A 71,883-nucleotide genomic window follows, 5' to 3' on the forward strand; every position below is an offset into this window, starting at 1 on the left:
TAAACAGGGTCCCACCGGAGGACATTTTGGAATCAGTCCTCCTCGGAGCAGCGGGTCTGCAGTCGGGGACTCCCCCTTGGGTCAGGGCACCGCCCTAGGTAACTCCTCGAGGTTGAGAGCCCTCATCTTTCAGGTGAGTGATATGCACATTTTGAGTAATCATTTTAAATCTCAAGGATTCTTAAGTCAGCCGTGTAGTACTAATTCCCCTTACATCACTGAGCCTGTGGTTTACAAATGTTACCAGAGTTCTAACTAACTTTTTACTGAAGAATAAATCTGAGTTTTAACACCTGTTGGATTTGATTGTGTGTGCCTCTGTAACAAGACAACTGTCTTGCCATAAAATTCATTTCAGCTGCAAGCCACCAGGCTCTTTTGCACATAAAGAATGGAAGGCCCAGTGAGTTTATTAATAATTAATAGCTGGATATGTGTAGCAGGAGATGTATAATTTCTATACCTACTGAATTTATCTGTTTTTCCTTCAGACAGTATGTGTGATCACAAAATTTCTGCATAAAACAGGTTTCTGGAGAGGGAGCTCCTAGAAAGAAAAATAACACAGAAGTAAAATACAGTAATTAAAGGCAGTTTTGATTGCCCTAATTTCTACATAACTTTCTGTAACTCCATAAATTTCCACATAACTTTCTGTAACTCCATAAATTTCCACATAAATTTCTACATAACTCAGTAATTGAGGTATATGTATCAAAGCTTCAGATATGCAGTGGACTTAAGTGGTTAATCAGTCCATCTAACTAGATTTTGAAACTACAATATAGAGAGGTCAGAAATTAATAAAACTAGCTCTGGAGAAAAAAAAAAAAAAGAGAAACCCTTAAGGTTGGACCCTTAGGCTTCAAAACTAAAACATTGCTACTGACATTAATAAAATACCCATCAAATTAATCTTTATGGTATGTACCTCATCACTAAATTGCTACTATACAGATATGCACAAATGCATGAATAATGAAATACTAATTCCAACATAGTGAATTTAAATTACCACAGGTAGAATGCTGAAAATACCATCATCTATTACATTTACAGAAACAAAAAGCCCTAACCCTCAGACAAATACCGACTCCACAAACTGAAAAATTAGTCAAATAAACATGCCTTAAACCATGTATGTTAAATGTTGCCAGGTTTTAATTACAGTGGATAACCACAGGTAAGTTCAAAAAAGGATGATACTTCTCTCCTCAGACAGAACTACTGAGCGACTATGAAAGGTTCAACATCAGGAAATTACAGCGATAGGAAAAATTTCCACAGATTTCAATGGGCTGTAGATAACATTTATATTAACTCAGAGTAAGTTGTTACAAAATTATAGTTTTGAGTCCTCTCAGGTCTTCAAACTGGCAAAAAGACAAAAAAAATAATCTGGAAGAACACTAAGAACACCTTGTGTCACTTAAAAAGTAGGCAGTCTCTGTATTGTTGGAATAAAACATACAGGATGCAAGTCAAATGAATTATATAAAAATGCCAAGGAGGTACCAGTAAAACTATTATGTAACTACAACATGCTTGCTCATGCAACCTGCTTTAAGGGAGTTATTCGGGAAGATTTCAAGGCTTTAAATGAGTGTGCATGCATATATGTTTATAAATAATTATAGAATCATTTAGGTTGGAAAAGACCTTTAAGATCAAGTCCAACCATAAACCTAACACTGCCAAGTCCACCACTAAACCATGTCCCTAAGTGCCACATCTACAAGTCTTTTAAATACCTGCAGGGATGGTGTCACAACCCAGACTGGACAGACCAGGGAGTTGTGTTTAATTTGAAATTCCCTCAGGCTAAATTAAGGTGAAAGGACACCAAACAATCAGTTAAACATTTTATTCATGACAAGCAAACTGAACTGGGGAGGCGTGATAGTAGGTGGCAGGGTTTCTCACAACAGGAAGTGGCATAAGACTACTTCTGTAAACTGTGTAACCATATACATCAATTCAGGGAATAAGGAGAGCCCTCCCGTTGAGTCACGAGGTTCAGAGCAGACCCCCTTGCTTTCTAGACTCCTCCTCAGAGAAGGGCCTAGGGGCAGCTGGATCCACTCTTAGTCCCAGACTTGGTCAACAGTTTATTTCTTGAAACGGATGAGGTGTAGGGATTGGGGAAAAGGAAAAGGAAAGAGAGAAGAAGACAGAGAGAGAAAAAGGAAGAGAGAAAGATTTCACCGGTCCTGGGTCCAGCATTGGTTCAGTCAGCCGAGGGGTCCAGTTCCGGTGGGCTTGCGCACCTGGGGCTTCAGTTTGTGTCATTTTATCATCCTCGCCCCTCCTTCGGGCAGGCACCCGAACTCCTCAGGTTAATGAGCAGTTTGTGAGCCTTTGGGCTTGGGGGTCGTTTGGGGAGTAACTTCTCCTTCCCTGCAGACATGGGCATTGTTTGATCTTTGTATCAGAACAGCTTATCAGAACAGGGAGCTGTGCACCCTCCAGCACACCCTCCCCCTCCTGTTGCTGAAGTCTGAGCTGATCGGCTTTTCACCTTGGTTCCTTGCTGTGTAGGGTTTGTCTTTAAGCAGAACTTGCCCCACCACAATGTTTGAGACATTAACTCTTTCAGGCTCTCATAGATGGTGACTCAACTACTTCCCTGGGCAGTCTGTTCCAATGCCTGACAACCCTTTCAGTAAAGAAATTTTTCCTAATATCCAATCTAAACCTCCCCTGGTGCAACTTGAGGCCATTTCCTCTCCTCCTATCACTTGTTACTTGGGAAAAGAGACCGACACCCACCTCACTACAACATCCTTCCAGGTAGTTGTAGAGAGCAATGAGGTCTCCCTTCAGCCTCCTTTTCTCCAGACTAAACAACCCCAGTTCCCTCAGCCTCTCCTCATAAGACTTGTGCTCTAGACGCTACACCAGTGCCCTGGTTTCAGCTGGGATAGAGTTAATTGCCTTCCTAGTAGCTGGTATAGTGTTATGTTTTTGAGCTAGGTATGAGAAGAATGTTGATAACACTGATGTTTTCAGTTGTTGCTAAGTAGTGTTTAGTCTAAAGTCAAGGATTTTTCAGCTTCTCATGCCCAGCCAACAAGAACGCTGGAGGGGCACAAGAAGTTGGGAGGGGACACAGCCAGGACAGCTGACCCAAAGCGGCCAAGGGGGTATTCCATACCATGTGACATCATGCCTAGTATATAAACTGGGGGGAGTGGGGGTGGGGGGAATAGCCGCTCGGGAACTAACTGGGCGTCAGTCGGCGGGTGGTGAGCAATTGCATTGTGCATCATTTGTATATTCCAATCCTTTTATTATTACTATTGTCATTTTATTAGTGTTATCATTATCATTATTAATTTCTTCTGTTCTATTAAACTGTTCTTATCTCAACCCACGAGTTTTACTTTTTTTTTTCCCTATTCTCTCCCCCATCCCACTGGGTGGGGGGGAAGCGAGTGAGCAGCTGCATGGTGCTTAGTTGCTGGCTGGGGTTAAACCACGACAACCAGCTTCATTGCTCTTCTTTGGATGCACTCCAGCACCTCAATGTCTTTCTTGTAGTGAGGGGCCCAAAACTGAACACAGCATTCAAGGTGCAGCCTCACCAATGCCAAGTACAGGGGGACAATCACTTCCCTAGTCCTGCTGGCCACACTATTTCTGATACAAGCCAGGATGCTATTGGCCTTCTTGGCCACCTGGGCACACTGCTGGCTCATATTCAGCCAGCTGTCAACCAACACACCAGGTCCTTTTCCACCAGGCAGCTTTCCAGCCACTCTTCCCCAAGCCTGTAGCATTGCATGGGGTTGTTGTGACACAAGTGCAGGATCTGGCACTTAGCCTTGTTGAATCTCATACAATTGGCCTTGTCCCATCGATCCAGCCTGTCCAGATCCCTCTCTAGAGCCTTTCTACCCTCAAGCAGATCAACACTCCTGCCTGACTTGGTGTCGTCTGCAAACTTACTGAGGGTGCACTCGATCCCCTCACCCAGATTATTGATAAAGATATTAAACAGAGCTGGCCCCAATACTGAGCCCTGGGGAACACCACTTGTGACCAGCCGCCAACTGCATTTAACTCCATTCACCACAACTCTTTGGGCCTGGCCATCCAGCCAGTTTTTTTACCCAGCAAAGAGCACACCTGTCCAAGCCACAAGCAGCCAGTTTCTCCAGGAGAATGCTGTGGGAAATGGTGTCAAAGGCTTTACTAAAGTCCAGGTAAACAACATCCACAGCCTTTCCCTCGTCCACTAAGTGCGTCACCTTGTCACAGAAGGAGATCAGGTTAGTCAAGCAGGACCTGCCTTTCATAAACCCATGCTGACTGGGCCTGATCCCCTGGTTGTCTTGTACATGCCACGTGATGGTACTCAAGATGATCTGCTCCATAACCTTCCCCAGCACCAAGGTCAAACTGACAGGTCTGTGGTTCCTAATAATGCATTTAAATATCCCTATCCAAATTTTGTATGTTAAATTTAAAGAGAATTAATATATTAACAATATTAACTTTTTTCAATACTACATGCTACTATAGCTACACATTACTATCACATGTATAGATTCCATTTATATGACTATTATATGTATATATTCCATTTATTTTATTCTGTTCAAATACAATACATATATCTAAATAAAAAGGATATCCCTATATATATTTTGAACACTTCCCAAGCCAGGCATTCTCAGTTATAGTACATAGGAAGGAAGAATGGAGAAATTAAGAGCAAACCTGTTTTTCAAATATTAAAAATGTGCTGAACGTTTTTCTTTCTAAAACATGATCTAAAAATATGGATTTAATAAGAGAACACATACAGTTCATAAGAATGAACTTCACGCAATACTTAAGTTTAAATAGCATGGACTCAGGCAACATCCACAGCAACAGTTCAGAGAAAAAATCAACACAGACTGAAAAAAGAATCTGTCCTACCTTCATTAATTCTTATTTCAGTTGTTAAATCCATGTCCTTATTAACAAAAGACCTTTGCACAATAATAAAAAATAGGCTGTCAAACAGTTGTATCCTACTTTTTTCAGTCCTATAAACTCAAAGGGCAGTTGAGGCCAGCCTAAGGCACCCTTGTTAGCCTCCGCTGTCAGGACACTGCTAACCTCACACTGGACGAGTGCACCCCTAACACTAACACCAACTGTAAAGGACTCTGAAACTGTGAGGATACCCCCCATACTGTCACTCTGCATAGAAAACCTTAGGTGGGGAGGTACATCACTGCTTTACATATTTCCAAGCAATGCCAGGCCACAAAGCAAGTACAAATAAAAAGTGCAGCTGCTTGGCAGTTTCAATTCTTTGCCATGTCTTAAAGAACACAAGAGAAAATGTCATAAAAATAACATTAAGTTAAAGTTGCAGAGAAATAACATCAGCAGCAATCCTATTTACTGGTATTTTCCTTATTTCCTCTGAGTAGGATTCTGATACATTTCACTTCCACTAACTAAAATGTTATTCTGGAGGGTCCACCAGCACAAACTCAGAGACCCACAAGATATGTGTACAATCAATGGGGCCTATTTGTAGAGCTGGGAACTACCGAATCCAAGGGTACACAAAACTGGTCTGAACAGAAAACTAAAAAAAAAAAAATAAATTCATATTTATAAAATAATCGAGAAGAGCTGTTTTGCACTCTGGGATTTCAAATGCGGGGGGGTGGTTCTTGTGTGTGGCTAGGGTTTTCTTGAGATCAAACCCAGAGCTTGGCAGGCCGGGGAGCGGCCCACCTCGCCTCAGGGCAGCCCGGGAGCGAGCCTCACCCAGCCCCATGTCCCCTCCCTTCTCCCTGTGCCACATGTACTGTCACACATGCGCAGGTATTGATAGCATATGTCCATACATTTCGTGTGGTTTGCTCAAATTTTTATGGGTTTAATATTTTGCACCTTCTATGAAAACTGGTTTGCTGCTAGATAACTGTATAAGTGAGATTTGATAAATGATCATATATTAACATTATGGTTGAAACAATAGACAAAGGGTAACCGGGGAGATAATTACAAAAGTGTAGTCAAGTGATTAACTAATAATTATTCATAAGTTTTGCAGTTCTTGGCTCTTATGACTAGATGTTCCTGTACGCTAGATGAGAACAACGTTGAAACTGACCACATGTGATTGAAACTGCGTTAAGCTTCAAGATCAAAGAACAAGGACAAGAATAAAGACTTCAAGGACAGCCAACAAGAACTTCAAATGGGTCGGTGGTCGCAAAAGCAGCCCTTCGACTCAAATGGATCCTTTATTGCGCATGATTGGATGTAGGCAGTACTAAGATAATCAGTTGCAGTCATTTTTATGTATATATATACTAATCTGATTAATATGCAATTAGTTATTCTATATAACCTGTTAGTGCTAAAGCTGTGGTATGCACGCTAGGTGGAACTATTCCCCGTGCATCCAGCACTGCAATAAAGAATGCCTGCTTTCTAAAACTCCAAAATGAGTCTTAGAGAGTTTCTTCGACCGGCTTTTCGGTAACATTTTGGCACCCCAGATGGGACGAGCCTTCTGAGACTCGATGGACATGGGATCGCAGGACCTCCAGCCGGCACCGAGATTTCTTGGGGAGACCCTTGATCCCCGTTCCCCGGGCTCACAAGCCAAGGCCACTGGTAAGATTTTATTCAAAGGCATTCTTTTGATTAACCTGGTTCTGGTATTCTGGTCTGGTACTCTTACCTGTAAGCCTGACTAAGAGAGGTCAGCAAGGAAGAAATATAAAAGGATCCTTAAAAATCTGGTATTCTGGTAGAAGTACTTCTCTGATAAAGGGTATTCATCTCGCTGATTGAAGGCAGAGATACCCATTTGGTTTGGTCTCGGTACTTTGATTAAGGCTTTGGTGTTTGACTATTGATTTTGGATATGACCTTAGATCTCTGATTGATTCTGTTTGGTATTTTGACTTAGGGTCTGATATTTGACTTTCCGATTTTTTATTTTTGTATATTGAAGGTATTGATAATGGGAACAGGGCAATCGAGTGAAATCCCTAAAAAATCACTTTTGGGGTGCACTTTGAAACACTGGAAACAGCTGGGGGGTGTTCCGGGTGGCAATATGCGGAGAGAAGATTTGATTAAATATTGTAATCATTGGTGGCCTCTGTATAAGCTCGGTGAAGGGGAAAAGTGGCCTGTGAATGGGACGCTAAATTATAACACTATGTTAAAACTTATGTTATTCTTGAGGCATGAGCAGAAATGGGATGAAGTTATGTATTGTGATTTGTTCTTTACCTTAAAGAATCATCCTGAGTGGCAAAAGGATTGTGGAATTAATATGCCACCCAGCGATCCTTTTATGCTATCTTTGGAAAAAGAGAAAACCAAAAAAGGTGATAATAAGCTCAAAAGGTGTAGTTCTGCATGTAGTATTGGGCAAAGATGTTTAAAGTTATACAAGCAAGAACGAGAGGATGATACTGAAATGATAATTGGATCTCAAAGGGCCCCACCTAGAGCTGCTCCCAGAAATAGTGATGAAAGAGAGCCCATGAATAGTCCTGTCGCAGGACGAACAAGAGCTAAACAGAACGAATTTATTCAAGCTCCTCCTCATCAGGCGCTTGGGACTGAGGGTGTGGCAACTATTAAAGTACCCTTTTCTATTGTGGATTTAAATAATTGGAAAGTAGCAGCTGGGAGCTATCGGGAAAAACCTGATCAAACAGCCCATGCTTTTGAAACAATGATTCAGACTCAGGATCCTGATTGGAAAGATATACAAGTAATAATGGATGTACTTTTTGATAGTGCAGAAAGAGAAATGATCCGGAGGGTTGCTAAAACCCAGGTAGAAGCACAAGTGGCTTCTGGAGTATTACAGGGAACAGTGGAACAAAATTTTCCATCTACTGATCCCAAATGGAATCCTGATAATTTGGCTCAGAGAAGACTGCTAGATCAGTATCAAAAACGGGTTCTATTCAGAATTAGAACTGCTATGCCAAGGGCAATTAACATGTCTAAATTATATGAAATTAAACAAGATAGAAAAGAGTCTCCCACTGAATTTCTAAGCAGATTAAAAGATGTTGCTAGGAAATATACTAATATGGATCCTGAGTCTGAAGAAGGAAAAGCTCAATTGGCTCCTTTATTTATAGGACAATCCTCTGATGATATCAGAAGGAAATTACAAAAATTACAAGGAGCAGATTCTCGAGACTGGGGAAAATTATTAGAGGTTGCTTGGGTGATATATAGAAATAGAGATGAATTACAGAGTAAAATGAATGCAAGGTTAGTAGCTGCTCTGGAAGTAGGAGCTGGTGTGGGACGAGGCAGAGGAGTTATTCCCCGAGAAAGGGGACGTGGTCGAAGAACGGGACGAGGGAGAGGAACTGGATTGGGGTCACCAGTGGGATTAAACCAGCCCCTGGGACCGAATTAGTGTGCATACTGTAAACAAGAAGGACACTGGAAAGGGGAATGTCCCCTGAGACCTACAAGGTCACAAGTGATCCCAATTTCGACCACACAATCTCAGCAAGTTCCCCCTTTCTTAGGAAAGTTGAGTGAAAGTATCTGACGGGGACCGGAGGGGAGTCTCCCAGCAGAACCTCTGGTTACAGCTAACCTGGGAGAACAGAAAATTGAATTTTTAGTTGACACTGGAGCCACCTCTTCAGTTTTAAACACCTTAGAGGGGGAATTAAGTTCTGAGGAAATTAGTGTTGTTGGTGCGACAGGTGAACGAGAGACTAGACCCTTCTTTAAGCCTTTGGCAATGAAATTAGGAAAGCAATGGGTCACTCATCAGTTTCTGTATTTGCCAAATTCTCCTAAACCCCTGTTAGGGAGAGACCTACTTGAGAAATTGGAAGCAGAAATTAAATTTAAAAATGGTGAGATTAAAATTTTAATTCCAGAAACTAAACATATCGAAGCAGTGGCTTTGTTGTTACAGGACGGTCACCGAAAGCAGAAGATCATACCAGTCGAAGTAAATAATGCTGTAATTCCAATCGTCTGGGCTGGGGAAGTTCCTGGTAAATCCAAAAGAGCAGAGCCTGTGAGAATTGATTTAAAGCCAGGATCGAGTCCGGTAAGAATTAAACAATACCCCCTAAAACTGGAAAGTTGGAAAGGGTTAGTACCGATAATACAAAAATTTCTAAAGTACAAATTGTTAATAGAATGTGAATCCAAATATAATACCCCAATCTTGCCTGTTAAAAAGGCTAATGGAAAAGATTACAGGTTAGTTCAAGACCTCAGAGCGATAAATCAAATAGTACAAGATATTCACCCGGTAGTAGCAAATCCTTATACTTTGTTAACAACCCTAACAGAGAAACAAGAATGGTTCACAGTGTTAGACTTAAAAGATGCCTTTTTCTGTATTCCCTTGGCTCCCAATAGTCAAGAGCTTTTTGCTTTTGAATGAGAAAATCCTGAGACTGGGAGAAAAACACAATATACATGGACAGTCTTGCCTCAAGGCTTAAAGAACAGCCCTACCATTTTTGGAAATCAATTGGCACGAGAATGAGAGATTTGGAAGACAGACAATAATCAAGGAATCTTGCTGCAATATGTGGATGAACTGTTAATTGCAGCTGAGACAGAAGAACAATGCACAAAGTTAACTATTAGCCTTTTGAACTTTTGGGGAATCAGTGGATATTGAGTGTCAAAAGAGAAAACCCAAATAACCCAGAGAGAAGTAACTTATTTGGGTTTTGAAATCCTGAAAGGACAGAGACAATTAGGAACTGAGAGAAAAGAGGCAATTTGTCATCTCCCCGAACCTAAGACTCAAAAGAATTACGAGCCTTTCTGGGAATGGTTGGGTGGTGTCGCCTGTGGATTGCAAATTAAGGCTTGCTGGTCCAACCTTTATACGAGCAGTTCAAAACCTTAAACAATGGATTTATAGATTGGACTGATGCCGAGAAAGCTGCTTTCAAAGAATTGAAACAGGCTTAATGGGGGCACCCGCCCTAGGCCTGCCAGATCTCACAAAGACATTTGAACTCTTTACTCATGAAAGAAGAGGTATAACTCTGGGTATCCTGGCCCAATATATGGGACCAAGTCAGCGAGCTGTGGCCTACTTCTCGAAGCAATTAGACAATGTGAGTCTGGGAAAGCCTGGTTGTGAGAGCCATCGCTGCAACTGTGCTATTGATCCAAGAAGCTCGTAAGTTCGCCTTAGGACAAAGAATTACTGTGTATGTTCCCCATATGGTAATCACTGTGCTCGAACAGAAAGGGGGGCGTTGGTTATCCCCTAGTAGAATGCTGAAATACCAAGTGGTGTTGCTGGAGCAAGATGATGTTTACTTAAAAACTACTACCATCGTTAACCCTGCTGTGTTTTTAACAACTGATCAAGTTGAAGGAGAACCGGAACATGACTGCCTGCAGACAATTGAAGAAGTCTATTCCAGCCGACCAGATCTCCAAGATGCGCCACTGGAAGAAACAGATTGGGAACTATATACCGACGGAAGCAGTTTCATCCGTGAAGGAAAACATCTATCAGGATATGCAATAACCACTACTGAGAAGGTAATTGAATCACGAGCTTTTCCTTCGAATGTATCTGCCCAAAAGGCTTAATTGATAGCTCTTACTCGAGCACTGGAACTAAGTCAAGGAGAGTGAGTCAACATTTGGACAGACTCAAAGTATGCTTTTGGAGTAGTACATGCACATGGAGCAATATGGAGAGGAAGAGGACTGTTATCTGCACAAGGAACCACCATTCAGCATGCAGAACAAATACTGAAATTGTTAGAAGCCATTCAAAAGCCAACAGCAGTCACGATAATGTACTGTAAAGCACATCATTTAGGTAGGACTGTCCCTGAAACAGGTAACCGATTGGCTGATAGAGCTGCTAAAGAGGCTGCAGAAAAAGGCATCCTAGCACTAGTTCCAGAGAAAAGTGTAAATTTGCCTAAAGATGCTCCAAATTATAATGAAAAAGGTGAAGAATTAATTATTAAATTGCAGGCTAATAAAAATGAAACAGGATGGGCTGTAACACCAACAGGTCAAATAATAGTCCCACCCGCAATAATGAGAGAAATTGCCCGGGCTGAACATAACAAAGTACATTGGGGAACAGAAAACCTTGTTAAGCATTTACAAAAGTGTATTTTGAGTAGAGATATGACAAAGATAATTTGAACAATTACAATTGGATGTGAAATTTGTATATGCAATAATCCCCAAACCAGTAATAAGATTACTTTTGGAATTACGAAACAAGGAAATTCTCCAGGAGAATATTGGCAAATTGATTTTATAGAATTGCCCCTAAAAGAAGGATACTGATATATTCTAGGTCCAGTTGGTACTTTTAACGGGTGGCCTGAGGCTTTCCCTTGTCACACCAACAAAGCAAGAGAAGTAAAGTCTTGCTCAAAGAGATAATACCAAGATTTGGGGTGCCTGTAGGAATGTCATCTGACAATGGCCCTCATTTTATAACAAAGATTATAAGGCAGTTGAGCAAAGTATTGTCTATAGATTGGGACTATCACACCCCATATAGACCACAAGCAAGTGGGAAAGTAGAAAGAATGAACTATACCCTTAAGCAACAGCTGAGTAAAATTTGTCAGGAAACCTCACTTACATGGGTTAAAGCATTACCCATGGCTCTATTAAGAATCAGAGTACAGCCAAAAGGGAAAGGAAATTTAAGTCCTTATGAAATGTTATATGGAAGACCATATCAAGGGTCCTATGTTCCAAATACCTTGAGCGCTTTTGGAGATATGTCTTTAAGGGTGTTATGATTTCTTTAGGAAACTCTTTACAAGAACTTCGTCAGTATGTCTCCACAGCTGGACCCTTAGAATTGGACACAGCAGCGCATCCCTTCCAACCAGGAGATTGGGTATATGTAAAATCGTGGACTTTAGAACCACTAGCTGAGAAGTGGAAAGGACCATATCAAGTAATTTTAACAACATATATAGCAGTAAAGGTCTGGGGAAAAGGACCTTGGCTTCACTATTCAAGAATAAAGAAAGCACCAACAGGGAATTGGAAGACTAAAGAAACCGGTCCTTTGAAATTGAAAATCTATAAATAAGTTTCATGATATGTACTTGGGAGAACAATTGTGTAAAGGTTATAATATTGGGGTTGTTATTAGGGATATTGTCAGGGGCAGTAATCCTTTTTTGTGTTATAGGTTTTAAATATTTTCTTTTAAGTTGTTCTAAACATAAGATAAATAATAGTAGATGTAAAATTACAAAGGCAGAATCACAATTGACATGATAAAAGAATCTGTAGTATAAGATAAACAAAATGAAGTGATTATTGTCTGAATTACTAATCCTGATATTAGTCGTCCCTGTGATTTTGATAAAAGACAATCTAGTTTTACAATTGATTCAAGGTTTTGCAAAGGTACAAAATTTAACCTCAATAACAGCCTGCCTTCCGATTCCAAAGTCAGCTGAAAATCCGATTCCATGGGGAATATTGACATTGAATCTAACCAAAACTTGGGAAAAGATGTGGGACAATGAGAATCAGTTTAGCAAATTAAATTGGATGGATTTGGATGGCAATTATTCTTTAAACTTTGAAAGAAGGAATTATAGCATTTTGAATTGTAACATTACCAAACCATTCACCTCATGGGCAAAAGAATTAATTTATCGTCCTTCAGGAGAAACTTGTACAAACACCCCTTGGGGCTGCCAATTGCCAAAACCATAGAGACAAGTGCAAAGAGGAACTTGGGATTATATTCAAAATATAGAAAGGTGTTTAGAATTTACTGGAGTTACAGGGCCCTTGTTAGATCCACCCAGAGCCAGAACTATCTATGGGAATTTAGATTGGACTAGACAAACAGAGAAAATCACACATCCTAAATGGAACTGTACGAAAGTCTATACTTGTAATTCCTCTGACCCAGAAGTTCAAAGACTTTATCCAGTAGCTAAAGCTCTAAGATGGGGATGTGCTTGTAGAAATTATAGTAATGTTTTAAATGATACTTGGTCCCCTCTTAATAATGGAAGGAGAATTTGGCCTGGAATTGACTGTATCAAAGGACAGGTGGAAAGTTTAGGACTAACTGTCTGGGTGAGTAGTGATGGTACGTGGTCCACTCACCTTCCCATGAAGGACAAAAGTAAACAATGGACTTTAGGCATATTAACTTTATGCCCTCTCTGGAAGAAATCTCCTTGTGGCCTCGATGGTGGATTCGGGTAAAACGAGAAGATGATTCCTGGCAATCACCAAGTACTGGAACCAAAATAGGATGGGTATTGGAATCTATATTCTTACCACAGTTAACAACTCTTCAAAATAAAATTACTCTCCACAATCTTTCACTCCAAGTAGAAACATTAGCTAATGCTACTCAAAGTGGGCTAAATGAACTCAATGCACAAGTACAGGCCACTAGTAAAATGGCACTGCAAAATCGGTTAGCTTTAGACTTACTACTACTAAAAGAACATGGAGTATGTGGGTACATTGGATTTTCAAATGATTTGTGTTGTATCCACATACCAAATGTGACAGATGATTTAAACCATCAGATAGACAGAATAAGACATGTAGCTCAAAGTAGGAGGGAATTGAGATCAAACATAGAAAGTTGTTGGCTCAACAAAATATTTCAAAACTTTGGATTTTCTCTGACTGGATGGTTAGCTGGGCTTTTGCAAAATGTAATTGTGATTTTTATCATCATTGTTATAATCTGTGTCGCTTTTAGCTGTCTTAAGCTGTGACACGATCTGTATTCAGGTGAGACTACTAAAAGAATTGGTAGCCTCTAACAGAAAGGGGGGAACTGATAGCATATGTCCATACATTTCGTGTGGTTTGCTCAAATTTTTATGGGTTTAATATTTTGCACCTTCTATGAAAACTGGTTTGCTGCTAGATAACTGTATAAGTGAGATTTGATAAATGATCATATATTAACATTATGGTTGAAACAATAGACAAAGGGTAACCGGGGAGATAATTACAAAAGTGTAGTCAAGTGATTAACTAGTAATTATTCATAAGTTTTGCAGTTCTTGGCTCTTATGACTAGATGTTCCTGTACGCTAGATGAGAACAATGTTGAAACTGACCACATGTGATTGAAACTGCCTTAAGCTTCAAGATCAAAGAACAAGGACAAGAATAAAGACTTCAAGGACAGCCAACAAGAACTTCAAATGGGTCGGTGGTCGCAAAAGCAGCCCTTCGACTCAAATGGATCCTTCATTGCGCATGAACGGATATAGGCAGTACTATTGTGATAATAGATAAGCATTTGTTAATCAAATCTTGCTCATGTTAGTAAAAAAAAAAAAAAAAACAACCAGATGTCGGCCTTAAAACAGGAAGGAGGGGGTCTTGCATTAACTACAGATAACTGGTAATGTAAACAATGTTTGTGCAAGCCTTGTGTTTATACAAAAGGTAATAAAACATACATGTGTCAAGTGAGGGGCCCAGGGTGGTCACAGGAGGAAGACTTGGGGCCTATAAAAGGTAATAAAACACGCACGTGTCAAGTGAGGGGCACAGGGCAGTCGCAGGAGGAAGACTTGGGGGCCTTCATCACAGCAATCACCAGAAGGCAGAAAAAGACCCCCCTAGCAACAGATCGGCGCAGACGCGGAGTACACTAAGGAAGATACGTATACCGAAAATGACACAGATACCGGAAATAGAGGACTATAAGAACTGTGGCTACGGGAAGGGGGGTTGCGAGCCGTAGGTAGAGCAGTGGCTCCCCGGCCGCCCAGCGCTGTTTTGCCTATTTACCGCTTGCTTAATAAATTACTTCTAATTATTCACCACAGTCGGCTCCTGGACCTTTGTCCAAACTTATGACAATTTTGGTGCCGTGACTCGGATCCAGGCAACTGCGACTCGGGACTCTCACGCTGGGGAGGCGCCCGATCTCCGGATGGCCCCAGAGTGAGAATCTCCCGTGTCGAGACCTGGATGCCTGAACCCCTCCAAATTCGGTAAATAGGCAAAAGAAACTGCAGAACCCCATAATTTTTGTGCACGAAGACCAAGTGAAGACTCTGGAGTGAGTAAGTATTTTCGTATTTTGCGGTAATCCACTTGGTTGGGGTTGGGTATCCCGGAGTGTAACGGCTGAGAGGTCTTGGGGAGGCCAAGTGAGTGCGGACCCTCCAGTAGTGCAGTTTTCGTAGCCCGTGAGGGAGCGAGTCACGACCGAGGGGAGCGGTGTGTGTGTGTGTGTGAGTAGACACTCCAGAAGATGGGACAGAGGAAGAGCAAGCCCTCTAATCCCATGGGTGGCAGCCAGAAGAAACTGCCGGATATTCCCCCGGATAGTCCGCTGGGGTTAATGCTTGAATATTGGAATGATTCCCCACGAAGGCGAAATAAAAGTAAGGAGAAAATGGTATACTATTGTATAGAAGTTTGGGGAGGGAAATCCCTTAAGGATCCCCATATAATATGGCCAGTCTTTGGGTCTTCTGAGGATTGGGTATGTCAGCAACTGAACTTATGGGTAAATGATAAAGGACCCCCTAACCCTGAGGAAAGAAGATATGCCGCTTTATGGGTACCGCAAGGGGATGAGAGGGTATCTATATTTGTCTTAAAGGAAAAGAAGCGAGGGAAGTCATGCCCTGAAAATGATGCTTACGGGTGGCCCCCTCCTTATGCTCCTCAGCCGCCTGATTCACCCCCCAACTCTCTCGCTGCCGAGGGTCAGGAAGACCCAGGGGATTCCGATTCGGACATGGGGAGCGGAAATTCTTCCCATGCCCCTCAGACTCCTCAGGCCCCTTCCACAAGGATCACAAGGAGTAAAGCTAGGAAAGAAAAGTTATTGCCCCTCCGAGAAGTCCTTGTCCCTGGGGGTGGGGGTCAGGCTGGAGTACCGGGAGCCGGCTACGTTTCAGTCCCACTAAACACCGGAGATGTCCGGGAATTTAAGAAGGAGATGGGAAATCTGTTAGAAGATCCCCTCGGAGTAGCCGAAAGATTAGACCAATTTTTGGGGCCCAACATTTATACCTGGGATGAAATACAGGCAATTTTAGGAATATTATTCACATTAGAAGAGCGGGACATGATTCGGAGAGCTGGGACGAGAATATGGGACCAGCAACATCAGGCGGGCCCGGCAGCAGACCAAAAGTGGCCTAATCAAAGACCCGATTGGGATAATCAGAATCCTGAGCACCGAGCTAATATGGCTGATCTCCATGCAATTATTATTCAAGGAATTAAAGAATCGGTCCCTAAAGGTCAGAATATCAATAAAGCCTTTAGTGAACAACAAAAAAAGGATGAGACTCCTACTGATTGGCTAGAGCGATTAAGAAGGAGTCTCCAGTTATATTCAGGAGTGGACCCTGCAACTCCTGTGGGTCAAGCATTATTAAAGACCCAGTTTGTGGCAAAATCTTGGATGGACATTAGAAAGAAATTAGAAAAGATGGAAGACTGGCAAGAGAGGGGATTAGATGAGCTGCTCCGAGAAGCTCAGAAGGTTTATGTAAGAAGGGAGGAAGAAGCACAAAAGAGACAAACAAGGATTTTGGTGGCAGCAGTGAGGGAAGGGCAAAAAGGAGCTTTTGCAGCCATGAGAAGCCAAGGGGGAGGTCCAAGAGATAGATCTAAAAGGACCCCTGTGCAACGATCTGAAAGAAAGACCGTGAAAGACACAAGGGATGTGGAATGTTTCTATTGTAAGAAGAGAGGACACATGAAGCGAGATTGTAGAAGGAGGATAGAGGATGAAAAGATGTTTAATGAGGATTAGCGGGGTCAGGGGCTCTATGTGCTGAGGACCCCAAAAGGAACAGAGCCCTTGATAACTTTAAAAGTGGGTCCTCAGCAACAAGAAGTGGAGTTCCTAGTGGATTCCGGAGCTGAAAGATCTACGGTACAAACTTTACCTAGAGGATGTAAAATATCTCCCGAAAGAGTTAATGTGATAAGAGCAAAAGGTGAACCCTTCAAGGTTCCTGTCATACGAGATGTAATGATTGAATCAAAATGCAAATATGGGGTTGGATCATTTTTGTTAGTTCCCGAAGCAGAATATAATCTATTGGGGAGGGATATGATTGTGGAATTGGGAATTAACCTAGAAGTAAAAGATAAAGAAATAAAAATAAGACTGTGCCCCCTTACTGTGACCGATGAAGAAAAGATTAACCCCGAAGTCTGGTACACTCCAGAGACGGTGGGAAAATTAGATATTGAACCCTTCGAGGTTACTATTCGGAACCCTGAAGTACCTGTGAGAATAAAACAGTACCTGTTGTCGCAAGAAGGGAAAAGGGGACTTAAATCTGAAATAGAGAGATTAATCAGTAAAGGATTACTAGAACCTTGTATGTCTCCCTTTAATACCCCAATTCTCCCTGTAAAGAAGCCTGATGGGAGTTACAGATTGGTCCATGACTTACGGGAGATAAATAAAAGAACAGTCACCAGATTTCCCGTGGTAGCAAACCCTCACACCCTGCTTAGTCAACTGAATCCTGAAAATCAATGGTACAGTGTAATAGACCTTAAGGATGCCTTTTGGGCCTGTCCTCTTAAGGAGGAATGCAGAGATTACTTCGCCTTTGAATGGGAAGACCCTGATACTTTTAGAAAACAACAATTACGCTGGACCATATTGCCCCAAGGTTTTACTGAATCTCCCAATTTGTTTGGTCAGGCCCTAGAGCAAATTTTAAGGAGTTATGACTTGGGCAAAGGGGTAACCTTGGTACAATATGTAGATGACCTGTTGTTAGCTGGAAACGATGAGGAGATAGTCAGGAAGGAAAGCATTAAGTTACTAAACTTTCTTAGTCTACAGGGATTAAAAGTATCCAAGTCAAAACTGCAGTTTGTGGAAGAAGAGGTCAAGTACTTAGGGCATTGGCTTAGTAAGGGTAGCAAGAAACTAGACCCCGATCGAATAAATGGTATTTTATCCTTAAGAGCCCCCAAAAGCAAAAGACAAATCAGACAACTTCTGGGCCTGTTGGGCTATTGCAGGCAATGGATCGAAAATTTTAGTAAGAAGGTTAAATTTTTATACCAGAAATTAACCAAAGAGGGCCTCTTAAAATGGACTCAAGAGGATGAAGATAAGTTAGAGGCTCTTAAAACTGATTTGATAAATGCCCCAGTATTAAGTTTACCTGATGTAAAAAGACCTTTCTACTTGTTTGTCAGTACAGAAGAAGGAACTGCCTTTGGGGTGCTAACTCAGGAATGGGCGGGGAAAAAGAAACCAGTGGGATATATCTCCAAACTATTAGATCCTGTGAGCAGGGGATGGCCAACGTGTCTCCAAGCAGTAGTGGCGGTGGCTCTCTTAGTGGAAGAAGCTAACAAAGTTACCTTTGGAGGGGAATTAAAAGTATTATCCCCCCATAATATTCGAGGGGTACTGCAGCAGAAGGCGGACAAATGGATAACGGATGCTAGGCTTTTAAAATATGAAGGCATATTGATCTGTTCACCCAAACTAGAAATTGAAACAACTAGCCTTCAAAACCCTGCTCAATTCCTATATGGGGAACCCAGCGAAGAATTAAGCCACGACTGCCTCCGTAGTATAGAAGAGCAGACTAAAATCAGGCCTGACCTGGAAGAAGAAGAACTAGGGGAGGGAGAAAAACTGTTTGTGGATGGATCCTCTCGGGTAATGGAAGGAAAACGAAAATCAGGGTATGCAATAATTAATGGAAAAACCTTGGGGGTTCTGGAGTCAGGATCCTTAAGTCCCAGCTGGTCAGCCCAGGCTTGCGAGTTATATGCAGTCTTGCGAGCCCTTAAGTACCTGAAAGAAAAAATAGGGACAATATACACGGACTCGAAGTATGCCTTTGGAGTAATACATACGTTTGGAAAAATATGGGAAGAAAGGGGGCTTATAAACTCTCAAGGAAAGGGACTAATCCACGAATCTCTGATTATACAGACCCTCCAAGCCTTGAGGGGACCTGAGAAGATAGCTGTAGTACATGTGAAGGGTCATCAATGAGGATTAACATCCAAGATAAGGGGGAATAATTTAGCAGATGAAGAGGCAAAGCGGGCAGCTTTGTTGCCAGTTAAAGTTAGTAAACAGAGTGACCCCCACCCTAAGAACCAGCAGGAATTAAGGTTTACAGATCAGGAAAAGATAAAGTTGGCCCAAATGGGGATTAATGAGAAGGAAGGCAAATGGGAACTGCCTGATGGGAGGGAGGTGCTACCTAAGCTCCTGGCATGGAAGGTGATGAAGGGATTTCACCAAATGACTCATTGGGGAGTACAAGCTTTAGTGGATCAGTTTGCCACCAAATACATATGTATTGGAGTCTATAATATAGCTAAAAGAATCATAGGTGACTGTTTAACATGTCAACGAGTAAATAAACAACAGATCCGTGAAAGAATTGCAGGGGGTCGAAAGATGGCCCAGAGACCCTTTGCAAAGATTCAAGTAGATTTCACAGAATTACCCAAAGTTGGTAGATATAAGTATTTGTTGGTAATAATTGATCACTTAACACACTACGTGGAGGCCTTCCCGACTGCTCGAGCCACAGGACACAATGTAGTAAAAATATTGTTAGAACATATTATCCCTCGGTACGGGAATGTAGAAGTAATAGACTCAGACAGAGGGCCACATTTTGTCTCGCGAGTAGTCAGAGAAGCGTTAGCGCCAATGGGAACTAAATGGGAATACCACACTCCATGGCACCCTCAAAGCTCTGGAAGGGTTGAGAGAATGAATGGGGAAATAAAAAACAATTAACCAAACTCATGCTAGAAACGAAAACATCTTGGGTTAAATGCCTACCATTAGCATTACTAAACATACGGACCCAACCTAGAACAGATATCGGAATCTTTCCTTTCGAAATGCTATATGGGATGCCCTATGACTTGGAATTCCCTATAGATCATCCTAGAATTGAAGACGGTTATTTACAGGAGTATATTGTACAATTAATGGGAAGGAGAGAAGAACTTAGGAAAAAGGGAATGGTGGTCCAAAGACCCCCTTTGGACATTTCAATACACTCCATAAAACCCGGAGACAAAGTACTTATAAAAACCTGGAAAGAATCATCCTTGACTCCTCGCTGGGAGGGTCCATTTCTTGTTTTACTTACTACAGAGACTGCCGTCCGAACAGCTGAACGAGGATGGACCCACGCTAGCCGAGTGAAGGGACCCATCACAGACCCCTCTTGGAAGGTGACAAGTCAACCTGGCAATTTAAAAATCACCCTGAGAAAAGGACACGAATGAACCAGAACGTAACTGCTGTATGGGTAAACAATATAAGTGAGGCCGTGAGTCGGTCTGGACTACACATGCACTGATGATATAGTTATTACTTGTGTGAACCCTGACTGTAACTGTTACCCTTTTGTATGCTATGCTTGCAAAGTGTGTCGGGAACAGTGGTGGACCCATTGCCATAAGGGGGAGCCCCCGAGAGAGGTGTATAGAGAGTGCTGGGAAAAGGAGAGGAATTTAACTGAATTGGTCTTACAAGTAAAAGTCTCAACAGGACAACTAAAAGAGTGGTCCAGAGAGTGGTGGGAAATCTTTAGCTTAGGTATAAATCCCGAAAAATATTGTTACTATCCCAATGAACCCATTCCTTATATAGTTGAAATTACTCAAGTGTGTTGCCGTGAAGCCTTAAAGGGAATACGTGCGACTCACCAGGAGTTAAAAAAAAAAAAAAAAAAAAAAAAAAAATCGGTACAAGAACCCCTGAAGAATACCCCTGCTGCCGAGAAGATGGCACACCCCGTTGCTCGAAGCAACCGAGTAGACGGGCGAGGCAGAGGAGTAAAAAGGTGGGGAAGAGAAACCGAGAGCCCAAAGAATGGGATGGTGCAAGAGCATTGGATGAGTTGCCTCGATGTTAGCCCAGACTCCCAGGCTAAAAGCTCAACATCCCCTGGTGATTACAGCCGTTATTCCGACCCAAATGGCAACAACACGGCATACACTTCACCACAGATATCAAATCCATTGAATACAATTGGCCAAAAGCATACTCCACAATCCCGACGCATTTTGGTATTTTTATTGCTGCTATTGTATCCGGGAAATTCTCAAGGGGAACACAGATACGCACATCAACCCTATAAATGGACCCTAAGCAGGTGGGAGGACCAACAAAATATCCAAATCATAACTACGCCAGGAGCCCCAAGTTTTACTCCCACTCTCTGTCAGTTAGTCCCCAGAAAACCATGCCACCCCAGCCTGGGATTTTATTTTTGTCCCAATTCAAACCCTGGGAAAGGATACTGTAACTATCCGAATGAATATTACTGTGCTTATTGGGGATGTGAAACTGTCGCCTCAGATTGGCAACCAGGGGGAGGCAAGGATCCTCATATAACAGTAGGTTGGGGGCCCCCTGGATGCACGCCACCTCAACGCGACTCTGCTGGTGCGACAATCGGCTATTGGCTTGGGAGTTGTGAATACATATATATAAATGTATCCAACCCTTCAGATCCTGGGTGGATAGTAGGTAGAACCTGGGGAATGCGATATTGGGAACCAGGAACTGATAGAGGGGGTCTGATCTTGATCAGGAAAGAAGTTTTACCAAATGATCCCATAGGAGTCGGCCCCAACTCAGTACTTGCAGGAGAAAAGGAGACAAAAGAATTAAAGGAATTAAAGGATAATGCTGCCACAGGGGTAATTAATGTCGCCTCTATTCCGGAGAATGAGCCGCAAGAGAAAATTGAAGATAATTCACTGTGGAAGCTTGTTCAAGCAAGCTACCAAGTGCTCAATGCCACTAGTCCAAACCTAACTGAACATTGCTGGCTCTGCTATGGCATCAAACCCCCGTTTTATGAAGCCATTGGAGTGACCTTTAAATTTAAAAGAATCAATGGTTCAAACCCTGCCCAATGCCTATGGGGAAAAGAAATGGGACAAAAGCAGGGAATAACTTTATCCCAAGTCTCCGGAAAGGGTAGATGCCTGGGAAAAATCCCCTTAGAAAAAGATCACTTATGTGGAGTCAAAACCTCACTAAAAGGGAAACCTCCAGCAGACTGGCTGATACCCGCAAGCAATACTAAATGGATTTGTTCTAAAACTGGAATTACCCCTTGTTTATCTCTAAAGGTGTTTAATGAAAGAGATGAGTACTGCATACAAGTGATAATCGTCCCCAAGATAATTTACCATCCAGAGAGCTTTGTATACGATTACCACACTGTACGGGAACATCACTTACAAAAAAGAGAGCCTTTTACGGCGTTAACTATAGGCCTGTTAATGGCTGCAGGGGCAGCTGGAACAGGAACTGGTATTGCCTCACTGATCCAACAAGATCAGAAATTCCGAGCCTTGAGGGTAGCTGTAGACGAAGACTTAGTAAAGATTGAAAAATCTATTAGTGCTCTAGAGTCCTCATTAAGGTCATTATCTGAAGTGGTCCTACAAAATAGACGAGGACTAGACCTGATGTTTTTACAACAAGGGGGGTTGTGCGCTGCTCTTCAAGAAGAATGTTGTGTGTATGCAGATCACACAGGGGTGGTTCGCGACACCATGACTAAACTCCGGGAGGGATTAGAAAAAAGGAAAAAAGAAAGAGAAATGCAGCAAAGTTGGTATGAATCGTGGTTTAATCACTCCCCTTGGCTCACCACCTTATTATCAACGATAGCCGGGCCACTCATTTTGTTAGTTTTAGGACTTACTTTTGGACCATGCATTTTTAATAGATTAATCACCATAGTTAAGGGGAGGTTGGAAGCAGCACAGTTGATGCTAATTAGAAGTCAATATGAACAACTTAGAGAGGGCGAATTGCAAATCGAAGAAGCCCCTATCTTAGAAAAAGCAAAAGAAGCAGTGAGACGATTTGATGAACAAAATGGGAAAAAGAAAAAGGGGGGATTGTGATAATAGATAAGCGTTTGTTAATCAAATCTTGCTCATGATAGTAAAAAAAAAAAAAAAAACAACCAGATGTCGGCCTTAAAACAGGAAGGAGGGGGTCTTGCATTAACTACAGATAACTGGTAATGTAAACAATGTTTGTGCAAGCCTTGTGTTTATACAAAAGGTAATAAAACATGTATGTGTCAAGTGAGGGGCCCAGGGTGGTCACAGGAGGAAGACTTGGGGCCTATAAAAGGTAATAAAACATGCACGTGTCAAGTGAGGGGCACAGGGCAGTCGCAGGAGGAAGACTTGGGGGCCTTCATCACAGCAATCACCAGAAGGCAGAAAAAGACCCCCCTAGCAACAGATCGGCGCAGACGCGGAGTACACTAAGGAAGATACGTATACCGAAAATGACACAGATACCGGAAATAGAGGACTATAAGAACTGTGGCTACGGGAAGGGGGGTTGCGAGCCGTAGGTAGAGCAGTGGCTCCCCGGCCGCCCAGCGCTGTTTTGCCTATTTACCGCTTGCTTAATAAATTACTTCTAATTATTCACCACAGTCGGCTCCTGGACCTTTGTCCAAACTTATGACACTATGATAATCAGTTGCAATCATTTTTATGTATATGTATACTAATCTGATTAATATGTAATTAGTTATTCTATATAACCTGTTAGTGCTGAAGCTGTGGCATGCACACTAGGTGGAATTATCCCCCGTGCATCCAGCGCTGCAATAAAGAATGCCTGCTTTCTAAAACTCCAAAACGAGTCTTGGAGAGTTTCTTCGACCGGCTTTTCGGTATCAGTACGAGCAGCACAGAGGAACACCGCGTTACCATCTCCTCCTACGGAGCTCCTCTTCCTCCACATCACTCTCTGTCACAGAGCCCTCCACGACGGTCTCGTTGCTGTCGCTATCGCTCTCCCTGCCACCCCGCTCCCCCATGGCGGCGGCGCCGCTACCGCCTCGCTCCGCTGTACTCTCCCGGGTGCTGTCGGCGGACGCCCCTCCTCTCAGCGTGCCGCGCGGCTCTCCTCAGCGGAGGCGGTGGCAGCCATCTTGTGGAGGCCTGTGCCCAGCAGCGCCTCGCTCCCCCTTGAGTGGCACCTGCCAGCTGGGGCGGGGGTTAGGGAGAGGCAGAGTGGGAGAGGAGAGCTCGTCTGCAACAAGTGTTGCCTCTCAGATACAGGTAAGATTGGAGTGGCTGCCCGGTAGAAGTTAAAGGCAGCTCTCCCTTTGGTACCATTGGGATGAGTCTCCCTCAGCATGACTGGCATTAGCCTGCTTGGGGTGGTGACACCATCCCCATACCTTCAGTAGGAGTTCCTGTCTCTTCGCTAGCATTGGGCTCCTGGTTTTGGCTCTGTTGCACACATCGTTTAGCAGGGCCATGAAGCACTGAACATACTCATACTGACCTGCATGTCATCTAAAATTACTCCCTTTTCCTTATTTGTGTATTTCTATGGCCACATTTAAGCAGCTAACTTCATCTGTTGTCCTGAGCACAATGATTGGCTTGTGTTCAAGAGTAGGAATGTGTTTGAGATAATCAAATTATTAGTTGCCAATATTTTCACAGTATTTGCAACAGCACTCTTGTATGTAACCCTGTGATCATCTGTTACTAATGGCGACATTTTCCTTGGACAGACCATTCTTCCTCAGCTTTGCCTTCCATCTCTGCAGCAGTGGGGACAATGCTGCTTCCATAGCCTCTGTCAGTGTGAAACTGGGCTGTGCGCAGGCCACAGGGAGAGCTACAGATATGAAAATTTTTGATGGCAAAAAGCATTATGCCATATACTTGCACAGACTGCAAATTCCAAATCATCATAATGACTCCTGCTCCCAGTGAACTTGATAAAATTAGCATTTTTATTACTTGCCAAATTATATTCCATCACAGAAGATTAAAAAAGAAAAGCACTGCTACAGAAAAAGTGTGGAAAGCAGAGCAAGATACTAAAGGTCATCTTCAATTATGTATCAATTATACATAATTGTTGCAACTGTGTACAAATTGCTATTTTGCTTTGACTTAGTCATATCCATATGCAATTATAGCAATTGCTGTGCATATTATCAAATTACTTCAGAAGTCTTGTTGGTAATATTTTACTCTTTTCAGGTAATAAAGGTGAGATACTCAAGAAAACATAAGTGTTAAGAAGCTAGCAGGGAAGATGAATACACATTAGTTATCAGGATTTATATGCATCCTGTTGAAGATGAGAATGAAAAGTTATTTACATGCTAAATGACTGAGGTGGCTTGAATGATTTCATCACTGACAACAACTACTTTGGGTGGAGTTCTTAGGAAACCTTTTTCATCAGCGTATCCTTTTTTGAGAATCACTTTAACACTTCACAGCACAGTACCATGTGGAGCTACTTGAAATATTTCTAAATGAAATGGCACATGCAAGAAGCAGTTTTGGAAAAGCTGGAGTGTAAATCATCTGCAGCAAAATCCTTGCAGATTATATTTTGTTTGTATTTAAACATGTTAGCCTGGAATTGCTCTGACCTGGCAAGCACAAAATGGCCACACAAAACTGGAACAATGTATTGCAATCAAAAATAGTATGTCACACCTGAGTCAGTGGGCAATGCCTGTCCAAAGAGACTAAGGAGCCCCCTGTGTGTGCTTCATGAGCAAAGAATTTTTGACCATGCATAGCCACATCACAGAAAGTATTTCCTCTTTTGCTGAAAGCCACAAATATAAGTATATTGCTTTTTTTTTTTGAATGTCAGGGGGCACCACTGCTTTCCATAAGCAAGAGAGCTGTGAATTATCACAGTATTAACGCCGTAGTAAAGCGCATCCGAGCAGTACCACAGGCATACAGCATGGGTTAGTATCAGTGTGAGCCATATATGCACCACGACAGTAAGAGTTTACAAGCGGCGAGCCGCCCGCTTTCTTTGCCCGGAAGGACATGGTCACTAACCTGCCAACAGGAGATGCAGAGCAAGGCTCCCGTGAGCAGCAAGAGGGAGTGAACACCGGGTGTGCAACTCGAGACAGCCGGCCTGTCGGTTGATCAGTATATGTAAATAAGCCGCATCCTGCTGCCCAATCAGGAAATAAGAAGAGGGGAGTGCGGTGGCCCATTGGTGGGTAGTTTATGGCGAGATGGCGTGTTCCTTGCTCCAGATCGAGTTTCGAGCTGTACGGCGTTCGCCGGGTGGTTGCCCCGGCGACGCAGTGAGTGACGCGGCGCGGGCTGGATGTGCCGGGCCCTCGCCATTGGCTGCGCGATCGGGCGATGGCGGCGGCTGGCGTGTCGTGCCCCGGGTGTCCTTGCTCAGAGACGAGTGGCAGCCTTAGTCCGCAGCGCGGCGGGAAGGAGGAAGGTGTAGCCTGTGTGCGGCGGTGCAGCGCCAGGGTGGTGAGCGGGGACCGGTGGGAAAGGGGAGGGCATGAGGGCCGTGTTTGGGTCAGGCGCGGTGGGACAGCCTGCCGTTTCGACACAGGTCCTCCGTGGCCGGGGGATGGGCTGTGGCTCTGAGCCCCGAGCGGCTCCTCGGAGATCGGCTGGATAACGGTGGCGCGGGGGGGGAGCACTGTCGCCATCGCTGCCCCCAGGGAGCGGCGGTGACGACCTCGCGTCCCCGCCCGCATTACTTGCCGCCCTGGGTGGTGGGCGGGGAAGGTCAGAGCCGCTGTCCTGGTGCCTTCTTGATGTCGGAGGGCGCGGCCCCGCGGGGTGGGTCGCGGAGCTGAGGAAGGCTGTCTGCGGCACCTGCCATCCGCAGCGCCCCTGGGCAGGCTGCCGTTGCGCGGGCCTCGCCAGCTCTCCGCCCGGCAACGCGCGGGGGCTCTGCGGCTGTAGGGAGAAATTCAGCCTCCCCTCCGGCCCCTGTGCCGGTTTCTAGCGGGCTGCGGATGGCCCTGATCCGCGGGTGGCCTAGCCTAGGTCACACTGGAGGGCTATGCCCCCAGCCTTTCGCAAGGGGTTTGAGGGGCTACAGTGATAGGCATGCGTGAGTGCGGTTTCCATTTTTAAAAACAAAAAACCGCTACCTGACAGTTTGACACGGTCTGCGTGGTGTCATATACTTTTCAGGTGAGCTCCGCATGGGTTTTCGCTCAGCTATTTTTGCCACTCGATTCCTTTATAATACTGTAGATATTGCTGAGTCAGCCAACAAGAGATGGGAAATTTGTGCTGATCTAATAGATGGTGTTGTAGAGGATTGCTCTGAGGTTAGTGAGAGTTGTGTGACAAATCTTAGGTATTTAAGCAAAATAGTCATACAGTTAAGAAGCAGATTAAAACGCTCTAAAGCATTACATACAACCAGTCTAGTTTGCTTTTTATACTCCGGTTAAGTTTTTGAAGGGGTTGCAGTTGGTGTTTTTTGTTTGTATTTTGATTTGATTCCCAGAATGGATTGCTTTATGTAATAGTTTCCTGGAAATTTTTGATTGAAAACAAAGGGAAGCAGGAAATGGATAGGATTTATAAAGCATCCCTTTTGAACCACCATTTTGAAATTTAACAAAATTATATTAATGATAAACTTCAGCTTTACATTTAAAGTTGTGTCTTGCTATTTTCAAGCTATAAGTCAGTGTGGCTATAAAAATATTTTAAAGAGAATTAGGAATATGAGCTGATAATATGCATTGAATTTTTTTTTACAGCACTCAGTAGTACAGAATCAGTGCATGAAATCTTCATCAGTGTTTTCTAGAAATGCCAATTGCATAGCAAAAAAAATAAAAGATGCACTTCAGGCAGGTTAAATAAACATGAAGGCTTTAAAGAACCCTTTTAGATTAGGAGTTACTGCTACTCAGTTAACCCCATGATCAGCAGAGGCATCCTGTATTTCATAGCAGCAGTTAATTATAAAACATTGGCTAATAATAGATATTATGGAGAGTTATTTTCATAATCAAATTAATGCATTTTTCCCTAACTGATTTTTGTGAACACTTACTAGTTTTGCTTAGAAATGTGAGAAGTAATATCTGAAGAAAGATTTTGGAATCTTTCTAGATCTAATAACAGTTTGTTAATTGCCTAGATAATAATTCCAACTGTCAGAATTTAGGAGTTATATTACTAATTTTAGGACTGGTAGGACCCTGTATAGTCATGTAGTAAGTACTAATTCTGATTTTCCTGAAACAGTGTAGTATTCAAAAGTATTAGTATTTTCATAGGATATTTCTATGCCTTTTCTATTTTTTGCTTTGTTTCAAAATCTTTGGCACTAAGATATTCCTCTGGCTATGTCTTATTTTAGTTTTCCTAATTAAAAGATACCTTCTATGCTTCTGAGGAAAAACCATAATACCACTTTGGAATGGTTTTGCAAGAACATAAATTTACAAAACAGCATGTAGATTATATTACACAGGGAAAAACTAAGGATAATGTTGACTTTAAAAGGAGGTTTTTGTTGTTTTGTTGTGTGTTTGTTGTTGGGGTTTTTTTGTTTGTTTGTTTTTTTAAAAAGCCTTCTGTCAGGAAAGGAAAGAATTTATTCATAAGGAAGGCAGTCCTCTCAATGATTTTCCCCAGTTGGTTCCATCAGCCATGAAAATCCTGCCACACCTTCACCGTGGAAGGATAAAGAAAAATATATTGGTGCTATTGATGCTCATATGATCGAGATTGGCATTGGTAGGTGTTGGGGAGGGGGGAATTTAAAGAGAGAGAGAGAGAAGAGGGGTTCGGATCGCTTAAAGAATCACCTCCAATTGTAATAGAACAATGATTTAATAGAAATTTGTATAAAAGTGTGACTTCACAGAATTCAATGGCAAGGTTCATTCTATTACTTAGTACATGGATGAAATGCACACAGGAAAATTAAATTAGAATCAATCTAAACTTATGTATATAGGGACTGAAAAACGTAATAGGGTAAAAGGGAATGTGGGAAAGGGTAAGGGAGACCCTCCCGTTGAGTCATGAGGTTCAGAGAAGACCCCCTTGCTTTCTAAACTCCTGTCAGTGTAGATGTGGCTGGATTGACTCCTAGTCCCAGACTCGGTCAACGGTTTATATCTAAAGGGATTATGAGTATAATAGCAGCCTAAAATTCATTCACAGTTGAACAAAAATCACGACAGTAATTTAAGTATAAATTTGAAAGTATTAACTTATATCTTGTAATATACTTGCTATAATGTACTTATAGACTATTCAGGTTAGTACATGCACATGCATGAAGACACTAAGAGAAATACATATAAGAGAATAAAAGAGAGTAAAAGAGAGAGAAAAAGAGGTATACCTGTTAAAAATTCCCCTCGAGGTCAGTGAAAATATTCACGTCGAATGCTTCGGCATTTGTCTCAATGGGCGAAGGGTTGAGCCTCAAGGAGCAGAGAGAATCAGCCCAGGTTGTGTTGGCTTTCGGCGACAGACCTCCAATTTTCACAAACAGGAAAGTTTGCGAGCTCTGAGAGGCATCCCACTCAGAGGGAGATGCTGGTCACAGCCTGCTGCGGTCCAGGAGAGCTCAAAGGGCCTCACTTAGTACCACTGTTTATAGGTTCAGGAGATGATTGACTTTCATCATTAACAAATTTCTAGAATCCCAGCTGCGCTGGAAAATCCGAGACTGTTGGAGAATAACTCAAAACATAGATATGGGATGCTCCAAGATGGTCAGGGGAGGATTGTAATGTCTCAAGGTTGTTATGAGAGAGAACTGGCTGCAGGTTATGAGAACTGTCTATCTCTACTCCCGCCCCCCTGCCTTCGCCGGGCAGCAGGAGTCCTTGAGATGCACAGCATATCTCCCTGTCTTAGCTGTGTAAGAGTTCCTGGCACAGTCAAGGGTCGCTTAACTGCCCAACTCATTACACTTATGCTAAGGCCTAGCGAGCCTTCCCGAGTTCATAAATCAGCCTGGAGAGGGGGAAGAAATGCACCACCACAGTAGGAAACCAAGATGATTCTGGTATCTTCAGTAACACTAAGCAGATAGATTTGCCCTGTCTATTATTTTCTCCATTGAATGACAGCTTCATTTATGATGTCCAAGGAAAAGAAGTAATACTAGAAAGACTGTCTTCCCAGAAGCCTGATTGTTACTTTTAAGGCACTTTGAAGTGACAGTGTGTAGAGCCCTCAATCCTCTATGGAAATCTCCACAGTGCTAGGTTTGTACATGTAAATACTGAACTATAGAATGTCTCTATAAGTCAGACTACTATTTAAGCATCTTTTGCTTAAAGTTGTTCATTTTGTGCAATGAGAAAAGCAAAGTCCCAGTACTAATGTATTTAAGAGACTGTTTTATGGCATTTTGTTTCTATCTATGTTTCTATGTTTCATGAGTAAACATCCTTGATGAACTCATCTAAAGGTACAACACAGCAAATAGACTAGGATGCAGTTTTTGTACAGAATATCCATGGTTTTGGTTATATGAGAGAGGTGTGAGAGTTTCTGTTGAATGTTACCTACTTAAATCAAAGGGGATGATGAAATGCATCAGTAACCTGGGAATTAGTTATGGGTACAAGAGAACTGTCACAGAATACTGTATATGAGGATTCATGTGTTTCAGATGAAGAAAGAACTGTTTTAAATGTGATTAACTTGAGTTGCTGAAGAATATTGAGCAGAAAGTAGAGAAGACACAATCAGAGGAAGATAACATTGCAATTCCTGCTGTTGAAGTTGAGCATTACCAACAACGGTTTGTTGGTAATTTATATAGTTAAAATAAAGTTAATCAATATTTTTGATAGGAAGAATGAGTAGAAAGAAGTAACAGAATTTAGTGAGTGCTTGCATAGAGAGGTGGTAAAACCAAGTTGGAGTCGAAGTGGTATTATCAAAATTGTGTGACAGGAAGATACTAAGAGATGTCATGAAAGTGGTAGAGTCTTGTTAGTAAGACTTTTCGAAGAAACAAAGGAGATGTGTATTAAAAAAAAGGATTGAGAAGGCAGGAGCAGATCATATTGTATTTCAGAAGATTAGAAATGAATGTGGTTTACATGGAAAGTTGAAAGGTGAAGATGAGTTTCCATACTCATCTGTTACTTAACTGTTTTTGGTTTGTTTGGTTTTCTTGGTTTTTTTTTTTCCTGAGTTGACTTGCAGAAATTTATATAGCTCTATCCTTTTTCCCTGAATCTCATACTTGTTTATATGAAATATTCTTTTGTTGCAGGTTTGCTAAGTATATAAAAACAGTCTTGAAAATGTTGTCCAGACTCTTTCGAATGCATGGCCTTTTTGTAGCCTCTCATCCATGGGAAGTCATTGTGGGAACAGTAACTCTCACCATCTGTATGATGTCCATGAAGATGTTCACTGGGAATGATAAGATATGTGGCTGGAATTATGAGTGCCCCAAACTTGAAGAAGTAAGGATTTAAATTCATGTTATAGTACTTACTGTTAATCTGTAGATGAAGGGTTTTCTGTAGAATAAGATCAGGCTGTGATATATTAGGAGAAAAGTAGCTATACAGAAACTTCTTTATTGCCGCCTTTTCCCATGCTGGATATTAAAGCTGGATGCAAGCAGTGATGCACCTACAGAAGGTTTTCATTAAGCCTAACTTTCAGTGGCATGATATCTAGTGAGCAAGCATTTGATATTCATATTGTTTGCAATATTTTAATCTTTTTAAGACAGACTAGCAGTGATACTTATTCCAAAGCTTCATTTTTAGTGCAGCTTCACAATGGATTTTTTTTGTTACTGAAACTTAACAAGTTACTACTTAATGTAAAAGCTAACTAAATAACTTTGTATTTCAAACAGGATGTTCTAAGCAGTGACATCATCATCCTGACAATCACACGCTGTATAGCAATCCTTTATATATATTTCCAGTTTCAGAACCTAAGGCAGCTTGGGTCAAAATACATTTTAGGTACTGTATCTGATTTTTGTTTTTAATTATTATTTGCTGTATGCATTTTAATTATTTTTTTACAATATAAATTGGTAATAAATATAAGAGTTTTAATACTTATGTACAGAACAGGGTTATTTTAATTCTTTGCTAGATAGCAGGATAAATGTTCTGCATAGATCAAAGTGCAATTCTTTTTTTAAGAGAGATTGTGTAGGATTATATAAACATTGTAAATGTGATTACTGAAATAATTGTTTATTGTGTGAAACTCTAAAAATATAGAGCTGTTTAAGCCAATTTTCAGTTTTGCTGATAAGTGAGAAGATTTGTGGCTTTTATTTCTCACAGTCTTACTTTGAATGCAGTACAAATTTTAGATTTAAATATCTGTATAAAAATAGCATCCTCATCAGTTTGTATCTCAACTGCTGTTTATGTACTTTGACACTGAGAGATGAGAATTACCATTTGTTTGCTTCAGAACTGATCTAAAGACATAGTGTTTCTTTCTTCCTTTTTTCTTTTTTTTCCCTTTCTCTCCCAATATATATAAAAAAGAATTTTAAGAATTTTCCAGTTGTTTTTTTGTTTGTTTTTTTTTTAAAGGTATTGCTGGCCTCTTCACAATCTTCTCAAGTTTTGTTTTTAGTACAGTGGTAATTCACTTCTTGGATAAAGAATTGACAGGTTTAAAGTAAGTAATGAATTGTTATTTTGGATTTCTTGCTTGAATTTTTTTTCCTGTACAATAAACCTTGAATTTTACTCTTAACATGCTTTTCTTTCAGTGAAGCTTTACCATTCTTCCTGCTTCTGATTGATCTTTCAAGAGCAAGTGCATTAGCCAAATTTGCGCTCAGTTCCAACTCACAGGTCAGGGGTTTTTTTGTTTGTTTTTTTTGTTTGTTTGAGCTTTTGAATTTAATATTCAAAGACGAATAATCCAGGTGGAGAGGCATACAGGTGAATACTGTATTGGCAATATATAAAAAGGATCAGATTTAATCCATATTCTATATTCTGTATTGTCTTTTATTCAGATCAGTGTTCAAGTGAATAACACCACTGTAAAAATAGTGTGCATAATCATGTGAGCCAAGTTAATTGTATGTATGAGTACTTTATAGGTTCAGAACTTTAAATGGCAATGCTTATAGCTCTGTTAAGGAGGCTAGAGTTCCTAGACCTGTCTTCCATTTATTGATAGAAAAAAGTTAATTTGTAGGGCTCAGGAGCAGTACATAAATAGACATTTAATGTTATAATGCCAATACAGAAAAAAGCATGTTTTCTAGACAAAAATCTTAGCAGAACAAACATGGCATATGTATAGATAGATACATATTCATGCTCTAATGCAATTAATACAGCACAACATGAAGGATTCATAGTATATCTTGCCCATCATACATTGGAATGGTAATTTCCTAATATTCTAAGTTCTGAAATAAAAGTATTTTTAGTGAAATTAATTTATACCTACAAAATACCATACATGGTAATTGAGCATAATAATTGTGACAAATATACAATATAACATACAGTAATATACTATAACGTATTGTATATATGAGTATATTGTACATTCTCTATATATGCAATATTATAGTGTGTTGTATATTATTATATAATAATTATGAGTACAGAAATTTTTATTCATTTTCAGGAAAGTATTTCACAAATAGGTTTTCACCACAGCTTCTCTCCCCTTCCCCTCAATCCAACAACAACAACAAAACAGCAGCAGACCACTGTAGTTTTCCATGCCTGGCTTCTGGAGGAAATCCCTTTCTCCCCAGGGGAAAGTTTTAGTGTCTTTTATGTGCTTTTTTCTGATAGCTGAGTCTAGAGAGTTAAATAATTTAAAAAAAAAAAAAAGTTAGGATACAGATATGTGGTTGCAAGAACTTCTGAGATGCCATGACATAAGTGGTTTCTATTTTATGTCTTAAAGTGTAGAAGTCCTGTTCTTCTGAATGTACTTTAATTAAAGTCTGTGCCCATCAGTGTTGTAGGAGCTTAGAATACTGATGAGCCAAAGGTGGAGACTTTCAAAATTAAATAATCTTGTTGTGTAAATAAAGACTGTCAAAGTATAATAGCTTATGGGAAATGAAGCAATTAAAGAATGTGTTCTCTCATAATAGTTCATTTTCAACATCTGTTTTATAAGGCCTTATCACCATAATACTACTCAATTTACTAATCATGTACTAATCATGTTATGTGCACTCCCTTACTTTGATTTTTGTCTTTATGCTAATGTACAGAAATTTTTATTTTTAGGATGAAGTAAGAGAAAATATTTCACGTGGAATGGCAATTTTAGGCCCTACGTTTACACTGGATGCAGTTGTGGAGTGTCTTGTGATTGGTGTTGGTACTATGTCAGGTGAGACCTTGTATCATTCCCATCATTCCTGTTAACATCTTAAAGCAGCTGCTAAAATTTTCTCTTGGGCATTCTTAAAAATGAATGATGCTTTCAGTACACGCACACCTATTTCATATTCTTGCAAAAACTAGTGTTTCTAAAAATTACTCCAGGTGAAGGAAAGTTATTCTAGTTCAATTAAAAATAATCAATCTTACTGTGTTCCCCCCCCCCAATCTTTTGATCTTCATCAGTTCTGTGTGCAGTAGCAGTTGTCTTTCCTTAAAAAGAGAACAGTTAAATGTAATAAGCAAAGGATTTTCATGTGCAAATAACTTTATTTCAAATAACAAATTTCTTTGTAAAATAAATTGCAGTTCCATAGTAAGTACTAAAGTAGGTTTTTTTGTTTGTTTGTCTGTTTGGTTTTGTGTGCGTTTTGGGTTTTTGTTTGTTTTTTTGAACTATCTTGTATGCCTTAAAGGCATCTTTCAAAGCATTTGCTTTTTAAATTCTTTCGGACCTTTGGGGGGGGGAGGGAAATGTGTGTTAATAAGCTGTTTTCCTGTTTACATCTAGGGGAAAAAAACCCAACTCATTTTGGTGTAGCATGTAGTTGATTTTTTAATTTTTTTTTAATGATTTATACTGTTAGCTCTTTCATCTTTATTAAGGGGATTCTGTAATGCATGCGCAACATGGCATATTGACTCTTTCTGGATACCAGACTTGTGAAAGAGTAGGTGGGGTATATACTGTTTTATTCCTGGACACTTAATTGGCCATCTTTCACAAGGGATTTCAATACATAACGTTGGCTAATTGTTCTTTGCTTAGATAAGGGAGGAGTTTCAAGCTTTCATTGGGAAGCTTTAAAATCTTGGTAAACTGTAATTATTTTCATATTTATTTAGATTTACACTTTAAAAATTTTCTGTATACCATACCATAAATACATATTGTACTTGGAATAAGCTAATACAAAATGACTAGGGCTTAACATGCTTGTTTTTCATTAATCTAGACAGTTCCCTCTATAGTCTGCAGTGTCAGTTTAATGGCTTCTTTCTTACTTCTGCAACACTTCAAGTATATAGAAAGCCTGATGCATATTCGAATGTTCAAAACTTTTTTTTTTTTCTTTTTATGTAGGTGTACGACAGCTGGAAATTATGTGCTGCTTTGGCTGTATGTCTGTTCTTGCCAACTACTTTGTCTTTATGACCTTCTTTCCAGCTTGTGTGTCCTTGGTATTAGAGGTAAGACCAACTTCAAGACAACATCAAGCTTAGTATTCAGACCCTGTGCTTCTTGTAGGCTATGCATTTCTTCACTGAGGTATACACCAGCATGTTTGGTTTCCTTTCAAGGTGAACAGAGGGAATGCACAGAAAGAGTTATGGTGGCTCAACTGATGGACAGTAACTTGTTAATGCCACTGTAAATGAGTCACACTCAATAGTATGAGTTCTGATCTAAAGCAGAGTAAACAAATTCTATTTTAAATTAATGGCTGTCCAGGGTTTTTCACTATTTAATGCCTAACATAGGCTAAACAGTAGACTGTAGGCTAACTCTTTTGTTTGGTAATTTCTTAATTATCAAATAAAAATACAGTGTTGAAGCTCACTTGTTGGTTCTTCTAATACATACTAAATAGGACCTATTTTTTAATTTTGTTATTTTTGCAGCTTTCGAGAGAGAGTCGTGAAGGGCGTCCTATATGGCAGCTTAGCCATTTTGCTCGTGTTCTGGAAGAAGAAGAAAATAAACCAAATCCTGTAACACAGAGGGTCAAAATGATTATGGTTTGTGGCTTTTTTTCACCTGTAGTTATGCAATCAGTAAGATGTCCTGGTGCAATGAATAAAGCTTTTGTTTTCTATAGACTTATGTTCTGCATCTCATTAGTCTAGTTTACCATGGTAATTTTTAATAACGTCCCCTGTATCTACATCTAAAGTCTTCCAGCATATGCCATTTCTGTGCAAAACACTCATGGCTTTTTCATGTGTACTAATTCTTTCCCTCTTACCCCTACAGTGCCCTCAGCTTCCTCTGCTTATTACTTGAGCCAAGAGGAAGGATGTGGTGGGACAGGTTCAAAGCTATGAGTGTTATGATAGGCCAAAAATGGTGTTGATGAAAGGTGTGGAAAATCAGCCTTTAGCTTTAGACTTTTGAGGCATGGGAAACAAAACAAACAAAAAACCCCCAAAAGTTTAATCTTAGTAGGTTAGATACCTAGTTACAGTTGAAAAATTAATATTTGTTTTGTGTTTTTAATACAGTCGCTGGGTTTGGTTCTTGTTCATGCCCACAGTCGCTGGATAGTGGAACCAGCTGCTCAAAACAGTACTGTAGAAAATGCAGTGGGATTGGATGAGAATGCACCGAAGAGAATTGAACCTAATGTTTCATTATGGCAGTTCTACCTTTCTCGGTAGGCGACTTCACAGAAGAGAAGTGTATTTCCTCGATTAGGGTCTATTCTCCAGTGCTGCCAAGCTATGGTCCTAGGGTACAACACTTGTAAACTTGCAGATCTGACCACTGTAGGATTTCTGGGAACCAGAGATGTTATTTCATAAGAAATATTTCAATATTATGCTGTTTGTTCAATCTCCTTGAAGTAATAAGAACATGATCAGGAGCCAGCTGTCCTGTATGCATCATAACACTATCTTTTCCCACTAGCACTGACATCTTTCAGAGCACACTGGAAAATAAATTTTCTGACTGCACTAGAGTAATTATTTATGCAGAGCTTCTGACCATTCACATACAAGTGCAAAAGCCATGTCATTATTGCTTTTCCTTCAGCTCAACTGAAGTTAGTCGCAGCTGTGGTTCCATGTTATTTCTGAAAACTCAGAACTGTCTCTTAAGTTTTCCCCCCCCTCCTAGCAGTTCAACTTGCATCATAATAGTCATTATTGGTAGAAGATGATAATTGAAACTTTCTACTTTATCGTTGGGAGATAGGTGTTAAATCAATTTGATGGAGCTGTTAAATAGTGAATATTTTCCAGTCATTTCTCTTACTGGGACTGCTTTTTAACTAAGATTTAGAAAATAGTTAATGAAATCTAAAAATTCTTAATACGAAGAATGATTTCTCTACCCTACCCTAACCTAGCATACTTGAATGTCCTGCTAGAAACGTCTTTTGACAGGAATTTCAGTAACTGTATAAATGATGATCAAACTATTACCCCTTCTAAAGCAAAGGGATGTCAGAATGTTGTTATAAACAAACAAATTGTATATACCATGTATTTACTTCTTGATTTGTCTTTTTTAGAATGGCCAGTATGGATATTGAACAAGTAATCACTCTTGGATTAGCCCTTCTCCTTGCTGTGAAATATATTTTCTTTGAGCAAGCAGAGACTGAATCCACACTCTCACTGAAGAATCCCATAACATCTCCAGTGATGGTCCAGAAAAAGGTCCCTGAGAACTGTTGCAGGAAGCAATCTAGACTTCTGAAAAACAATCAGATATCTAACACATTAGAAGAAGCTTTAGTTCCCAAAGATGGAAATGGTAATTTTTGGCATTTTAAAGTCTGAACCTATTCCTGAATATTTGGAACAAATAGTGAAATCTGTGTTAGCATGTTGTATTTGGAATCAAAATTTAAGTTTTTTTGTAAAACAAAGTTAATTTTAATTGTCTTTATGCAGTTGAAGTCATAAAACCTGTATTAGCAGAGTCATCAACCAAGGCTACATTTGTAGTTGGCAGTTGCAACCCTGTGGAAACTTCTTCATTTCTTAATAGAAAAGAAGAAGAATTTGAGTTACCTAAAGAACCACGTTCTATTGCGGAATGTGTTTGTATACTTGGAGATGCAGAGGTATGGAAAAATAACTTTTTTTTTTAACCTCTACTGCAACATCTGATTTAAAAATTCTTACAGTTCATTTTCCAGCTTTTAAATGATCCTATTGACCATAATGTCATTCTTCAGAGAATTATATGGCTTTAATAACTTGGGGGTGGAAGACCAAAACAAGGGGGGAAACAAAACAACACCCTTTCATAAGTCACTTCTGCTCCAGACAGTTTCTGTTGCATTTTTTTTTCAATACAGATGAGAAAAACAGATAGGTGTATGTTTTTGAAGTTGTAAAGAAATAATTTTTTATTATGAGTCTCCCTCTATCCCCAAGATTGGGGGGGGAGCAGCTTCATCATTCATGACATACCAAGTAACTGAAGCTTCATCATGTACGCATATAAGTTGGTGTCTGAGTAAAAATTTTTTTATCATATCTTGTCCTACTATAAAATCTGACATTGGCAGTTGGTTCCTTTAGATGTTCTCTCATACTGTCTAAAGTAAAGTTGTTACCCTTTTTCATTTGGAAACATTTAAAAGAGTTTTCACCAAGAGAATCTATACTTTCTCTCCCCACCCTTTACATTTCTAGAAGGGAGCAAAATTCCTTACTGATGCTGAAGTCATCAGCTTAGTTAATGCTAAGCATATTCCTGCATACAAACTGGAAACCGTGATGGAAACTCAGGAGCGAGGTGTGTCCATTCGCAGACAGATGTTATCTAAGAAACTCCCTAAACCTTCATCTTTGCAATATCTTCCTTATAGGAATTACAATTATTCTTTGGTAAGTAAAAGGCATACAAGCAAAACTCACTGTAAAACCATTTTCAAAAATCTATGAAGTATCTGCTCGAAGTGATGTATATGAATTAACAATGAGCTTGGTCAAAACTGATGGGGGGGGAAGTAAACATAAGGCACTACCTTTTATTGATTTTGATGTTTTTAAACCTAGGGAGGTAGGTAAGTTTTGTAGCTTACCCAAAAAATATTTCCTACCAAGGTATGCAGTTGCCTTATCTCCTAAATGCAGAATTCTACTCGTACTGAGCCTCAGTTCATCTGAATGAAAATAGTACCTTGAGCTCAAGTTAAAATGGAAGTTTATTTAAAAATAATTTAACAGTATTAAATTAATTTTATTTAATAGTGTTTAAGACTTAATAAGATTGAATAGGTCTGTCAAATACTAGACTTTAACACTATTAGCTGTTGATAGCTGTAGCTGTAACTTTTTGAGGTGGCAATTGGTTGCTTTATGGGTAGGGTTGTGGGGTTTTTGCTAAGATAGCTTGTTGTAGTCATGTGCATAGTATGTAGCATGCTGCACTGTATCACTGTACATGTAACCTTAATGATAACTTTTCTATTATTTTTGTAAGGTTATGGGAGCTTGCTGTGAAAACGTGATTGGATATATGCCTATTCCTGTAGGCGTAGCAGGACCACTATTTTTGGATAACAGAGAGTTTCACATTCCAATGGCAACAACAGAAGGATGTCTTGTAGCAAGCACAAACAGAGGATGTAGAGCAATATGTGTAAGTATTGTTTGACTAGCTTGAAAAAATTTCTATATTATAAAACATATTCGGGGGTGATACAAGGTGTGGGGTTTTTTTTACTTCCTAAAAACTAAAATTTACTTTCAGTAATCTTACTTTGTTTCCCTTCTGCTTTGATTTTTAGCTTGGTGGAGGAGCAAGTAGCTGCATTCTGGCAGATGGGATGACTCGAGGACCTGTTGTAAGGCTGCCCACTGCTTGCCAGGCTGCAGAAGTGAAAGTTTGGCTTGAAAACCCTGAAGGCTTTAAAATAATGAAGGAAGCTTTTGACAGCACAAGTAGGTTAGTACAATGGCTATTCCAGCCTTATTTCCTGATATAAGACTTCTATGGATGGTAGAAAGCTCCTAATTGTATTTCTGTGTACTGTAGTACAGGAAATTACATACTCATTTGAACTATCCCATGTAGTGTGAATCTAAGAAAACAAAAGTCACTCTGGCTATATACCAAGGCTAGTAATAAATATTTTCCGATGATAAGTGGTAAACAACTAGATCATAGCAACAAATACATTTGCATTGTATAATACTTAATACATAATTTTGTCTAAGCATTTAAAAAAAACATAAAAGCTTATTTGGATTTTTAGTAGTAGTAGTTATGCAAAAAGTAATTATTTAAAATTATTAATATCATCTGAAAAGCTAGATTCCAAACTTTGAATTAATTTGTGAGGTTCCAGAGAATACAGGATAAACTAATGCTGGAACTGAAATGCTTAAAAAATGTAAAACAGTATTAAGAGTAAGTTTATTTCAAGCCCTAGAGTTTCTTCTAAGACTTATGATTACCTGCTTTCTTTAGGAAGATTTGGAAAGATATTTCCTTATCGGTTATGTTTCTTACCAATCTTACAAGTGTCACCCAAGGACATATGTATATTTTGGCGACAATCAACTCGTGCTGCTGTTTAAATGCAGTGTTTCCTGGTTTTTGTTTGACTCTTACTCTGTATGAATAAAGCTTTGACTTGTGGAGCTTGCACTGTTGTTGAAGATAGCATGGGTTTTGCCTTGCTGTAAAACTGACATAAGAATTTCTAAAGGCCTCATTTTTAGTTTATACCTGGTAGTCAGATGTTTTAAGGAATACAACGGAGTTAAATTTATGTTAACACTTCAGGATATTTTATTTCATGAAGTCCAGGGATAGAAAACATAAAAAGTCAGTGAACACTTAAAGTGAACATTTTAAAGTATTTACTTGAGACAACTATGTGCATGGTAGCTGTGACTGTTTTTTCCTGCACTGAGGGAGGAGTACAGATAGCACAGTGTAGTTAACAGTGCTATCTGCAATGATTTACTGTCATTTTGCCACTTAAAACTAATTTAATCTTTTTCCTTAAGGATTGTAAGTAATTAAATTTTCTTGCAGGTTTGCCCGCCTACAAAAACTTACCATCAATTTGGCTGGTCGTAACCTTTATATCCGTTTTCAGTCTGGAACAGGGGATGCAATGGGAATGAATATGATTTCAAAAGTAAGGTCCAGTCCCCTTAAGTCTAATAAATGTGTATTTCTTTTAAAAATAAATAAATTGTATCCTACCAATCTGTGACTACCTAGCATGTGAAGGCAGAAAGACAAGACATAGTGCTGTTTGCAGTACTATAAAATAATAAAAGTGTTTGATCTTGTCAAGTGTAAACAAGAATAGGATGAGAACAATGAAAGAAAAAAGGTTAAAGTAACTTTGTATTTTTTTTTTATTGTTTTAAACAAAGTATTCTTGATAATATGGAAGTTAAGCTGTTTGCTCTGTTGCTTTGGGCCAAAGATTTTTATCCAGCAGTAATTAATCTGTTACTGTGTTTATTACTCCTTGTAAATAAGGGATTAGAAATCTAGTGAGTGGCAGCAGGGGGGTGTTCTCTAGTTTTGTTTGTTTGATTGTTTTTGGTTTTTATGCAAACGTGGAAGAACCTGAGACATGGCCCATAGATTGGGGTGTGCCTTGTGCTGTTTGAGATAAACTTTAATACTGATTGCCTATTCTATATACAATTTATCAGAACCATTATGTAAATGGGTCTGGCCATAGACAGGTACTAAATATAGTGGACCTTTTGTCTGACTTCCTAGCGTAGAGAAGCTCTTTCCACTATGTCCAAAGTGAATTCATTTCATGCCTGTAGTGTCTGCCTTGGTTCATGTTGTATCTTCAGTATGGTAAGCATATGCCTGTTCACCTAGAATGTATCCAGAGAGTCCATATGTACTGGGAAGAACCAATTATTCCCCATATAATTCCCAAAATGTTTAGAAAAAGGAGAGTGATAGATTTTTTTTTTTTTTAATTTTTTTCCTCTCCTGTTTCAGGTTCCTTCCTGAAATCATGTTCTTTTCAGCTGTAACTGATGATCTGATTAGACTTAATCTAATCTTGCTGTTCCACTGTCCTTGAGTAGCTTGTTTTACAACCATAATGATATACTAGCCCTATATCTGTTTCTCTTTTAACAGGGTACTGAAAAAGCACTGGCAAGGTTGAATGATGAGTTTCCTGATCTCCAGGTTATTGCTATTAGTGGTAACTATTGTACAGACAAAAAACCTGCTGCTATAAATTGGATAGAAGGAAGAGGGAAGTCTGTTGTCTGTGAAGCAGTCATTCCAGCCAAGGTTGTTAGAGAAGTACGTGTCTGCTTTATTTTATTTAATTTGTTTATAAAAATGCATGCATTTTACAAAACTGATACATATTTTACATCACAAATATTAACCGTAAGGATGATCCCTACGTGTGTTTTTAGACTACTGCTGTAGGATAAGTCATTTTTCTTGAGAACCTCTTACAGTAGACATTTTTTTCCTTTCACTGTCTCTTCTAAGGTAATGTGCTATTTATTTAATGATGGATATCTAGTTGAAGGAATTAGGATTTTCACTTTTTACCTTTGAAAAAATTGTGCCACAGTTTGATAGATTTTTTTTTTATTATTATTATTACTTATTTTTTTTTTACACATGGAGTTTTGCCTGACATTGTACCCAGTCATTTTGATCATTTCACTCATTTATTGTCTCTTGCACAAACCTGGCATTCTCTTCAAAGTTTATATGCCCCCCTACTACAATGAAAACAGATAATCAGGTGCTTCACTTAATTCCAAAGCTGCCTTAGCTTCTTGCATGATGAAGGGTAACCTTTATAACCAGTGCCAGTCCTAGCCCCTGGGAACTTGTTCTACATCATAAGAGCTATCTTAGATTCTCTTCCACCTGAGCTCAGAAGATTGGCTATATGAGTTAGACCAAATCCATTGCCTGTTACCTGGTTGCCAGCACTGGCCATAACAGACAATATCTAGGGAGGAGTTTACTACACCATACTCAGAATAGACTTCCACCAACATGTTCAAGATGATTGTGTGAATTGGTGCTTTAGTATTTGATGGATTTTTTTTATCCCCCCCCCCCCCAATTTGTCCAGTCCCTTCTGTGAAACTTATATAAACTTTTAGTACTAATATACTGAGCAGAATTCCACAGTGCAGCTACACCTTGTGTGAAGAACTACCTCCTTTTTGTTGTTGATATCATTTGATGATGCCCTAGTTTGTACTGGAAGAAATACTTAAGACTTTTATCTTCTTTCTACCACTCAAGGTTTTATAGCTCTAACAAAGCTCTTCCACCTTCTCAGCTATTCTAATTTTCAGACTAAAAAGTACTAGTTTCTCTGAGGAATGAGTAAAAAGACTATCTCAGCATGTCTTTGAACGTCATTATCTCTGGATCTTTGTCAATTCTAAAATTTCTAAAATTCTGGGTACAGAGGTGGACACAGTATTCAAAGTGTATGTGTGCAGGCTGGATTTTTCAAATTGTTTGCGTTTTTACTGCTGATTCAGTGGCAATATCTATTATAACCCCAAGATTTCATTCCAGAGTAATAATGGGGAGCCCATCCTTTGGTAATTGGTATTGATAGTTTTTAAGTAAATTTGGGATGTTCTTTCCCACCTCCCAACTATGTACATTGCTAAACTTACTTACATTGAACTCTAATATATTAAACTTTATATTTTTGTAAGTATTGTAGACTTTGCACAGATCTCTGTCATCAGTCGCTATTCCTACTACACTGGAATATCTTAAATTTTGTTCACAGCACTATCATCTTGTTTGTTCTCTGATAATTTTTTTATACTAAATTCAGTGTAAATCTCTTATCTGAAGGTTTCAAAATACAGTCAATATAGTATAAATATGTCACGATATTACTGTGCACAATGTTTATTTAGCAGTGTAGCACAGTGTTGTTTGTGTTTAAACTCTTCAGTTTAGCTCTGTATTCTTATGCAGAGCAAAATTGGGGAGGGTTTACTGTCTGGAGCAACTTGGGAGGAAAGTCGCTATCATGTCAAGGTGAATTAATGAGATATTTCTGCCAATTTGGTTTTGTTTGTTTCATACTGAAGATAAATGAGAATTTGAAACAGAGAAGGTAGCTGATGAATTTTTCTTAAAGGCATGTGCAAGTCCAAACCCTTTGCACTGACTTTTCCATGGTTACTTGGACGATGCAGTCTGCATTTGAAAGGGCTCCTTTTGAACAAAAATAAAAGTAGATATCTAGGACAATGATTGAGTCAAATTCCATATGGAAGCAAACAAGGGGCGGGGGCTTATTAAACATGAAATGAGGTATTTCTACTCTTGCCTAAAGAATGGTGTAGTAAAAATGTATCACTCTGCCTAGGTATTGAAGACAAATACAGAAGATATAGTTGAAGTCAATATACACAAAAATTTGGTGGGTTCTGCGATGGCTGGTAGCATAGGTGGCTACAATGCACATGCAGCAAACATTGTGACAGCTATCTACATTGCCTGTGGTCAGGTAGGTTTGTTTTACACCAACTCAGCTTTTCTTAAATTCAGTAATTCTTAACTAAACACTTAGTTGAGTTTTTTGTTTTGTTTCTTCTTCCTGATCTAAAGGATGCTGCACAGAACGTGGGCAGCTCTAATTGTATCACTTTGATGGAGCGAACTGGTTTCACCAATGAAGACCTGTACATCAGCTGCACAATGCCTTCTATAGAAATAGGAACTGTTGGCGGAGGCACCAACTTGCTTCCACAGCAGGCCTGTTTGCAGGTATAAAAGCAGAAAGTTTAAAGCAATTTAGCTTCCTAAATCAAAGCTCGCTTTCATGTTGTGTATGTTGTGTCTGAGTAATGTGGGAATGGGGCTTCTTGAAACTTGGTGGATTTGACATGAAAATTTTAGAATTACCTAATTGTTTTCATATATCTAGTTTTTAAAGCTCAAGTTCTTTAATATTAAAGAGACTTAAAGCTAGTTGATTGGATATAATTTGGAAAGACTTACTTTAAAATTTAGCATAAATTTACTTAGATTTCATAGCATAATATTGCATATTTTTCTCTTCAGATGTTAGGGGTTCAAGGTGCAAGCCAAGATAACCCTGGTGAAAATGCCCGTCAGCTTGCTAAAATTGTATGTGCTACAGTGATGGCAGGGGAATTATCACTAATGGCAGCTCTTGCAGCTGGGCATCTAGTCAAAAGCCACATGATTCACAACAGGTAAGAAATGGAAGAATTCATATCTTTCTCTGCAGTTCTGCCCTTCTTCCAAGTACACAAGATTCAATAATAATTACATGAATAATTATAACATATAATAGCAGTGTATCATTTTAACTATCTAATGTAGTTATCTTTCTTACTGTTTTTCTTAGGTCAAAAATAAATCTACAAGATCTTCAAGGAACCTGCACTAAGAAGGCAGCTTGAATACTAAAGCAGCTTTGAAATGAAGAATTGTTCTAGCAACTGACTAGGTGCATGGGGGGGGGGGGGAAGAATCTGTGAAGTTTAGAATGAAAATCACCTTCAATGGAGAGATCAATGGACTTGTGTGAGACTACTTATGTCTTTGACCTTCTTCAGTGGTTAGAGATGACTTCATGAAAGAAGTCCTGTCAGATGTCTTGAACATGGCTTTGGAATTCTTACTCTTGCGCATCATTTTCTGAAGGGTCAATCTTATGTTTTTACAGGTTGAGATTATTTTGACTAGTAAGCTCCTGGTAACTACCAAGGTAAAAAGTGATGTAACGTACTTCGTATGTTTAAAAAAAAAAAAAAAAAAAAGGTTGGTCTAAACTTGGCTTGAATGCATTGGTCCTTGCCATCTTTATTTTTCTGGTTAGCCAAGTATGTTTTTTAAAGTGATGGCAAGCCTAATCACTTTCCATGAACTCCCAATTTTAATTTTGTTTGCATGTAAAACTTAGGTCTTAGGCTTTGAGACAATTTTATTGAATTGTATTAGTTTTATAGAAGCCTCTATCTATATATAGTACTTAAATTGCTGCTGCTTCAGCTAAGTAGCATTCAATGTTTTAACTCCACAATTTAGGTTATTCCTTCATGGAAAACTTGTGACCTACAAAGTGCTGAACTGTTAAATAACATCTGTACTGAAGCAGGGAAAAACGGTGTCTTCAACTGTTTTGTCATTTTGTTCAGGTAGAAATAATAGATTTTTGAAACTAGTAACTCCAAAAACAATTACAGGTCAGAGAGCTTAGTAATTTAAACAAATGAAGTTTCTCAAAATTGTTTGAATGCACTCCTATCAAAAAAAACAGGAATCAAGAACAGATGTTTACACTTCTATTAAAAGAAGTCTCTTAAGGTACAGTGTATTTGTATATTCCTAATTTTTTTTTTAACTGTTTGACACTTATTCCCCAGGAATAGGTGTGTATCCACTGCTTAAGCTGAGATAAAATGAAGCCAGAAACTCACACTGTTCTTTAAAAGGAATTAAAACATAAAAAAACTAGTGTTAAAGTTTCTTTTTTAGCGGGGGCGTATTTATGTTAAGAAGAAATCTTATCCTTTTTTCAATGAAAAGTACTAATTAAGGGAATTCAGTGAAATGACATGTTAATGCAACAAGCAGTTTTTGTATTAAAATACTGTACTTGGACCAGGGAAGCAATCTCAGGTGTTCTTAATGTAATACAGAAAACCCAGGTTTATTCTGGTTTGATTCATCTTTGGGAAGATTGCTAAATGCATCCCCCTGCCCAGATAATCACAGGAAGAAAATTGTTAATTTGCTTGATGATGTTTTTTTGTTGTTGTTGCTGCTGCTGTTGTGGTTTGGGAAGGGGGGGAATCAGTGGATTGGACTGGGTTTCTTACAGGAATGCAGCAGCATTCATAAAGGGGTGACTAGCAGAGGTGCTCTTCTAATGTACAAATTTGATATAAATCATGATGGGTTGTTTTGTAGTACATCAACACACTAATATCATTGTAATGTGCTCATAAAGCTAATGTGCAAGCATGAAGATGTACTACATGCTGGATATGTTATGATAGCACGTAAATACCATTAATGTTTATCTTCCTGCAGTATTGTTGCTTATAGCTACCATTTTATTTAAGGAAAGTTGGAACTACTTTGTTTCTATGTTCATTCAGTGATCTTACTTACAGTAACACTGTACTAGCAATAAATGGTGGTTCAGTGTTCATTCTGGTGATTTTAACTGACATTGTGTCTTGCAGAATTAACATTTTGTATTATTACTAAATTGTGTACATTTTGGTACAAAACTACTTTTTCAGCTTCAGTAAAACAATGGGAAACATATTGGCTTAATTGTGATATTTTAAGCTTACTTCATGGCTTAGTGAAATATCTTAATATAAAATAAGAGGGTTAAGGAAAATATGACTAGCATACAGTACTAAATGCCGTGGGAATATGATACCAGAAGCTCTCACCTTGTTTGCAGAAGCCTGTACACATTTATCCTCCTCAAAGCTGAATTATGCAGTTTACCCAAATGGGAGAACTAATTCACCATTAGCGATGCTTTCTGTTGAGGCCTATTTGGGTGTTTCGCCTATCTTTTAATATCATGGTGCATGTTAGCAGTGACGTGGTTAAGCTTTTAGTCAGTACCCCCACTACACATCCTGGAAGCTATCAAAAATTTGGACCTGTAATCCAGGATAGAGATTCACCAGCCCATGAGTGTGCATTTCCTGTAAAAGGTTAAAAGAACAGATCTGACTTTTTTTTTTTTTTTTTTTTTCCCCTCTTCTCCTCACCTGTAGTTCAACTACCATGTTTGATCTTGGTAATGTCCATCAGTCTGTAATCCAACATACAATGTGGTCTGCATTCTTTTTCAGTCTCCTCAGCACTACAGGTTTTAATACCAGAATTGGAGGTTACCATTTCATATGTGTTAGAAAGTTTAGGGAACTGAAGGGTTCTTATTTCTCTGCTGTCCTGGTATCGGCTGGGATAGAATTATTTTTTCTTCCTAGTAGATGGTATAGTGCTATGTTTTGGGTTCAGTATGAGAAGAATGTTGATAACACACTGATGTTCTCAGTTGTTGCTAAGTAATGTTTAAACTAAGTCAAGGATGTTTCAGCTTCTCATGCCCAGCCAGCAAGAAGGCTGGAGGGACACAAGAAGTTGGGAGGGGACACAGCCAGGGCACCTGACCGAAACTGGCCAAAGGGGTATTTCATACCATGTGATGTCATGTCCAGTATATAAACTGGGGGGAGTTGGCCTGGGGGGGATAGCTGCTTGGGAACTAACTGGGCATCGGTCGGTGAGTGGTGAGCAATTGCACTGTGCATCACTTGTTTTGTATATTCCAATCCTTTTATTATTATTACTATTATTATAATTTTATTATTGTTATTATTTTCTTCCTTTCTGTTCTGTTAAACTGTTCTTATCTCAACCCACGAGATTCACTTTTTTTTCCCCGATTCTCTCCCCCATCCCACTGGGTGGGGGGGAAGTGAGTGAGCGGCTGCGTGGTGTAGTTGCTGGCTGGGGTTAAACCACGACAGCCCTTTTTGGCCCCCAACGTGGGGCACGAAGGGTTGAGATAATGACAAATCTGACCAGAGCATCTTAAAACAAATTTGTTACAAGCATTCATTATATTAGTTTAATAGTCGCTGGGCACAATGTCGTTTTATTGGCTCTTAGAGTTGTGGCACTTGTTTTTAGAGTTCTGTTATGTATCATCACCTCACTTGCTGTATGTAGTCCCTGTGCTGCTGCTTATCATCTGTGGGAGGTGGATTAAGGTTTTCGCTTTGATGTACCGTGTAGCACTGGCTTATGGTATTGTTGCAAATATTCTGGTAAAGAAATCAAAATTTAATCACATAGAAGAGTTAGGTTTGATTAAGAAGTAAAATTGTGAAGCATAATGTATAGGATTGTTAAGTTTGAAATGTAGCCATAGAAATTTTAGGAACTGTGTTGTGTGTGACTATAGGAACCTTAATATTGTTAAAGTTTGAAAAAGCTAACCATAGAAACCTCACCAGGAAGTTACTGGGTTTTCTATGTTTTGTTTTAAGAAACTAAGGAAACTGTCATGGACACCAGTTATGCTGCTTGGAAACCCCCTTACCCTTCCCATCTCGATTTGAGCATCGAAGATTCCAATCAGTAGAGCTAAGTGAAATTGACCAATGATTGTTTTTAAATAAGAATATTGATAAGGTTATATAATCAAAGGACCAATCATTATAAAGGTTAAATTTAAGAGCGAGCATAGAATGCATTTTTATGTAAAGAGCTTATGTAACAATGACCTGACAGAAAAAGTCTATAAAAACTGATGGATTTTGATACTAAGTTGGACACACCTTTGGAGGAGCAATCCCCCATGTCTCCAGTGCTGCAATAAACGAAGTGCCTGCTTCTTAACTTCACATTGGTGTTAAGGAGTTTTATTCCGGATTTCAGTAACAGTTTTGGCGACCCAGATGGGACCTTGCGAGTGAGACTGGACGAGATCGAGTGTTGATCGAACTCCAGCCGGCACCGAGGTATTCTCGGGGAGAACCATTGCCCTCGACTCACAAAGCTCCTCACAATGTTCCCTGGAAAAAAAAGGGTAAGGCACTTCTTTGAAATTTGTGTGGATAGCCTGCCCGTAAGGTATGGCAAAAGCTTCGCAGGGTTGGGGCTCAGAGGGTACCCATTTGCATTGGAAGCCTAGGCGTCTGCCCATAAGTCATAAGTGAAAGCTATTGCTGGGTTGGACTTTGTGTATTTGGGACAATTGTCATTTGCATTTGTTTCATATTTGATATTTGGTATTTGAATGTATATAAATATAATGGCATTAGCAAAATTGTTTAAGAGTGCAGGAAATATAACTGCTGATGAAAAGATACCAAAAACATCACCGTTGGGATGTTTATTGGCACATTGGGGTGAATTGCAGGAAAAATGGTAAACAAACAGAACTTTGAGTTATAATACTATATTGCAATTAATGTTGTTTTGTAGGAGAGAGAGTAAATGGAATAAAGTGCCATATGTAGATTTGTTCTTTTTAAGTGAAAGTATCTGACGGGGACTGGAGGGGAGTCTCCCAGCAGAACCTCTGGTTACAGCTAAACTGGGAGAACAGAAAATTGAATTTTAGTTGACACTAGAGTCACCTTTTCAGTTTTAAATACCTTAGACGGAGAGTTAAGTTTTGAAGAAATTGGTGGTGTTGGTGCAACAGATGAACGAGAAACTAGACCCTTCTTTAAATGTTTAGCAATGCAATTAGGAAAGCAATGGGTCACTCAGCAGTTTCTGTATTTGCCAAATTCTCCTAAACCCTTGTTAAGAAGAGATCTACTTGAGAACTTAGAGGCAGAAATTAAATTTAAAAATGGAGTGTGAGAGCAGCTCGAAACATCTGGCATTTGAATCAAGAGTGAACGTTAGAACTTGTTGTGCTGCATGTTTGCCAAGCCTTTGAAGAACTAGTTTTACAAGGTCAGGTTGGAGGACTGCCTGGTGTGTGCCTGGGAAGATGTGGCTGAAGACAGTCACGAGTATGCGTGTGGAGTGTGTGTTTATCTTTAAGTGTTCTGAGGACTGGCAAACATCCCAGCTGAGCCAGATATGCGCTCCTGTTTTAGTAACATATAAATATGCTGTAAGAGACAATAAAGAGGTCTTTTTGCTGTTGCTTCAGAACCATCTCGTCGTCGTCCCGAGTGTCTCTTTCATCGCTGCATTTTTGGTGCCCTGCGTGAGGCTCCAGGGGTGTGAAGAAGGCTCAGAGGAACTTTCCGGCGACCTGCAACCCGACGGGTGAGTAATTGTGGCCACAATTCCTTAGAAATAAGGAACAGTAGCGTCCGTTGAACGGAAAAGCTACGGGGTTGTGTAGAATAGCACGATGGGACAAGCTGTATCACAAGAGCATCGCTTATACTTAAAGGTTTTGCAACAAAAAGTTTGTGCAGCAGGATATAAGCTTACTGAAAAGCAACTAGAACAGTTATTGCTCTTGGTAAAAGAACATTGTACTTGGTTTCCGCAGAACGGTACCTTTGATATAAAGCTTTGGGAAAGAGTGGGGGAGCACTTTCAAACAAGAAAGGAGCTAGGGCTTGCAATTCCCGATTCAGCTATTGTAACGTGGAAATTCCTTTTTGCCGCTTTACAACCGTTAAAGGCTTCTGAGACTGATGCGGAACAAAAACCTGAGGCTGATGGTGATAATAACCATGATTCTGATGATATTATTCCATTGGCTCCAGTGGACCCTGAGGAGATTGAAACAGACGGATGCCTGTAAAGTTGAAAGCAAATGACAGACGACCCTTTATTGCTAAAACACACACATACTTATAGTCACATATTCTGCAAAGTCACTGTACACGCGCACAAGCATAAAATATGATTGGTTATATCAACACTGTACACGTGCATAAACATAAGATATAATTGGTTATACTAACTCTGTACATGCGCATAAACATAGGACATAATTGATTATACCAACTAAAACATGCGAAACTTGTCTCAGTCTAATTGGTCAAGATAAACTGCCGAATTGAGGTTCTTTGTGCCAAGTTCCCTTTATCTTGGAATGTGCACCTGTGTTCTTCTAATTGGCTTTATTATCATCTTTCTTTTTTTGTCGTCTTGTTTGTTCTGTTCAAGGTCTTCTAAAGGCGTCCGCAATGCTCTTGCGACCGACGTTAGCTAAATATGTGTCCACAGACCCCGAACTAGAACCAGATTTATATCCCCCATTACCTCCACCACCGCCCGTACCACCACCGTTAATGCACACACCCTGCCAGCAGGCAGGCAGTGGGCGGGCAGCACGGGCTCCGTGGGGTTGCTGGCCCCCACCACCGCATACAGGTCCCTGCCGCCCCGCCACCACCTTCCCCGCCCCGCCACCACCTTCCCTGGCCCCCGCGGCCGCCGTGCTGCTGCTGCCCCACCCACCCACCCACCCCAACTGCCCAGTACTCCCTCTCCAGGGTTTGCAGAACTTAAAACAGAACCTGGCTTTGCTGCACTGCCTGTATCTCTTTCTCCTGCTAATCCCTCTGACTCTATGCCCCTGTCTAATCCTGTGGCTCCTGCTTTACAGCGGTGCAGGGAAGAGGCTATGTCACAAGGAGATCTTACTACTTTCACTTTCCCTGTAATATTTCGCCAAAATCAAAACCCTGTTCATGATGGCTTGCCTTATCAGGTCTTTAAAGAATTAAGAAAGTCCATACAGGAAAATGGTTTACAGAGCACGGTTACAGTTGGAATTGTAGATGCTATCTCGAATTCTTATATAATGACACCTTGGGACTGGTTTACATTAATGAAAACAGTGCTTCCCTCAGCACAGTACTCTGTTTGGAAATTAGAATACCATGAATTAGCTACCGTGCAGGCAACGGAAAATCTAGGGAATGGTGTTCCTATTGGTATTGATATGTTAATGGGAACAGGGCAATTTACTAGCCCTCAAAATCAAGTCATACAAGATTGTTGACTTTTTACACAAGCTTCCCCGATTGCTACTCGATCGTGGAAGCGAGTGCCTGAGACAGGAAATCGAGCAGGATCTTTTGCTACAATTTGACAGGGTTCACAAGAGTCTTATCTATCCTTTATTGACAAATTGCAGAATGCAATTCAAAGACAAATTGATAATGCTGAAGCTGCTAATGCACTGTTATTCCAATTGGCATTTGAAAACGCTAACAGCGATTGTCAGGCGGCACTAATGCCCATTAAAGGCAAGGCTACTGACATAAGTGAATATATAAAGGTATGTCAAAATATAGGCACGGAAATTCACCGTGCGTCCACATTAGCAGCTGCGATATCACAACTTCAATTACAAAAGACTTCTCTGAAATGTTTCAATTGTGGAAAAGAGGGACATATCAGTAAAAACTGTCCCAAAAAACGACAAAAACCAGGAGACAAAAAGCCAACTCAATTATGTCCTAGATGCCAAAAGGGTTATAGCTGGAGCAATCAATGCTGCTCAAAATTTAATAAAGATGGTCGCCCGTTCTCGGGAAACGGGAGAAGGGGCGTCCGGTCCTGTGCCCCTCAAAATTACAGGGCCCCGCCTCATATGGTGCAGACAAATCAGTTGTTAACCAACTCAAACGACACAGAGTCACAGACCTATGCTCAGCAACCTCAGGAAGTGCCGGGTTGGACGTGGCAGTTACCACAGAAGTAGTATTAAATACACCGAATGAAATAAAAGTAGTTAGTACTGGAATTTGGGGTCCCCTTCCAAAAGGCATGGTTGGCTTAATATTTGGACGCTCTAGTACTTCCAAACAAGGTATATTAGTACTACCAGGCCTTATTGATTCTGATTATCAAGGAGAATTAAAAATTATGATTACCGTCCTGTTTGGCTATCACGTTCTTGTGGCAGTACATCCCACCCCCCCCATCCTGCCAGCAGGAAACGAAACTTCTCCAGGAAGGGAGAAGGGGAAGGAAACTCTGGAGGCCGCGGGTTGAAATTTGAACTGGCCAATCGAGATGCGCCAGGTACACCGAGGTGACCCTCCTAGCCAATAGAATTAAATGACCACAGGTCAGATTCGACAGGGATATAAACGGGGTCCCGCCAGAGGACATGTTGGAATCAGTCCTCCTCGGAGCAGCGGGTCTGCAGTCGGGGACTCTCCCTTGGGTCGGGGCACCGCCCGAGGTAACTCCTCAAGGGAGAGAGCCCTCAGCTTTTAGGTGAGTGATATGCGCATTTTGAGCCATCACTTTAAATCTTGGGGATTCTTGAGTCGGCTGTGTAGTATTAATTCTCTTTACATCATTGAGCCTGTGGTTTTATTAAGTGTTACCGGGCTTCTAACTAACTTTTGCTGAAGAATAAATCTGAGTCTTAACACCTGTTGGATTTGGTTAGTCGTGCATCCGTAACATTTTGGCGTAGTCGGCAGGATGGTGTTAATGGAGGAATTATTACGGAGACACGGCTGCAGCCCTTCTCCCCCAGGTCTGGACTGGGCGAAGGAGAAGTGGTCCGACCCGGCAGCAGTCGTGGAGAGACGAGAGCTATGCCGCGGAACTTGTCGAGACGGCAAAGGCAGCGTGTGCGCCCTCCTGGGCGCCTGCTTGATTCAAGCACAGAACCGAAAGAGTGATTCTGTGAAAAGGCAAGGGGAAATAGATTGTCTGAAGGTGGACTTGGAGGAAAGGGACGTGCGGCCCCTTATTGAAACAGAAGGGCACGCGGGTCCGCACGGTGGGAGCCCCCGGAGCGCTGTTTTCACGGCTCCTTGGTTGGGACCCGAACTCGGCGAGTTGCAAGCTAAGTTTTCGCGCAAGCCGGGCGAAACCGAACCTGAGTATTTGTGGAGAGTTTCTCTAACGGGGGAGGATTGGATACTGTTGAGTGATGATGAAGCGAGAGGTTACTGGGGATCGGGAGTGTTTCTGAGGGCTGGACCGGCAAGTGATTAGTTGATAACGTCCCGAGTAGCCTACTGGGCTGGGGGTGTGGACCCCAAGGAGAAAGGAGAATCTGTTACTATCTGGGAAAAGGGACCGTCGGAGTTAACGGAGGGCAGCAGGAAGGTCCGCCCAGCCGGTTGTAAACCCCGCCCCGAGCGGTCTCGAACTCGGGGGCCGTCGGGTCGGAACTACGATCCCGGAAGGGACGCTCTCTGGCGGAAGGCACCGGCACTGGGGGCAGCCCGAGCCGTGCTGCACGGGCAGTCCGCCGGCGGCATCCGGGGGTGGGATTGCTGGAGGGGAAAGCTAGAGACCAAAGGGAAGCGCCAACAACCCCGCCCCCTCGGGAAGAGAAACGGGACCCTTTCGCGGCCCTGCGAGAGGAACTGGAAGGGCTAAAAAACTAGGAGCTGTGGTTTGGGGTTCTGGCTGCCCAGTCCGCATGGTGAATACCTGCTAATGGTCTGCTGATAAGGAGCCTTACATACACATTCCTGTGGGCCCAAAACAGATAAGTTTGGAATTCTTAATCGATACAGGAGCCCAAATTAGTGTTCTAAACGAACGACAAGCTAGTGAGCTAGGAATTAGGCCATCAAGAAAGGCTATAAATATTAGAGGAGTAACAGGGGCAACAGAAAAATGCCCCATAGCTCGAACCCAACTCTGGCTACCTGGGGAAAAGAGAATGACAGCTGTGGAGGTGGCTGTAAGCCCCTATGAGGGAAATATACTGGGATTTGATGTGCTGGCAGGCAGACAATGGTATCTACCTAATGGTAGGGTGTGGAGCTTTGGGGGCAGGGAGGCAGAGGCTGTTCATGTGAGAACATTGCAGGTTGCTCCTGCACTACCGCAATCTAAGGTAACCTGTGTCCCTCAATACCCACTTCCAGCCGTGGCCAAACAGGGCATTTCAGAAGTAATTAATGATCTGGAGAAAAGAGAGATCATCAGTTGCACACATTCTCCTTATAATTCTCCTGTTTGGCCAGTCTGTAAATCAGATGGAAGGTGGCGACTAACAATTGATTATAGAAGATTGAATAGTAATACCCCACCATTAACTTCTGCTGTCCCAAGTATCACCTCAGTGATAACAGCAATACAGGCTGCAGCCCACCCATGGATGGCTGCTTTAGATGTCAAGGATATGGGGTTTTTTATGGTTCCTCTAAGGGAAGAGGACAAACCCCAATTTGCCTTCACTTGGGAAGGGACCCAATACACCTTTAATCAACTTCCCCAGGGATACAAGCACTCCCCTACTATCGCTCACAATGCTTTAGCCAAGCTCCTTGATGCTGTGGAGGTACCACCAGGTGTCCACATATATCAATATATAGATGATATCCTAGTTGGTGGGGACAACAAGGAACAGGTAAGACAAGTGGTTGAGGCCATCTGAAATCTGTTCGTCAAGAATGGGCTAGATGTTCCATCTTCTAAATGCTAAGGTCTGGGACAAGAATTCAAGTTCCTAGAGGCATGGTGGATAGCTGGGGCAGTTGAGGTGCCTGATGACACTCTATCAGCTATTGAAAAGGGACAGACTCCAAGTAATAAAACGGAATTACAACAGCTGTTAGGTACCTTGGGCTATTGGAGAAAACATATACCAGGGTTTTCGGTGATTGGCCGCCCTCTTTATGACTTGCTCCAAAAAAACAGAAAATGGGATTGGACTTCGCAACATACGGAAGCCCTTAACACTCTGAAAGATGAGCTTAAGGCTTATCAGAGACTAGGTCCATTGCACCCACGAGATCCATTAAGGGTGGAATGGGGATTCACTGAACATGCCTCATACTGTGGTGTGTTTCAAAAGGGGCCACAGGGACCAGCTAGACCACTATTATTCTCCTCCACTGCATTCAAAGAAACGGAGCGACGATATTCAGATTGGGAAAAGGGGGTCCTCTCCCTCACTAGAGCAGTTAAAGAGGCTGAAAAGCTGCGTACCTCACAGGATGTTATAGTACAGGGTCCTTTCCCTCTCTTAAATTCAATCTTCAATGGGTCACCTCCTCCATAGGGAGTAGCCCAAAAGGCCACAGTTAGGAAATGGTATGTATACCTGGAAGGGATAAGCCAATTGCTCCCACTAAAGGAGGGTCTGACTAAAGCTTTCAAACTACAGCAACCTGTAAACCCTGACCCAGCCTTGCTGGGTCAACCATATAAACCTTCTCCGATTGAGGAGGCACCCGAATTCATGGCAGGCTCAGATGTGCAGGGAGTGTGGTTCACAGATGCATCTGCCTGTTGAGTGGGATCAGAGTGGCAATATAAAGCAGTGGCGTTGGAGATTGGTACTGGGAAGAAAGTCAAGGAAGAGGGTGAAGGTAGTGCACAAGTAGGAGAACTACGGGCTTTATTACTGGCCGTAGAGAATGGTGCTACCATCATCTATACTGACTCTTATGCAACCTTTAAGGGCGCTACAGAGTAGATATGTCAGTGGGAATCTAGTAAGTGGGAAGTAGGTCATGTGAAAGTGTGGAGGACAGAGGACTGGCAATGTCTCCTGGCAATAGGGAGATCCTGACCTTTAAAGGTGGGGTGGGTGAAGGGACATGCTTGGGATGGAACCCCAGCTGCAAAATGGAATCAGCAGGTGGACCACCTGGCCCAAATCAGGATGGTCACCAGTGAGAAGGAAGATTGGGATAGACTAGCAGAATGGTTGCATATCAAACGAGGCCACTCAGGGAAAGCAGATCTCCATTATGAATGCCGATCTCGGGGTTGGCCAGTGTCTATGAAAACCTGTGAAGCAATTCTTACAGCTTGCCCACAATGCCGAATAAGGCTTAAAGCTAATCACCCAAACCAAGCTCCGGCCCATCATATCAGACAAGGCAAGGCTCTTTGGAGCACGTGGCAGGTTGATTACATTGGTCTTCTGAGACCATCTCATGGGAAGAGATATATTTTGGCAGGAATGGAAGTAGTATCAGGATTGTCTATGGCAACGGCTGTTGGTACAGCCACTGGAAACCAGACAGTTCAGGTTTTGCGAGAGTGGTTTGGTATTCTACCTATTCCTGAATGCCTTCAAAGTGACAACAAATCACATTTCACAGCCACAGTGATACAAGACTGGGCTCAAGGGGAGGGCATCAAATGGGTGTTCAACACCCCATATTATCCTCAAGCCAATGGCATGGTTGAGCGAACCAATGGCTTGATTAAAAAACATGCTGATGTCTCATGCCGCAACTGGGACACGCGATTACCACAGGCAGTTTTTACCGATAACAACTGATGGGGAAATTATGGTAGTCCAAAAATTAGAGCATTCAGTCCCACGGAACCATTAAGGGGCAAGGACTCTATACCAGACGACCAGAGACATCAGTTCCCATGGGAGACATACGTGGGTCAATCCGTCATGGTGAAACTGCCCTCCATTGGTATTGTTCCTATGACCTTAGCAAAACCCAGAGGCCTGCATGCCTGGGAAGCCTTGGATGGGAGTGGAAAGACCCACCGTATCAGCGCCCGGTGGATAATACCGGATTTCTAACCCTGTGACCCGGTTTTAAGACTGAGGCCTAGTTTGTGCTTTTTTACAGGACAATGAAGGAACGAGTCATTCCAGTCCTTTTGCTGACAGTGATGATGGTGACAGGCGTGGATAGTGAAGATCTGGATGATAATGTCGTGGCAAAATGATGGACATTAATATATCGCGAGTCCTTGACCTCGCATGAGAGCAATGTAACAATTATAGTTGGAGGTTCAGATTGGATGGGGGATGAGGTTATACTCATGTTGTTTATAGTTGGTCACCAAGTGCAGTAAATGCTAGTTCAGTATGAAACACCAGATGTGACTATATCCTCCAACTAACCCATGGGATCACGGGGTGGAGTTGGAATGGTACTACACTATGCCCTGAAATTCCATGGGGGCAACTGTGTATGGTACTTGAGGAACATCAATAGAACACCCTAGAACTGAGTTTACAGCTATCAACCTTAGCCAACGCTACATCTAACAATTCGAGGACTCTCAAACAATCAGTTATAACATATCAGTAAAATGACTATCAAAAATTGGATTGTATTGGATTAGATGCCAAAGAAAGAGAAGGGTATATATAAAGTTTTGAACATGTCAATGGACAACTGCTGTGTTCACTCCAAATGTGTCAATGTGGCTTCAAGACTAAATCAACGAGAGAATACGGCAAGAGACTCGGAGGCAATTGCTTCTGCACCAGGGACCAACTGGTTGGGAAAAGTTTTGATATGTTCAGATTTTCTTTCACGGGGTGGGCGACCAGCCTTCTCTAATCTTTAATAATGCTTGTAGTTATGATTACTGTAATCTATATTGCAATAAGTTCTATCAAACGCTTGATAATGAAGCCTGTACTAACGGTTAAGTATACTCCTTTAAACTGTCCATACACTGGATATTCCTGTGTTCGATATTCCACTTTAGTTCTAGACCACAAGGGAACGATGACCCACAATGAGCGTGAAACTTGCCAAACTGCACCCCCTTTTAACTTTGGAGGCAAGAGGTGACTGTACCACCACTCCAAAGAAACCAGTCGAATCATGACTGTGGTCACGGGGTGGATTGTGGCAGTACATCCCGCCCCCCCCCCATCCTGCCAGCAGGAAACGAAACTTCTCCAGGAAGGGAGAAGGGGAAGGAAACTCTGGAGGCCGCAGGCTGAAATTTGAACTGGCCAATCGAGATGCGCCAGGTACACCGAGGTGACCCTCCTAGCCAATAGAATTAAATGACCACAGGTCAGATACGACAGGGGTTTAAATGGGGTCCCGCCAGAGGACATGTTGGAATCAGTCCTCCTCGGAGCAGCGGGTCTGCAGTCGGGGACTCTCCCTTGGGTCGGGGCACCGCCCGAGGTAACTCCTCAAGGGAGAGAGCCCTCAGCTTTTAGGTGAGTGATATGCGCATTTTGAGCCATCACTTTAAATCTTGGGAATTCTTAAGTCGGCTGTGTAGTATTAATTCTCTTTACATCATTGAGCCTGTGGTTTTATTAGATGTTACCGGACTTCTAACTAACTTTTGCTGAAGAATAAATCTAAGTTTTAACACCTGTTGGATTTGGTTAGTCGTGCATCCGTAACAGTTCTGCAGCCAGGACAACAAGTTGCTCAGCTTCTTTTATTTCCATATTGGGTTCCAAATTCAAAACAAGTTCCCCAAGGTAAAGGGAACTTTGGTAGCACAAATGAAAATGTCTTTTGGACAAAAGCTATTACTGCAAAACAGCCCACATTAGAAATTCAAATACAGGGAAAAACTTTTTTGGGAGTAGTAGATACAGGTGCCGATGTTTCGATTATTTCTCAACATGTTTGGCCACCTGATTGGCCTTTAGAACCAGTACATACTACCATCACAGGAATAGGGGGGTTGCAAGTACCACTTCGGAGCATTCATTTGTTAGCAGTAACTGGCCCTTAAAAAAAAGGGGGCATGGATTCAACCTTATGTAATGCAAACACCCATGAATCTATGGGGACGAGACTTGTTACAGCAATGGGACATGACATTAACCACGGAAAAGTCAAATTTATTGTAGTGGTCACTGACATTAAACCCCTGCTCAAACTGAAATGGTTAACAGAAAAACCAGTTTGGGTTGATGTCGTGGTTTCAGCCCAGCCAGTAACAAAGGACCACACAGCAGCTCGCCCACTCCTCCCACCCCCCTCCGGTGGGATAGGGAGGAGAATCGGAGGAGAGAAAAGAAAAAAAACCTGGAACCTCGAGGGTTGAGATAAGGGCAGTTTACTGGGACAACACAAAAAAAAAAGGTTACAACAACAACAACGGTACTAATAAAAGAATATACAAAAAAAAGTGATGCACAGTGCAACTGCTCACCACCCGGAACCCGACGCTCTGCCACTTCCCCCACCGAAAGTTGAGCGCACTCCCCCCAGCCCGCTCCCCATTTATATACTGAGCATGATGTCACATGGTATGGAATAGCTCCTTGGCTAGTTCAGGTCAGCTGCCCTGGCTATGCCCCCCCACCTCCCAGGTTCCTGTAAAAATTAACTCTATCCCAGCTGAACCCAGGACATTATCCACCCCTTATTCTATACCATCTACATCATGCCCAGATCTTACATTTTCCAATCAACCACTACCACTTTCCTTGTCTTTTATATATATATATGTATATGGACACCCCCCCACACACACACACAAATAGTATTCCCTTAGTCGATTGGCTATCCCTCCAATGTGTCCATCAATTTTATTTAGTCCATGACTTTGGGGCTCCATCTGTTGTAACAGTTCTTCAGGATAAGAGAGATGGTGTGAGGTGTTAGGTTGTTGTATGCTGCCTCTGGAACTTGTGGCTGGTACATTTGGTGCAACCCACACCCTTGGTCTGCAGGTCGAAGATGTTGATCTTGAGGAAATTGCTGGGCGCCAGTTCAAGTTCTATCACTGTTGTACTTGGCTCAGTTTCAAAGTCCATCCTTCAGTCATTTGGGTAATTCTTACAGTAATACCCTTGATATGGCATATAGACACTATCGATACAATGACATACATTGGCAGGCTATTTAGCAGTTAAGTATCATACAGCCTAATTCACTGGCTATTCTCTCCCAAAAACAAATCTCCCTGAGGTACACATCGAACTTCCCCATCCTTCTGCATCACCCACCAGGTGTACCCAGGTCCCTGAGCAAAAACAACCCCTTGGATGGGTTTGTCTCTGCTTGAGGGAGGACTAACCCAGACTGTCTTTCCTAACATATTCCTCATGTGTACTACAGGGACTTTATCTCCTTCTACAGTATGTGGAAGTCTTGGTTGGGCGGGACCAGCCCGATTGGCAGATCCTCTAGTATTAACTAACCAGGTGGCTTTTGTTAAATGTGTATCCCACTGTTTGAAGGTTCCACCCCCCATTGCTCTCAATGTAGTTTTCAGCAGTCCATTGTATCGTTCGATTTTTCCGGAGGCTGGTGCGTGATAAGGGATGTGATATACCCACTCAATGCCATGTTCTTTGGCCCAGGTGTCTATGAGGTTGTTTCGGAAGTGAGTCCCGTTGTCCAACTCGATTGTTTCTGGGGTGCCGTGTTGCCATAAAACTTTCTCTTCAAGGCCCAGGATAGTGTTCTGGGCAGTGGCGTGGGACACAGGATATGTTTCTGTCCTGGTTTCAGCTGGGATAGAGTTAACTGTCTTCCTAGTAGCTGGTACAGTGCTATTTTTTGAGTTCAGAGCGAAGAATGTTGATAACACTGATGTTTTCAGTTGTTGCTCAGTAGTGTTTAGACTAATGTCAAGGATTTTTCAGCTTCTCATGCCCAGCCAGTGAGAAAGCTGGAGGGGCACAAGAAGTTGGCACAGGACACAGCCAGGGCACCTGACCCAAACTGGCCAACGGTGTATTCCATACCATGTGACGTCCCATCCAGTATAGGAACGGGGAAGTGGGGGGGCAGGGATTCACCGCTGGGGGACTGGCTGGGTGTCGGTCGGCGGGTGGTGAGCAATTGCACTGCGCATCATTTGTACATTCCAATCCTTTCATTATTGCTGTTGTCATTTTATTGGTGTTATCATTATCATTATTAGTTTCTTCTTTTCTGTTCTATTAAACCGTTCTTATCTCAACCCGCGGGTTTTGCTTCTTTTCCCGATTTTCTCCCCCATCCCACTGGGTGGGGGGGAGTGAGTGAGCGGCTGCGTGGTGTTTAGTTGCTGGCTGGGGTTAAACCACGACAGTTTCCAGCCATCCAGTGGTTGCTTCCACCATTGTAAGCACATGGCACTTGCCTTGGCGGGTTCGTGGGAGTGTGATATAGTCAGTCTGCCAGGCCTCCCCCTGTTTATATTTCAGCCATCACCCTCCATACGACAGGGGTTTTAGCTGCTTGGCTTGCTTAATTGCAGCACATGTTTCACATTCATGGATAACCTGTGCATTAGTATCCATGGTCAAGTCCACCCCTCGATCACGAGCCCATCTATATGTTGCATCTCTTCCCTGATGGCCTGAGGTATCATGGGCCCACTGAGCCATAAATATAGCTCACCCCTATGTTGCCAGTCCAGGTCCACCTGAGCCACTTCAATCTTGGCGGCCTGATCTGCCTGCTGGTTGATGTTCTTCAGTGGCCCGACTCTTGGGTACATGAGCATCTACGTGACGTACTTTTACCACTAGCTTCTCTATCAGAACAGCAATATCTTGCCACAGTACGGCCGCCCAGATGGGTTTACCCCTGCGCTGCCAGTTGCTCTTCTTCCATTGCTGTAGCCACCCCCAGAGGGCATTTGCCACCATCCATGAGTCAGTACAGAGATAGAGCACTGGCCACTTCTCTCTTTCAGCAATGTCTAACGCTAGCTGGATGGCTTTCACCTCTGCAAACTGACTCGATTCACCTTCTCCTTCAGCAGTTTCTGCGACTAGTCATGTAGGACTCCATACAGCAGCCTTCCACCTCCGATGTTTTCCCACAATGCGACAGGACCCATCAGTGAACAGGGCATATTGCCTCTCATTTTCTGGCAGTTTATTATACAGCGGGGCCTCTTCAGCCCGTGTCACCTCCTCCTCTGGCGACATTCCAAAATCTTTGCCTTCTGGCCAGTCCGCGATCACTTCTAAAATTCCTGGGCGACTGGGGTTTCCTATGCGAGCTCGTTGTGTGATCAGTGCGGCCCACTTACTCCACGTGGCATCAGTTGCGTGATGTGTAGAGGAGACTTTCCCTTTGAACATCCAGCACTGGCAGTCGGGGTGCTAAGAGGAGCTGTGTTTCAGTACCAACCACTTCTGAGGCAGCTCGAACTCCTTCATATGCTGCCAATATCTCTTTTTCAGTTGGAGTATAGCAGGCCTCGGATCCTCTGTATCCCCGACTCCAAAACCCCAGGGGTCGGCCTCGGGTCTCCCCAGGTGCTTTCTGCCAGAGGCTCCAGGTAGGGCCATTCTCCCCAGCTGCAGTGTAGAGCACATTTTTAACATCTTGTCCTGCCTGGACTGGTCCAAGAGCTACTGCATGAACAATCTCCCATTTAATTTGTTCAAAGGCTTGTCGTTGCTCAGGCCCCCATTTAAAATCATTCTTCTTCCAGGTAACTTGGTAGAGAGGGCTTACAATTTGACTGTAATTTGGAATATGCATTCTCCAAAAGCCCACAACACCTAAGAAAGCCTGTGTTTCCTTTTTATTAGTCGGTGGGGACATAGCTGCTATTTTGTTGATCACATCCATAGGGATCTGACGACGCCCATCTACCATTTTACTCCTAAGAACTGGATCTCCTGTGCAGGTCCCTTGACCTTACTTTCTTTTATGGCAAAACCAGCCTTCAAAAGGATTTGGATTATTTTCTTCCCTTTCTCAAAGACTTCTGCTGCTGTGTTGCCCCATACGATGATTGCCGCACTTTCTCCGCTGCGACAATCTAGGGAAAACGACGCATCGCCAGGGACTCGCCCTGGGGAGAAAATGGACCAACACAGATACTGTGGATCAAACGGTTTCTCCGTTTATTAACTGCGCAACACTCGGTTATATATGTTTCTAATATCTACTCACACATAAGCCATTTGTTGATTGGTTAACATGTGCCGTTCACGCGCTTAAACAATAGTCTAATTGGATAAGGTCTTCTGATCACGCGAATAGTTCCTCCACCTGCATGCTGTCTTGCACCCTGTCTTCGGTCACGTTGCCCTCCTGTTATCAGTCACGTAGGCCCGACCTTGTTCTACTTTTGTGCTTACTTCAACAAACTTATAACAAAGAACAGTAGTGTCTTGTGCTAGCAAACAGAGAATAACAGTTGTGCCTTACGCAGTTTCCCTCGTTCTCCCACAAGTTCTCCCACAAATTCTCCCACAGATGATGTCATCAATGTACTGCAGGTGCTCTGGAGCTTCACCTTTTTCCAGTGCAGCCTGGATCAGTCCATGGCAAATAGTGGGGCTGTGTTTCCACCCCTGGGGCAGTCGATTCCAGGTGTACTGGACGCCCCTCCAAGTGAAAGCAAACTGTGGCCTGCACTCCGCTGCCAAAGGAATGGAGAAAAATGCATTAGCAATGTCAATTGTGGCATACCACTTAGCTGCCTTTGATTCCAGTTCATATTGAAGCTCTAACATATCTGGCACAGCAGCGCTCAGCGGTGGCGTGACTTCATGCAGCCCACGATAATCTACTGTTAGTCTCCATTCCCCATTAGATTTCTGCACGGGCCATATGGGACTATTAAAGGGTGAGTGAGTCTTGCTGATCACTCCTTGGCTCTCCAATTGGCAAATCAGCTTATGGATGGCGATCAGGGAGTCTCGGTTGGTGCGATATTGCCGCCGGTGCACCGTCGTGGTAGCAATTGGCACCTGTTGTTCTTCAACCTTCAGCAACCCCACAACCGAAGGGTCTTGAGAGAGACCAGGCAGGGTAGACAGCTGTTCAATCTCCTCCGTCTCCAGTGCAGCTATACCAAAGGCCCAACGGTACCCTTTTGGGTCCTTGAAATACCCCCTCCTGAGATAATCTATACCAAGGATGCACGGGGCCTCTGGGCCAGTTGCAATGGGGTGTTTATGCCACTCATTCCCGGTTAGACTCATTTCAGCTTCCAATACGGTTAGCTCTTGGGATCCCCCTGTCACACCAGAGATACAGATGGGTTCTGCCCCTTTATAACTTGATGGCATTAGGGTGCATTGTGCACCAGTGTCTACTAGAGCCTTATATTCCTGTGGGTCTGATGTGCCAGGCCATCGAATCCACACTGTCCAGTAGACTCGGTTGTCCCTCTCCTCCACCTGGCTGGAGGCAGGGCCCCTCTAATCCTGGTTAGAGTATCCGTTACTCACTTTTCACACACGTGAACCAGAAGTCCCTTCAAGAGGATGAGAAATGGGATCAGCCCATCTACTGCGTCTGGGGGACTGCTCACGGGAAACTGGAGCAGCAGCTTTCCAAGAAGAATCCTCTTTTCTGGTTGCTTTTTCTTGCAACTCCCGTACCCGTGCATCCAGGACTGAGGTAGGTTTTCCATCCCACTTCCTCATGTCCTCTCCACGGTCACGCAGGTAAAACCACAGGTTAGCCCGTCGTGTGTACTTTCTCTCTCCTCTCTCTTGGGCAGAGGAATGCTTACTCCCAATAGCTGTGATGCGGGCCTGTACAGGTGGGGAGGAGGACATATCCACTTTGAATTGCTGGAACTCTCGGGACAATTCCTCTACAGCTGAGACACAGGCCCGTAGGGAGGAAGAGAGACTTCCTTCGTATTGCCGGAGTTGGACAGCCAATTTGTCCACCGTTTGTCCATAGCCTTCTTTCCAGGACATTACTGCCAATGAGTTGGCATAGGTTGGTGGTGCACTTCATAGAAACTTCCGCCACATGGGTCGTGTGCATTGGACTTCATCTGGATCTGTGGGTGACTGCGCATTTTCTGGATCATTATAAATCACCTCCAGCATGGCTAATTCCCTCAGGTACTGGATACCTCTCTCCATGGTGGTCCACTTGCCTTGGTGACATGTAACTTCATCCTTGAAGGGGTATCTTTCCTTTACACCTGACAGAAGTCGCCTCCAGAGGCTGAGGACTTGTGTTTTTCTCCCAATCGCCTTGTCGATGCCCCCTTCCCTAGACAGAGATCCCAACTGCTTGGCTTCCTTACCCTCTAATTCCACACTACTAGCCCCATTATCCCAGCATCGGAGCAGCCAGGTAACAATGTGCTCACCTGGGTGGTGGCTAAAATCTTTTCGCATGTCACGCAACTCACTCAGGGATAGAGATCGGGTAATTATTTCAGGTTCTGCCTCTTCCTCCTGTTCTCGTGATGACCCTGGTTCATCTTCATCTCTCGCTAAGTGAACTGATTTCTTTGTGTGTTTCTTTTTCTGTACAGGGGCGACTGATACTGGCACAGGTTGGTTCTCTGGTTTAGCTGCAGTATCTGTCACCGGGGTTGGGGCAGCCACGGTGCCTGTTGCCGGGGTTGGGGTAGCCACGGTGTCTGTTGTCGGGGTTGGGGTAGCCACGGTGCCTGTTGCCCTGTTTTCCATCTTTTCCCCCTTTTCCCCCTGAGGGTGCTGCCTAATATCAAGCAGTGTTTGGTAGATACTGGCCAGGGCCCAGCACAGTGCAGCGAGTTGTTCGTCTCTGGAATAGCCACAGCATTTTCCTTTCAAATATTCTACCACTTCATGAGGGTTCTGTAGTTGTTCGGGAGTGAACTTCCAAGCCACTGGAGGTGAGAAGTTCTCTAGATACCTGCCCATATCCTCCCACATGCCGTGCCACCCATGAATATCCAGCTTTGGGGCAGATCTCTGGGTGGTACTCTTAAAGAGCCTTTTTGTAGCCCTAAACAAGACCTGAAACATATTCAGGAGGCATAGCACTAACAGCACACTGGCTTGCGCATCCCAAGGATATTCAAAATTCTCAAAAGCTGTTGTACTTAGTCGGAAGGAGAGAAGGGAGGCGAACGGACAGGGGGAAGTATCCCCCCCCGACTTCCCCATGGATTGAGCGTAATTACCAATAAACTCCGATAGAAGGTGCCCGAAGTATGGAAATGATATCACTGCCTCATACAGATACCAGCTTAACCTCATGACCAGTGATGTAATCATGTCACAAGTCGACATTGCCCAGTACAGCAAAATGATAATCCCAATCACTCTCCCAGAGGTGAGAAACGTAACTACAGGCAATACATAGAGCACATAAGAACTTACAGAACGCCACCATGTAAACAAATGAATCAACATTGTGACTAACATCTATTTATCTAATATAAGAAATGCGTATGACAAATTTGTTTCAACACGCTCTGGCCAGATCTGTCGTTATCTCAACCCTTCGTGCCCCACGTTGGGCGCCAAACAAGGACTGTCGTGGTTTCAGCCCAGCTGAACTAGTCCAGGAACAGCTTCAAACAGGGCACATTGTTCGGTCTAATAGCCCATGGAATACTCCCATTTTTGTTATTCCTAAAAAATCAGGGAAATGGAGACTATTGCATGATTTGAGAGCTATTAATGCAGTAATGCAACCAATGGGATCTTTACAACCAGGAATCCCAAATCCTACCCTTTTACCAGCAGATTGGAACCTTTTTACAGTTGATTTAAAAGATTGCTTTTTCACTATCCCTCTCCATCCTGAAGATTGCGAACATTTTGCTTTTTCTGTGCCTTCTGTAAATAATGCACAGCCAATGGATAGATATCAGTGGACTGTGTTGCCACAAGGAATGATGAATAGCCCTACAATTTGTCAAATGTATGTTGCTGCCGTTCTGGCACCCGTTCAACAACAGTTCCCTTCTAGTATCATTTATCACTATATGGATGATATTCTCATCAGTGCTAAAGAACAAACATATATTGATCAAACCTTAGAACAATTACTGATAGCACTTCAAGCTCATGGATTGCAAATTGCAAAAGAGAAAGTTCAGTCCATGCCGCTCTGGAAATATCTAGGGTGGGTTTTACCTGAACGACATGTTAAACCTCAGACACTAAAACTAAATGTACAAATCAGCACCCTCAACGATGCACAAAAACTGTTAGGAGCTATTAACTGGGTTCGCCCTATGCTCGGATTAGCTAATCATCATCTGTCTAATCTCTTTAATTTATTAAAGGGTGATTCTGATCTCTCTTCGAAGCGAACATTGACCTCTGCTGCAGAGCAAGAGCTGAAATTAGTTACTGAACACATTTCAAAGATGAAAGCAGATCGCATAAGGAGTTCTTTGCCTGTCCATTTCTTTGTACTCAGGACAGAGCATCAACCAATTGGATTAATAGGACAGCTAGAAATTACAAACAAAGTATATTATTTGGAATGGATTTTTCTCCCCAACACGCTAAAGAAAACAATCACTACTCCAGCTGAACTGCATGCTCTTCTTATAATGAAAGGCCGTACTCGGGTGCAAAGTATTACTGGTTATGATCCAGAAATAATTCATTTGCCACTCACTACCTCTAATTATCAATTCCTTTTAGAAAACTCCGAACAGTTTCAGATTGCATTGGCTGATTTTGTAGGCAGAATTACATTTTCCTATCCACCCGATAAATTCTTACATAACTTAATATATTTACCTCTAGCTGAAGATGTAATTGTTCAACGGAAACCTATTAATGATGCTAAAACTGTTTTTGTAGACGGCTCCGGAAAGACAGGAAAAGCAGCTGTAGCGTGGTATGACAACAATGAGTGGAAACATTCAGTAACAAAACATGATGGATCTACTCAGAAAATTGAACTCTGGGCAGTTTTGCATGCCCTCACCTTGTTTTCACATGAGCCCTTAAATATAGTATGTGACTCTGAGTATGTTGTTAATATTGTCCAACGTATTAATGGTGCCTTTCTGAAAGAAATTAATGACAGAGATTTCTTTGATTTGCTTTTTCAAATTCAGTCTTTGATTTCCCATCGAAAACATCCCTTATTTATTGTTCACATTTGATCTCATACCACTTTACCAGGACCCTTGACAAAAGGTAATGCAATAGCAGATTCATTGACAGTAGCTGTATTACAATTTGATTATGCGAGAGCATCTCATTCCTTTTTTCACCAAAATGCTGCTGGCTTGCACAAACAATTTAAGATTTCTTTATCTCAAGCCAAGGACATTATTCGCTCTTGCCCTGATTGTCAGCGACTGACACCACACAGTTTTCCCAGTGGTGTTACACCTCGAGGCCTACAAGCTAATGAAATATGGCAAACAGATGTTACCCATGTAAATTCTTTTGGCCGTCTTAAGTATGTACATGTATCTGTAGATACCTTTTCTGGAGCGCTGTGTGCATCTGCACACACAGGGGAGAAGGTAAAAGATATTAAAAAAACATTGGACCTGTTGTTTTGCAATTCTCGGGGTTCCTAAAACGATAAAAACAGACAACGGGCCTGGTTACACGGCTAAAAGCACACAATTGTTTCTGCAACAATGGGGTATAGCTCATGTCACAGGGCTACCCTATAACCCACAAGGACAAGGTATAATTGAACGCAGCCATGCGACCTTAAAAAACATGCTGTTAAAACAAAAAAGGGGGAATATGATCCCACAGGAACAATTAGACAATGCAATTTATACCTTAAATTTTTTAAATGTGAATTCTCAACAATCTGTCACACCCATGGAAGAGCATTATTCTGGTGAACACGGGAAGTTTACAGAATGACCAAAAGTATTATATCGAGATCCATTAGTAAGTAACTCATGGCTTGGTCCTATTGAACTAATAACTTGGGGAAGAGGGTATGCGTGTGTTCTTCTACCAGCAGGACCTAGGTGGCTGCCTGCTCGTCACGTCAAACCCTATCATGAGCTGGCGAAACCACTCGAACAACCCAGTCCCGCAGATGAAGACTCTGAATTTGAAAGAGGAGAAACGAATGAGGAGGAAGTGGCGCATCGAGAATGAAAAAGCTATCACATGGGGAGATTTGAAGAGAATGCAGCAACAAGCTAGCGCGATGACGCAACGTGTATCCTACTCCAAAGAATACCTTTTTTAGAATACCTGGCAATAGTGGCCAGCAACAGTATTGTAAGAATTCTGATCCTTTGTCTTTACATAGTCACCATGGCTCAGGCAACATTTTTATTGGGCCCATGTGTCACGTCCCAAAGTTGGAGCGACTCAGGTTCGTGGATTTCCTTTGTCAGAATTAAGGTGAAAGGACACCAGGGGAGTTCAAACAACAATCAACATTTATTCAACCTAGCTAACCTTGCCCAAGTACAAGTGAACTTATCAATATGAACCTTGCATCATGTCGTTAAGCCGCTGTTTGAAAAGAGAAGGGAGGTGTAGAAAAAGAAATGGAAAAAGGAACATGAAATGTATCAGAAGGAGAGCCCTCCCGTTGAGTCACGAGGTTCAGAGCAGATCCCCTTGCTTTCTGGACTCCTTCTCAAAGAGGAGCCCGGGGCGGCTAGATCCACTCCCAGTCTCAGACTTGGTCAACGGTTTATGTTTAAAAGGATGAGGTGTAGGGACTGTGGAAAAGAGAGAAGGAAAAGAGGGAGAAAGAGAAAGAGAGAAGAAAAGGGTTTCACCAGTCCTGGGTCCAGCGTTGGTCCAGCCAGCGTAGAGATCCAGTTCTGGAGGGTCCACGCTGAGAACTCATTCTCCCTTCTTTTATAGTGTGTTAGTTGATGGTCTTGACATGCGCAGTTCCCGGAGTTCTCTGGAATCGGTCGGTGAGCTTTGGGGGGGGTTCATTGCGGAGTTGCCTCTTTTTCCCTGCTGGCATGACTGCTTAAGATAGAAGCACAGTCCCATCCTCCGTGGGGCCTCCTCCTCCAGGCGCATATGCTGTGCTCCTTCTCCTGGTCACTTAAGATAAGGAATTGCGGCTTTGGAGAAGTGCAGTCCCACCCTCTGTGGGGCCCTCTCCTCCGGCCACATTGTCCTGTTCACAGAACTCCAGCGTTTTTACAGAGGCCATTTTCTCCACCACAGTTCTTTAACAAATGTTTGAGACACTGACTGCAATTTGTCAGACCGTCACACCATGTTACTGACCCTCCATTGTTTAGGCCAGTAACATGGTGGGATTCAGAGATTCCTGTCTCTAGTAATGACACAAAATGGTCGGGAGGGGTATGGTTACTACCTCCTGGCCCACTAGGAGAAAAGAAAGAATGGATCTGTGTCAATGACACACATACTTATTATTTCCTGAAATGGTCCGAGGGAGGATTGTCTCGGCCAGTATTACAAGCTCAGTATAATAATAATACTGGACATTTTTTCATGAAGTCTTGGGTGACAGGTATGCCATTTATAAAATGACAAATAGCTCATGGTGATTATCGAAAGAACCATTCCTTGCATAGTTTGAACCTGACACAGAATCACAAAGATTTGGTGATGATATGTACTTCACATCGTTATGTTATTGTACCAGCTCAATCTGTAGGTATCGCTTTACGTAACCATGCTTTTGAAACTAATCTGAGTCAACCTTGGTATTTTAGCTGTTTTACTCATAAGAATATATCTGAACTAAATCTTACAGTAATCATGCCAATGCGACGTCATGCTGAATTGTGGCTCCCTGTAAATATGACCAGATTGTGGGAAGGGGAATCAGGATTAAGTCAATTATCAAGGCTTTTAAAGCAGACAATTAGTTGCCCAAAATGATTTACAGGATGGCTAATTGCCTTTATAATATCAGCTATCATTATTGCAGCTACTGCCGCCGTCGCTACCACGGCGTTTGCAAAATCCGTTCAGACTGCACACAGTGTAGCTAATGTATTAGAAAATGCTATGGCTGAAATGAATACCCAGGTACAAATTGATCAACAAATACTAGCACAATTGGACGCTTTAGAAGCAGTGGTAATTTGGCTTGGAGTGTATTGGGTTTGTGTGGCAAGGTTTTGGTAGCAGGGGGGTTACAGGGGTGGCTTCTGTGGGGGCTGCTGGAGGCTTCCCCTGTGTCCGACAGAGCCAATGCCGGCCGGCTCTAAGACGGACCCGCC

General features: G+C 41.8%; 2 protein-coding genes and 1 long non-coding RNA gene across 7 annotated transcripts; 2 read left to right on the forward strand and 1 right to left on the reverse strand.

Moving 5' to 3' along the window:
• The first annotated feature begins 5,815 nt into the window (after positions 1-5,815).
• Positions 5,816-14,251, forward strand: LOC128136135 (uncharacterized). Its single transcript, XR_008233271.1, has 3 exons — positions 5,816-6,633; positions 11,787-11,884; positions 14,057-14,251. It is a non-coding gene; the product is annotated as an uncharacterized LOC128136135 (long non-coding RNA).
• Positions 14,252-23,492: 9,241 nt separating this feature from the next.
• On the reverse strand, positions 23,493-26,483 carry LOC128136063 (uncharacterized). The gene is made up of 2 exons (XM_052775148.1): positions 25,858-26,483; positions 23,493-24,012 (listed from the first exon to the last, which is right to left on the reverse strand). The coding sequence occupies exons 1-2, from the start codon at positions 26,481-26,483 to the stop codon at positions 23,934-23,936; spliced, it is 705 nt and encodes a 234-aa protein (XP_052631108.1). The 3' UTR covers positions 23,493-23,933.
• Positions 26,151-47,276, forward strand: LOC128136126 (3-hydroxy-3-methylglutaryl-coenzyme A reductase-like). Of its 5 annotated transcripts, none has more exons than XM_052775279.1 (21): positions 26,180-26,272; positions 30,452-30,585; positions 31,058-31,253; positions 31,658-31,769; positions 32,361-32,448; positions 32,543-32,627; positions 34,041-34,146; positions 35,281-35,387; positions 35,820-35,936; positions 36,420-36,571; positions 37,433-37,677; positions 37,818-37,990; positions 38,568-38,762; positions 39,361-39,519; positions 39,668-39,825; positions 40,924-41,029; positions 42,013-42,183; positions 44,255-44,395; positions 44,497-44,655; positions 44,953-45,107; positions 45,263-47,276. In XM_052775279.1, the coding sequence occupies exons 3-21, from the start codon at positions 31,089-31,091 to the stop codon at positions 45,315-45,317; spliced, it is 2,649 nt and encodes an 882-aa protein (XP_052631239.1). In that variant the 5' UTR covers positions 26,180-26,272; positions 30,452-30,585; positions 31,058-31,088; the 3' UTR covers positions 45,318-47,276. The 5 variants fall into 5 exon arrangements, with proteins under 5 accessions (XP_052631235.1, XP_052631239.1, XP_052631238.1 ...); XM_052775278.1 differs by having other exon boundaries at positions 26,233-26,298; positions 30,446-30,585; XM_052775277.1 differs by lacking the exon at positions 26,180-26,272 and adding an exon at positions 26,502-28,545 and having other exon boundaries at positions 30,446-30,585.
• Positions 47,277-71,883: the final 24,607 nt, after the last annotated feature.

Source organism: Harpia harpyja, chromosome W (genome assembly GCF_026419915.1).
Source record: "Harpia harpyja isolate bHarHar1 chromosome W, bHarHar1 primary haplotype, whole genome shotgun sequence".
Taxonomy (NCBI): Eukaryota; Metazoa; Chordata; class Aves; order Accipitriformes; family Accipitridae; genus Harpia; species Harpia harpyja.

Bases quoted from the DNA above. Each gene is read 5' to 3' on its own strand.
- LOC128136063 (XM_052775148.1), bottom strand. From the start codon at position 26,483: ATGGCGACAGTGCTCCCCCCCCGCGCCACCGTTATCCAGCCGATCTCC. The intron at 24,013-25,857 runs GTTAGTGACCAT...CCCCCGCCCCAG, and splicing joins TCTGCATCTCCTGTTGGCAG to CTGGCAGGTGCCACTCAAGG.
- LOC128136126 (XM_052775275.1), top strand. From the start codon at position 31,089: ATGTTGTCCAGACTCTTTCGAATGCATGGCCTTTTTGTAGCCTCTCAT. The intron at 35,937-36,419 runs GTTTGTGGCTTT...TTTTTAATACAG, and splicing joins AGAGGGTCAAAATGATTATG to TCGCTGGGTTTGGTTCTTGT. The intron at 39,520-39,667 runs GTAAGTATTGTT...TTTGATTTTTAG, and splicing joins GAGGATGTAGAGCAATATGT to CTTGGTGGAGGAGCAAGTAG.